This window comes from Haliotis rufescens, unplaced genomic scaffold (genome assembly GCF_023055435.1).
Source record: "Haliotis rufescens isolate VD_foot unplaced genomic scaffold, xgHalRufe1.0.p SCAF_6, whole genome shotgun sequence".
Taxonomy (NCBI): Eukaryota; Metazoa; Mollusca; class Gastropoda; order Lepetellida; family Haliotidae; genus Haliotis; species Haliotis rufescens.
This window is the reverse complement of record NW_025964334.1, coordinates 27,998,288-28,070,376: the sequence shown is the minus strand read 5'-3', so window position 1 is coordinate 28,070,376 and position 72,089 is coordinate 27,998,288. Positions and strand designations below refer to the sequence as shown.

At 40.3% G+C, this 72,089-nt stretch overlaps 2 protein-coding genes across 8 annotated transcripts; both read right to left on the bottom strand.

Annotated features, from left to right (window-relative positions):
- Positions 1–22,642: 22,642 nt before the first annotated feature.
- On the bottom strand, positions 22,643–35,251 carry LOC124141081 (cryptochrome-1-like). Of its 4 annotated transcripts, none has more exons than XM_048386682.1 (10): positions 35,157–35,251; positions 34,393–34,630; positions 33,304–33,498; positions 31,875–31,993; positions 29,880–30,031; positions 28,073–28,219; positions 25,826–25,990; positions 23,934–24,074; positions 23,644–23,795; positions 22,643–23,118 (listed from the first exon to the last, which is right to left on the bottom strand). In XM_048386682.1, exons 2-10 carry the CDS (start codon positions 34,605–34,607, stop codon positions 22,803–22,805), a joined length of 1,602 nt encoding a protein of 533 aa, XP_048242639.1. In that variant the 5' UTR covers positions 34,608–34,630; positions 35,157–35,251; the 3' UTR covers positions 22,643–22,802. The 4 variants fall into 4 exon arrangements, with proteins under 4 accessions (XP_048242639.1, XP_048242641.1, XP_048242640.1 ...); XM_048386684.1 differs by having other exon boundaries at positions 35,162–35,233; XM_048386683.1 differs by having other exon boundaries at positions 34,393–34,634; positions 35,168–35,221.
- An 8,528-nt stretch (positions 35,252–43,779) lies between these two features.
- LOC124141083 (nucleobindin-2-like) lies at positions 43,780–66,202 on the bottom strand. Of its 4 annotated transcripts, none has more exons than XM_046508977.2 (12): positions 66,094–66,202; positions 65,355–65,505; positions 59,649–59,756; positions 59,359–59,521; positions 55,020–55,108; positions 53,738–53,923; positions 52,877–52,967; positions 52,556–52,614; positions 51,570–51,764; positions 50,795–50,878; positions 48,903–49,547; positions 43,780–48,775 (listed from the first exon to the last, which is right to left on the bottom strand). In XM_046508977.2, exons 2-12 carry the CDS (start codon positions 65,490–65,492, stop codon positions 48,749–48,751), a joined length of 1,785 nt encoding a protein of 594 aa, XP_046364933.1. In that variant the 5' UTR covers positions 65,493–65,505; positions 66,094–66,202; the 3' UTR covers positions 43,780–48,748. The 4 variants fall into 4 exon arrangements, with proteins under 4 accessions (XP_046364933.1, XP_046364934.1, XP_046364935.1 ...); XM_046508978.2 differs by having other exon boundaries at positions 43,780–48,778; positions 48,912–49,547; XM_046508979.2 differs by having other exon boundaries at positions 43,780–48,778; positions 48,918–49,547.
- Between the last annotated feature and the right edge of the window lie 5,887 nt (positions 66,203–72,089).

Sequence of the window (72,089 nt, the reverse complement as noted above, 5' to 3'; positions counted from 1 at the left end):
TGAAAACGTTTCACTGGTCTCTTTTAGTTTCAGGTTCAGGTGATTGAGGCCCATGGACCATTGGATATTCGAAGGGTGGGGGAGGGAGGATATTTCGGTGATGATTGTCGACTAACGTGTATGGGATCCTTGTCGACTAATGTGTATGGGATCCTTGTCGACTAATGTGTATATGATCCACGTCGACTAATGTGTATGGGATCCTTGTCGACTTATGTGTATGGGATCCTTGTCGACTTATGTGTATGTGTTCCTTGTCGACTAATGTGTATGGGATCTTTGTCGACTAATATGTATCAGATCTTTGTCGACTAATGTGTATGGGATCTTTGTCGACTAATATGTATCAGATCTTTGTCGACTAATGTGTATGGGATCCTTGTCGACTAATGTGTATGTGTTCCTTGTCGACTAATATGTATCAGATCCTTGTCGACTAATGTGTATGGGATCCTTGTCGACTTATGTGTATGGGATCCTTGTCGACTAATGTGTATGTGTTCCTTGTCGACTAATATGTATCAGATCCTTGTCGCCTTATGAGTATGGGATCCTTGTCGACCTATGTGTATGGGATCCTTGTCGCCTTATGAGTATGGGATCTTTGTCGACTAATGTGTATGGGATCCTTGTCGACCTATGTGTATGAGATCCTTGTCGACTTATGTGTATGGGATCCTTGTCGACTAATGTTTATGGGATCCTTGTCGACTAATGTGCATGGGATCTAATTTGCATAGGATCCACGTCGACTAGTCTGTATGGGAGCACATTACCATCACTTACCGTGGTAATTGGGATGATATCTGACCCGGAACAGATCCGGGTTAGAATGCGTCTTCAGCAACCCATGCTTGTCGTAAGATGCGACGAACAGGATCGGGTGGTGAGGCTCGCTGACTTAGTTGATGCATGTCATCGTATCCCAGTTGGGTAGATCGATCAGCCATATGTCAATTACTGGATTGTCTGGTCCAGACTAGGTTGTTTATAGACCTCTCATATATAGGGGGCGAGATTTTTTTAAGGTTACGGGAAGATGCGAGAGCTGTAGAATATCCCCCGAAGCAATCGACTCACTTTCACGGAATAGGTCTCTGGTGGACGGTTGTTTCCCGTATGAATGACAGCCCTGTGGCCAAACGGTTACAGCTGGTGTCTTCAGTGTGACACTTTTCCACAGACAGAGATTTAAAGCTGATTTCGAGTCGCACCATGACATTAATATCACCTTTGATCATTTGCTGTGTTTGGTATCACAGTGAAAAAGTCCCCCGCATCTTTGAAGTAATAATAATGTTAATTCCCATGGATACAAAACCATCCCTGAACAGTTCTAGACTTGGAATCGGCGCAGGTTAAAGGGTACATGATAAAGAAGACGTGAAAAAGAGTGAATGATTTCAAAGTCGGTCTGAACACTGTGGCGATCATAGGTCATGTTATAATATGGGAGGGGGCACGGGTGGCCCAGTCGTCTAAGGCGCTGCGTCCCTTGGGCACACCAGAAACCTATGATTGTGGGTTCGAATAACGGTTCGACCCGATTATGTTTCTAGGTTTGTTAGCACCATACCCGTGCTCGTGGGTTTCACCGAAGTGGTAACGTCTGAGACCTGCATCACTTCGGGCTTTCCTCCCACATTAAGCTGACATGCCGTGATATAACTCGAATACTGTTAAAAGAGGCGTTAAACCCAACTCACTCACTATAATATGGGAGTGGGGAAAGCAGTAGTGCTCAGATCGCATTGCCATACCCGTGTTCGAAGTATTCACGGAAGTAGTAAACTCATTCACTCTTATCGATTTGTGAACGGCGCCCTAGGACGTAATTAGGTCAAATTAACTCGCAAGCAACCATTTATGATTTGACATAACATTTTTATTGTGAACATCACGTTTGAATTTCTAGGGACATAAACCGGATATATTGATTTGTTAAGCAGACTAACCTACACTGTAAATAACAGGAAGCACGAGAACCGTACATCGGGAACTGTTAACTTGACTATGTTGTTCTTTTGGCGGTAGACACGCTCCGGGAGAATGTCTCAGATTACAAACAATCGGATGACGTCCCAGGTTTATATGGTGGCCAAGAGGGGACATCGCTTTATCGACTTCAGTTACGACCGCAAGATGGCGATTAAGCGAGAATACGAGACGAAAAAGCGATTTTTCTTGCACAACAATATCGCTTTCTCGTCTCGTGTTATCGTTTTATCAAATCTCGCGGCCGTAATTGAAGGCGATAAAGCAATGTCCCCTCACGGCCATCATAGGTTTGTGTTATGTTAACAACACATGGGTATCCGTGGACGAATGTCTACAGGTGCTACAATTTGATGTGCAAAGTTGTCCCTCTTAGTTATGCCAGGATCCGCTGATTATGTTCGTTGCTTTGTAAGCACCATGCGAATGCTTGTATATAAAAGCGAAAAAGCCTTTCCATATCCATAAGAAATATCTTCCAAAAACTGAGCCGATTGCACGATTCCGACAATATCATGAGGATGTGTTTATGAATCACTATCAAATAGTGATGGTCAAGGTGTTCGTGGAAAGGGAAGCGTATCCTGCTCCACCTGTGGCACCCGTCACAAACACCTGCAAAAGTCACACCAAGGAAACACACGCCAATCCGGGCGGTACCGTTTCAGGTGAAGTTACTCAGATTTACAAATTTCAAGGTTAATGAATAAATGGTATAATTGTGTTGCTTATTGTCCCTCTGTATTTTGGGACCGTCCTGACAGTAATCGTCCGGAATGTCGGGTTTCCGGACTGACCAGGGTCGCACTTTACACTTTCAGCAAACAGAAGTGTTCAACCTGCGCAGACGTAACGCGTGGTACGGCGAGTCCACTGAGGAATGTAGGGGTGGTTGGAATACGCACGCTAAATGTTACCACGTATCCATATGCCAGTGGGGCGGTTGGGTAGTCTAGTGGTTAAAGCGTTCGCTCGTCACGCCGAAGGCCCGGGTTCGATTCCATATGGGTACAATGTGTGAAGCCCATTTCTGGTGTCCCCCGCCGTGATTTCTGGAATATTGCTGAAAGCGGCCTAAAACAATTCTCACTCACTCACCCTTGTGCCAGTAATGAACACTCTCACAAAGTGTTGCTACCGTGTACATCAAAACAAAAGTAATCTACTTCCAGTATACACAACACAATAGCATAATATGTGCACTGCAAATCAGATTATAACCATGTGAGTGATTGAGTTGGATTTCGTACTTCTTTGAATAGCGGGGGCACATGTGGCACAGTCGTCAGACACGCCAGAAACCTATGATTGTGGGTTCGAATCCTGGTTCACCCCGATGATGTTTCTAAGTTTGTCAGCACCATACCCGTGCTCGTGGGTTTCACCGAAGTGGTAAACGTCTGACACTTGCATCGCTTCGGGCTTTCCTCCCACATTAAGCTGACACGCCGTGATATAACTGGAATACTGTTAAAAGCGGCGTTAAACCCAACTCACCCACTCACTTTGAATAGTATTCCAGCTCTATCACGGAGTGTCAGGTTGATGTGGGGGAAAAGACCGAAGCGATGCTTTAACCCACGGGTGCTGACAAACCTAGAACATAATCGGTGCGAACCGGGATTCGAACCCACGATAATATGTTTCTGACGTGACCAAGGGACACAGCTCTGGACAGCGAACACGACCAGGCTAACCGTGTCCCCGATTGTGACATATGGACCAGAAGGTCATGAACTTTCCACATTTGCATACCGAATAAGCAACTTGATGAAATTATACTAATTTAACCTGATCTTCAGACCATTAAAATCTGGTAAGCGATTCGTACAATTGGTAACAATGTTGAACATTGAACTTTCACTCACTCACTCTCACTCACTCACTCACTCACTCACTCACTCACTCACTCTTCTGGTATCCGTCATACATTTCCACAAGATATCCGTAAAATATCTGCCATTTTTGTAAGAATGTCCTACTTAAAATTGTAACGGTAAATGTTAAACATTCATCTTCTTCCGTGACAAATGTGATGCGTGACGCGGAAGAAAACAAACTCCACTAACACCATGGCAACACTTCTGAAAACAGAGAAAATGACAAGAAAGCAAATATTTCAGACTTCATGCCGTCTAAATTACCTATTGGAGGAATCTATGGTTGCGTGAAACTTAAAACGATTGACACCGCATGTTCTATTGTTACAGGTTTATTTTGGGTAGGAATGATATTCATGCTGATATCACTAAAGAAGGCATATGATCAAATCTCATGACTTCGTCATGTAACGTTATAGTCAAAGGAGCTTTAAGTAAGCTGAAAGTGTGTGAATGAAACACAGCAACTGAGTCTACGCCTGATAAAGCAATGATTGACTACAAAAGCACCATTATACGTCATCGGGGAACGAGGACACACAATCACACAGGTCAAATCGGCAGTTTACGAACCGGATGTCGATTTCTTTGCGCGATTTGGATTGGATTATGCATGGACTCCAAAATACCCGCCTAGTTCGGCACGGGTGGAAAATGATTTTTTTTCATAGTCTGTTAACTCGCTTGCCTCGGGAAGATGGTATTTCTTGGAACAATTCTTTCTAAGTTGATGTTCTCAAAATCAAGTAAAGATGTGGATGTATGTGTAGGTTTGACACACACGCGTTTCCACAATCAGGACACGGACACCTCCCTAGGTTACCAACGTATTAGTCTGAAATTACGTTAATATTTCAATATCTACATACGGGAAGAATATGGCCTTTGTGGCCATCAAGCCATTTCATAGTTATAAACGTTATGGGAGATGTCTGACCAGTTCTTCTTTCTAAAAGTTTTGACTTACTGAAATGATGAAATTCAGAAGTTTTCTATTGTCAAAACATATACGAAAACTAAATGAGAGGCGCAGCTAAACTGTGACTTGGGATATTTATCATAAGAAAGTGGATATATGATACTCTTGATAATCGAAAATGATCATGTTCGAACTTTGGAAGAATTCTCTCCCCGACAAAAATCTCTAAAGCACTTTTAATCAGTGTAGCCGTAACTTCAATTTAATGTTAAAATGAGTTTTGAAAATAACGAAGTCTTAATTCTCACTCATAAAAATATGACTGATTGGCTTAAGTCTTAAATCAATGAGACATGGTGGGTGAAAAAAGTCTTTGTGCCATCTAGGCCTTTGCAAGGTTTATGATCAGACACGCGACAAACCTGGGTTTGAATCCCGATTCGCCCCGATTATGTTTCTAGGATTGTCAGCACTATACCCCTGCTCGTGGATTTCACTAATATGGTAAATGTCTGAGACCTGCATCACTTCGGGCTGACACGCCGTGATATTACTAGAATACTGTTAAAAGCGGCGTTAAACCCAGCTCACTCACTCACTTATGATCAGAAAAAAACACCACCAATACACATCTGCAACATGAAAATAATACATAATATTTAACTGTTGTGGTATTAACCAAGAGACCTCTAATGTACTGACCCGATTGACATACAAGATCAGAGATGCCATATTGAAGATGTATCTCTGTATATCAAAAGAGGCATATAAATCGTACGACAGATAAAAACCACAATACAGAGCTGTAAAGAGCTGCCTCGTCCCCGCTAATGCTTCCATCACACCAAAGTAGTTCTATCCCGTCCTACCCCGTTCTAAACAAAATACTAGAACGGGCTGTGATCACGGTAGAACGCGTAGTTTGGCGAAAAATACGATGCTAGTTCGTTTATAATCAGTCCTCAATACCGTTCTTATCTCGTTCTTAGCCAGTCTGCAGTCCGTTTGTATCCAGTTCAGATCGTGGATAAGTGCCCGTTCACCTCAACCCGACAACGTTTCGAAGCAGTTCGAGCACGTCTGTAGCCGTTCTCAACCCGTTCTTAACCAGTTCAACCTCGTTCTACCTCGTTCTAAATACGTCCAAGCCAGTTCTAACTAATTCTTAACCCGACCAACTCGTTCGCAGTACGTCCTCATCTCGTCCCAAGTGCGTGTTGATCGCGTCCTGGCCCGACTCCTATGGATACTGAGCGCGTTGTCTTCATTCAAGTTCAGGGCTCCGAGATGTACACATCATGCCTCCAAAGAGAAGTCGACCCGGTCGGTGTGCACGGTGTAGTTAAAATCAACTTACGTTGTTAAAATCAAACTAGTTTTTCTGTGTCCAATTATAGCTACACAAATAAAACATGTTTGTGGTTACGATTGATATAAACAGATAATGATGATTGTGAAATAGCGTGTGACAAAATCCCTAGACATCGCTATGGAGATTGTTCAATTTGTTCGACAGCCGCAATCACTTTAAGAATTACCACGCTGCCAACATTCTCAGACATGTCTAAGGCAGCACACATCCGAAATGGAAGAATCTGTCTGTAGCTAAATATAGTTTCTCAATGTCTGGTCTAACAAGTTGCTCCTTCTCTAAAGATTCAAGGATGCTTCGGAAACAAGGTAAAACCATGGCAACGTCACTGTATATCCAAGAAGGCCCCAGCAACAAGGTAAAACCATGGCAACTTCACTGAAAATTAAAGAAGGTTCCTGAACATCATGGCAACTTCACTGAAAATTTCATGACGGCTCAAGGAAAAAGGGTAACATCATGGCAACTTCACTGAAGATTCATGAAGGCTTCAGAAACAAGGTAAAACCATGGCAACTTCACTGTAAATAAATGACGGTTCCAGAAAAAAGGTAACATCATGGCAACTTCACTGAAAATTAAAGAAGGTTCAGGCAAAAAAGGTAAAATCATGGCAACTTCACTGAAGATTCATGAAGGCTTCGGAAACAAGGTAAAACCATGGCAACTTCACTGTAAATAAATGACGGTTCCAGAAAAAAGGTAACATCATGGCAACTTCACTGAAAATTAAAGAAGGTTCAGGCAAAAAAGGTAACATCATGGCAACTTCACTGAAGATTCATGAAGGCTTCAGAAACAAGGTAAAACCATGGCAACTTCACTGAAAATTAATGACGGTTCCAGAAAAACGGTTACATCATGGCAACTTCACTGAAGATTCATGAAGGCTTCGGAAACAAGGTAAAACCATGGCAACTTCACTGAAAATTGAAGACGGTTCCAAAAAAAGGTAACATCATGGCAACTTCACTGAAAATAAAATAAGGTTCAGGAAAAAAAGGTAAAATCATGGCAACTTCACTGAAGATTCATGAAGGCTTCGGAAACAAGGTAAAACCATGGCAACTTCACTGAAAATTAATGACGGTTCCAGAAAAACGGTTACATCATGGCAACTTCACTGAAGATTCATGAAGGCTTCGGAAACAAGGTAAAACCATGGCAACTTCACTGAAAATTGAAGACGGTTCCAAAAAAAGGTAACATCATGGCAACTTCACTGAAAATAAAATAAGGTTCAGGAAAAAAAGGTAAAATCATGGCAACTTCACTGAAGATTCATGAAGGCTTCGGAAACAAGGTAAAACCATGGCAACTTCACTGAAAATTAATGACGGTTCCAGAAAAACGGTTACATCATGGCAACTTCACTGAAGATTCATGAAGGCTTCGGAAACAAGGTAAAACCATGGCAACTTCACTGAAAATTGAAGACGGTTCCAAAAAAAGGTAACATCATTGCAACTTCACTGAAAATAAAATAAGGTTCAGGAAAAAAAGGTAAAATCATGGCAACTTCACTGAAGATTCATGAAGGCTTCGGAAACAAGGTAAAACCATGGCAACTTCACTGTAAATTAAAGAAGGTTACGGAAAAAGTGAAAATCTGGGCAACTTCACTGAATATTCAAAGGCTCCAGAAACCATTACAGCAATGCTGGGTCCCTACATATTTAACAAATTGCGGTACAAGAAAACGCAAACTCCAACCCGAACTGCTTGAATGAAGTAGTAGGATTTAACGAGAAACACATGTTTAAGGACAACGGTTCCTTTTGCCACATTTGTCAATGTTTTTGATATATCAGATGTGGCACCAGACCTGAGCTGAGAAAGTTGTGAAGCGGATTAACGAAAATGTACTATGGTAATGGAGCGCATCTGTATACATGGCGGTCAGGTAATCCGACCGACACAAACACCTTTATACAAATAATCATAACAACAATGTGTCATACCAAAAGACATTGAAAGATGGTACCCTTTGTTACCCTGCCTGGCGTTCGCTATTAAGGGGGTTTGTCGGCTAAGAGTCGGTATACTGTGTCTGAGGTGGATATCTATATTAAACTTCGGCATGGTATATCAGTGGGCTAGCACTGAAATACCCGCATTAGTCCGGACTAGTACAAGCAGTCATACACAAGCGCGCGCGCACACGACGTTTAATGAGCGACGTTAGGCGACGTTATACCCCATTTTACCTCACCTCATAACATAATAGTATATCGTAATCTTATGGAATAAATATATTAAATATTACTTAGACGTTAAACACTTTGATAAAGCCTACGACCACGGGTAATAAGGCTGTTAAACCAAGAATCGTAAATCACGGATAATCTGGAATTGGAACCCACGATCATAGGATCCTAGCACACCAAAGGGATGCAACTCTACAAGCTCACTGTTGCGCCTAGGTAACCATGCCAACCTTGGCACCCGAGTTTAGTTCTCGGCCGCTTTTTGTCACTATAATTCTTGTGTATTGGCTTCCAAATAAAAGAGACAAACCCTTTCTATAAACAATACAAATCTCTACTATATCATGAGCATGTGTTTATGAATTACTATCCAATAATAACAAATGGTATCATCACTAAATGAGGGTTTAGTCGCTTTCTCTGCATTCCTAGCATCAACTATGATCGATGCGGTGGAGTAGGTAAACGCTGACATAAACTGGTTCCATTGTTGGTACGGCTACCGCATTTAGCAAACAGGTGGCGACCAAAAAAGTTGTACAAATAAGTACCATATCTGGTAGCCAAGTGGTTAAAACGTTTGCTCGTCAGCGAGGACCCGGGTTCGATTCCCCACATGGGTACAATGTGTGAAGCCCTTTTCTGGTGTCTCCCACCGTGATATGGCTGGAATATTGCTAAACGCGGCGTAAAACCATACTCACTCACTCCATGCGGCCAGCATAGTACCTCTGCCACAGGCCAGCGCCATGTGACGATTCGTCACATTTTACACAGTCCATTGACGGTATTGCATATGTTTCTCATTACCTCTAGATATCTCTAAACATCTGTCACAGGATGGTTAACTTTCATTGAGAGAATATCCTTACACGTGAAAAACTATTTCCATCTGCGTAGTGTGGTTGTACGGCTCCACGTGCTGTCATCGAAGCCCTACGGAGAGCTAGTGATACGGTCACTTTGATGTATAAATATATATTGTCATGCACCTCACTGTCGCAGTTGTGGTAGCATATCTAAATAATTATGCAAAACCATATGTAAAGAGCACCGAAAGGCTTGCACTATGCCAGTCTGTTCAGATTTCAGAAAAAGCGCGTTTTTTTACAAACAAGAGAAAAGGTCGGGTCACGTGATTTAGCCTGTGGCAGTTATGTTAAACTTAGTATTTGTTTTCATTTGATACCAAAGACCAATGAATGCTATGTTTAGTGTCGTCCAATCGCAGCCTACGACAAAGCGGCCGCCGCCAATCTACTAGTTTATGTAGACAGGAGCCAAGTCAAACACAGACAAGGTTAAACATTGCAATAGCTGAAAAGCAGATTTTATAAAAAAAAATTATAGTGCCACGACACCTTAGCCCCCCTGGATATGTAATAGACATTTTCTGAGGAGATGATGTTTACAGCTGAAGGTAATGTTTTTTTCAAAGAATAAAAGAAGGTTCCAGAAAAAAGGGAAAATCATGGCAACTTCACTGAAAATTAAAGAAGGTTCCAGAAACAAAGGCAACATCATGACAACTTGGCCAACTGTAAAGGTCAAAGCATGATCCAAATTTAAAAGATCCACACATAAAACCCGGAACATATCTGTGTTGAGTCCCAGTATTACCTAATCATTCACCAGATGTTTGATATTATATTGAAATGCCTGTGTTACTGTCATAAGGCGCTTCAGCTTTCTGTAAGGTCAAATGAATGTCAAATTTTATAATAACATAAAAACACCGGAACATATTTGCTGAGTCCCACTAATCATTGCACACATACAAATTTCATTATATACTGAACATAAATGGTCGAGCAGTGGCAATACAAAAATTCAACCTGACGGCCATACTGAAAATCGGATTAACCTCTTGAACAAATGGGGTGTTATTTGTGGAACAAGGACGTGTTTCAGATTTATAGGCCATGTGGTTCTTGACTGGCTATGGTAGAAGCTTAACTGACTTTCAGTCAGGTGAGCTAAACATGAAACGCCAAAATGGGACGCATTCTGAAACGGAACATGATTGCAAACTTTATTTTATAGGAAAAGATGGTGTGACGAAAAAATAGACGGTTGCGACAATTGTCGTGTCAGTGATTACAACACAACATGTTCGAGGTCGTTGTCTCCATCTTGTTTTTGTTTTCCCGATTTCATCAGTTGGACCATATCTATTACGTCAGCTGTCATCACTTCCGCTCTCATCAACAAGTCATTCAGATATTGTGCTCGACGGGGCCTGATGGGATAGATTAGATTTGTACAGTGACAACTGGGACAGAAAGAACCAATGAATGATAAGTAACTTACGAAACTTGTTTTGTTATTGGTGCTAGCGGGCATTCAATGAGAGCTTGTCAATTTCTTCTCGCCACTATCCGTCACGAGAACGTGTGTGAAGGAACAGCATGCGCCAGTAAACATGGCGGATACTTCTGGTATTGTCAAGCAGTGTCCACAAGGACAGGATGCATGACTAGGCTTTTGTCGTGTTGACTCAGTCCAAGAGGCTCGACAGTAACCATGTTTTTGTACAACTGCTGACGTGAAGGAAGTTGATATATTTCGTGGTCAGGATTCTTTGTCATTTTCTTTTCTTTCAACCTTCTTCTTTTCGGGACCTGTCCTCCCGTGATGGGAAGTCCTCAGATCTTTGTTTAGCGATAGCGAGAACTAAGATCTGATTTTAATGAGATGAAATATTGCCGATGTGACTAGCAGTTAATTTTTTTAAAGATTAGATGGTTGTTTTTGGATTCCGTTCGGCAAAGAAAAATAAACATGTTTTTGTTTCTGATGATAATGTATTTGATATCGTGGACGTCTATGTATATTAAGATATTAAATTACACAGAAATCGTAACATACCAAGACTATTAAGGCACTTCACTACCAAACTCTGAGCTGGGGCGGTCGGGTAGCCTAGTGGTTAAAGCGTTCGCTCGTCACGCCGAAGTCCCGGGTTCGATTCCCCACAAGGCTACAATGTGTGAAGTCCATTTCTGGTGTCCCCCGCCGTGATATTGCTGGAGTATTGCTAAAAGCGGCGTAAAACCATACTCACTCATGTCGGGGATGAATCGCATAACCTGTTTAAATGCCCGTACTTCAAGAAAGAGAATGTAACCTGCAAAGATTTTATTGTAATCTTCAACGATTCATACTGTAACGTATTATACATCCATATACCACGGTGAGTGGTTTTGTGGAATAAACAGTGATTGATTCATTAGATAAAAATTAAACAAATTGAAACCATAAACTTAAATAAAATAAATTGATAATATATAAAGAATCTATGTACTAATCTGAATAGACTTAAGGGGGGGGGGGGGGGGGGGGGGGGCGGGTGGCCCAGTCGTCTAAGGCGCCGCGATTCACTGTGCAGTGATGATCCCTTAGGCACGCCAGAAATCTAGGATTGTGGGTTCGAATCCCGGTTTGTCCAGATTATGTTTCTAGGTTTGTCAGCACCATACCCGTGCTCGTGGGTTCGTGGGTTTCACCGAAGTGGTAAACGTCTGAGACCTGCATCACTTCGGGCTTTCCTCCCACATCAAGAAGACACGCCATGATATAACTGGAATACTGTTAAAAGCGGCGTTAAACCCAACTCACTCACTCACTTCACCAATGATGACACTGAAGTTGTTAACTTTTTCTCGGTAACTGGCAAACTGTGGAAACAGCTACACAGCACTTTAATATTTGTCAATACCGCGCCATCCCCTTTCCATGGAAACTTGATTTCAGAGATAGTACCCATCTGGGAATCTGATCTTGGTCTTCAGTGTGACGAACACGTGACTTAAACGTCTCTCTTTACTTATAAGCATCAGAGTGAGTGAGTGAGTATGGTTTTACGCCGCTTTTAGCAATATTCCAGCAATATCACGGCGGCAGACACCAGAAATGGGCTTCACACGTTGTACCCATGTCGGGATTCGAACCCGGGTCTTCGGCGTGACGAGCGAACGCTTTAACTTCTAGGCTACCCGACCGCCCTATAAGCATCAGAATCTCTGCACATGTAAACAACAGACGTAAAATAACCATATCATTTTACAGTTTCAACAAAATCAGTAAATACTATTATATCATGGGGGGCACGGGTGGCCCAGTCGCGATTCGCTGTGCAGAGTTGCGTTCCTTGGGCTCGCCAGAAACCTATGATTGTGGGTTCGAATCCCGGTTCGCCCCGATTATGTTTCTAGGTTTGACAGCACCATACCCGTGCTCGTGGGTTTCACCGAAGTGGTAAACGTCTGAGACCTGCATCACTTCGGGCTTTCCTCCCACATTAAGCTGACACGCCGCGATATAACTGGAATACTGTTAAAAGCGGCGTTAAACCCAACTCACTCACTCAATCACTATTATATCATGTCACAGGATGTTCTGGTCAACAACCACTTGATTTGCCGTCACATAGCAGGAGTACTGCTGTGCGGTGTCAAACCAACATTTACTTTTTATGATAATTGTTCTCTGGCCCTGGCGTTTTATAATCACTGTGCAGCAGTCCCTGGAAGCTTGTTAGATATTTGATATAAATGTCATTTCTGTCAAAACTAATCGATAACGACCGTAGGTGCTTTCAGATTTCTTCAGATGATCATGTACATTTAACTAGACCGCTGGAGAAAAAATGTCGTTTGACGGATTAAATTGAAATTGTGGATGTTTTTTACACCCGTGGTCGTCATGTGTCCTCATTACATCAAATTGAAAATGACGTTTTTCGCAAAATACACCAAAAATAATTCAGATAAATGTCTCCTCAAAAACTACAACGTCCAGAAAGCTGCAAATTCGTATGAAAGATAAATAACAGTAGTCAGGATTCTTTAAGGAATCAAACTTGGCAATCGACTCGACAAGAGTACGTTGCATTGACAACTTGAACGTCTCCCCTTCCGTTCGTGAACTGAATAGGACTTTTGTCAGATGTTCGTGTCTTTAAAGGAGCTGTCTTTGGATTTAAAACGTTTTCTGTCGGAACTTTGCATTAAGGTTATGATGCCATTATGTGTGATATATACCTCCTGGCCTATATTCATACAGTTGCATGTTAATGAGCTCACAAGCTTATATGAGAGGTTAAATTTGAAATCAGATTAACATAAAATATACAGTTTATTAAAATTGACTATTTGCATTGCGTGTTTGTTTGTTGTTTAACGCCGAACTCGGCAAGTTTACAGCGATATGACGGCGATGTGTAAATAATCAAATCTTGAGCAGATAATTCCGTGGTTGACAACATGAGCATTGGGATACGATGGCTTGCGATTCCGCTAATCACCTCTTACGACAAGAATGGCCTATACACTGTAATTGCTCTAAGGTGAGATGAAATGGGATTTAACGTCGCGTTCAAAATTATTGCACCTATATGTGTGTGTGTGTGTGTGCGTGCGTCCATGCGTGCGTGCGTGCGTACGTGCGTGTGTGTGCGGCTGCTTGTACTAGTCCGGGCTAATGTCGGTTTTATAGTGCAAGCCCACTGAGATGCCATGTCGAAGTTTAACATGAATACCCCACTCAGACACAGAACACCGACCCCAAGCAGACCAATCCTTGTTTTGCCCCTTAATGGTGAGCGCCAGGCAGGGTAACAACAAGTACCATATTTTGACGTCTTTTGGTATGACGCGGGCGGGGTTCCATCCATCGACCTTCCGCTCTCCGGGCGGAATATCTATCCACTGGACCACGGACGCGGTTCTAATAGCTCTGATGTATTCAAGTGAGTTTTCCACGCCAGCAAGTCACGTTCAGCCACATGTGCCCGATCCATCTCCACTCGTCTTCAGCGTGTGTGAAGGGTTGGCTTCAGTGGCTCGATATCTTGTTAACGAGACCCAGAGAGGCGGAGTCCTTATAGGTCATCCCTAATGTGTCAGCAACTCTTTGTTCCGGCAAAAAATGGTCTTTCTAACATTCACAAGACTGCTGTACATAAAAGCGGATGTGTGAATATGTGTTACATGCCCGCTTCAGCATTGTCCGTTGTCTTTATTCGATTAAAGCCAAATACCTATTAAGGGAAGACATATTTAGATGGATCTTATTGCCAGTGTGTTGGCACGACGTGTAATGAACAATGTCAGGAATTGAAATACAATGCAAAAAAAATACAATGTTGACCTATCAGTCAGTTCGTTGCACCGTGTCACAATGAGAGCGATTTACGATTAATAGTCACACCGGTAGTATTCCTGTTAGCCTTGCTACATGTTCTGAAACAAGGTACTGTTTAATCGAATATCATAATATTAAGAGAGAGAAGTTGTGGATGTCGACTTCTTTACTATGTGGTACACAACGTTTCGGAGTATATGTTTTCTCCTTCATCAGGTGAATGAAGGCTAGGATGCAGGGAGTATATGTACATGGTAAAAACAACAAAAAGCCATAAGATAACAAAGGATGACACGAAACAGTGAGTGAGTGAGTTGGGTTTAACGCCGCTTTTAACAGTATCCCAGTTATATTGCGGCGTGTCAGCTTAATGTAGGAGGAAAGCCCGAAGTGATGCAGGTCTCAGACGTTTACCACTTCGGTGAAACCCACGAGCACGGGTATGGTGCTGACAAACCTAGAAACATAATCGGGGCGAACCGGGATTCGAACCCACAATCATAGGTTTCTGGCGTGCCCAAGGGACGCAACTCTGCACAGCGAATCGCGGTGCCTTAAACGACTGGGCCACCCGTGCCCCCCTGACACTAAACAAGGGAAGCTGAAAGGTAATGGCCAATATTACCTCTGTCTGTTCTGAGGCATATGACCGGCGGGCAAAAAGTAAGCGTTAGGTCGTCACGCCGAAGTACATGGTTCGATTCCCCACATTGTATCCCATATTGCACATTGCTAAACCCATGCCCTGTCGCTGAACCTGGTACAGTGTAAACGCCTTGACCAGATGTGCAGATATCCTACCCCAAAAACGAAACGCTGCCCCCCAAAAAGAAACGCCTAGAGATCCATTCCGTATATGCAAGGCTTTAAAGCCTGACTATGGACATGTGTGTGTTTTAAGACGTCCTTGCATGTGTTAGTTAAGTCACTATTTCAAGCACGGCAGTCGTGAAGCCTAGTGTGTCCATCATGGGCCTGGATGAGTGTACAAGACCCCCTGTCCATGAAAAGAAGCTTGCGGATGACACTTGTGGAATGGCAGCCCATTCTTCATGAAGAACTTGGCGTAATTGCTGCACATTCTGTGGCCTTGGTTGACGTTGACGTAAACGTCTGACTAACTAACCCCACAAATGCTCAAAAGGAATGGATATCCGGTGACCTTGACGACCTCGTCAGTATGTTGATGTTCTGATATCTCAGACACGTTGGACGTGCATTTCAATGCTGAGAAATGGCGCCTGGTCCGTGCAGAGCCTGGACAACGTAACACAAAGCACATCTTTTTTAGTTTTCTTGGACATGAACAACATCTGTTCTTCGCCCATCACAGGTGGTTGCCCACGTCATGACACTTCCTCCATCGAATCTGTCGACGTTTTTGTACGCAACGTCCGGTTGACGCTCGGCCCGTCTCCGATATACACGGATCCGCCCATCTATCCTTTGAAGAAGGAAACGGGATTCGCAACATAACCAAACGCTTCGCCAACATTGGGGAAGCCACTGATGATGCGAGTCATACAACAGCAGTGACACCAAATCCAATAACATGCAAGTGAAAGACCGTGTGTTTCTGGTCTAACATGGATCGTTTGCGTTTTCCTAACTGACCACAGATTAACCAATCCGCCTGAATATATAATTTCGATTTGATTGAATGTAATATGTCCCAGTTCAAAGAAAGCAAAGCGTCACTAATGATCATATACTTGTACAATCAGAAGATTGTGTATTTCAACAAAATATGAACGGCAGGAATACCGCTAAACATGGCGATGCTATTCACCTGAAATTATGTAAGTTTAGCTTCCTTAACTCAAAAGAAGCAAATATAATCAGTACTACAGGCGTTTGTTACGAATTTAAGCATTTTAAGGTTACCGATAAATTTACTTAATAGTGATTATTCTGGTCCGCCATTAGCCCTTCTACGGCGCCTCAGCAAGGCCTCTTTTTATGAGACATATTACGATATTATGACGTTGTAAATGTAGAATGGGTTGGATTATTGATAAAAAACCAACAACTGATGTCTATAATTCAGCCTCACTAGTTTGCTTGTTGTGGAGATCTCGAGTTGGTCCAAGGATATACCATAAACTATTGAACAAACGAGATAGTGCAGTTATAACCAAACACAACAGTAAAAAGCGCTCCGACAATTGGTGTTATATAGCAAGGGGCTACAAAGAGGTTTAAGTGTATATCATGTCTTCTACGCATTCCCATGAAATGGAAAAATTAACAGGCCTTTCTCAAGTTCATCAACCCCGTAAAGCGTCTTCAGCTCCGAGGAAGAGAACTCGCCTCTCGCCTCTCGTTGATGTGATTGCTACACGGCGAATCTGCATATCGACGACTGACTCGCTGTCTGAAATGAACTGTACATTCATCGTGAGTATTGTCGGGGCCTCGGAGGCAATATAACACACATACATCTTCATCCTTGAACACAAATCGCCCTGAAAGTGGCATAAATAATTGTATAACGAGACTTCCCATGACCCGACAGTCCCGTTATTGAGGGCAGGCAGTCGCGTGGATTTGATGAGAGGATAAAATGACAATGAATACTAATCACATCGAGTCTGTTAGGTAACAAGAAATTTTCATCTTCACAGCAGATCGTTACAGAAATCATCGGACAAATAATTATAATGATGTGTTCAATTACACAAATATGGTGTGTTACGTCCATTGTTTCGGCTGGTCGGTTTACTTTGATTTCGCCCGTCTGTACACATGACGAGGTTGGCTGATTAGATGACAGAGTTGCGTCCCTTGGGCACGCCAGAAAGCTATGATTGTGGGTTCGAATCCCGGTTCGCCCTAATTATGTTTTTAGGTTTGTCAGCACCATACCCGTGCTCGTGGGTTTCACCGAAGTGGTAAACGTCTGAGACCTGTATCACTTCGGGCTTTCCTCCCACATTAAGCTGACACGCCGTGATGTAACTGGAATAATGTTAAAAGCGGCGTTAAACCCAACTCACTCACTCACTGATTAGATGAAGATGAGAGGGGATTAATCTTTGGTTCAGGGTTCGAACTGTTGTGTAACGGAGGTATGCTCCCAAAATAACTTAATGCTAAATTCACTACAGTCTAAAACAACAAAGTTCCTGTTCCCTTTATTCGGAAGTCGACTAGTCTTACAACATAGAAAAACACTGAATAATTAAAATCGAATGGGTTTTTTCATGAGTCAGAAGACTTTGATATTAACACATAACAAAGCATACATGTACATGTATTATTATTTAACCCTGTTAGCACTAACGTTTTAAAATGATCTTCAATTTCAAAATGTGTACACTATGAGTGAGTGAGTGAGTAAGTGAGTTTGGTTTTACGCCGCTTTTAGCAATATCACGGCGGGGGACACCAGAAATGGGCTTCACACATTGTACCCATTTTACACTATGAAAAGGGCAAGCGAGTGAGTATGGGTTTACGCCGCAATTATCTAGTAATATTACGGCGGGGGCAAGCTAGCCCACCGTGCGTGCGTGCGTGCGTGCGTGCGTGCGTACTCCCCTCCTCTAAAATGCTGTGTTTACGCTCGTATACTTAACCTTAACGTGCAGATAACGATACCATAGGTGTTCCATCACTTTCATAAGCAGGGATGCAGAGAGCTGACAGCACGAAACTGGTGGCACGCTGGTAATTACGTTGGAGACACGATCAAGTTGAGAAAGGGCGTTGTTTGTACTGTTTGAGATTTTGAACGTAAAAATAACCTGTGAATCCGCTTTTTACAGTCGCTGACACAATAACCAGCAGAATAAAAACGCATTCCGGCGGCTGTACCAAATACAAATACGTTTAGACCCGTGAAGATTCCGGGGTAGAATAGGGCTTCAGCAACCCATGCTTGCCGTAAAAGGTGACTATGCTTGTCGTAAAAGGCGACTAACGGGATCGGGTGGTCAGGCTCGCTGACTTGGTTGATGCATGTCATCGATCCCAATTGCGTGGATCGATGCTCATGATATCAATCACTGGATTGTCTGGTCCATACTCGATTATATACAGACCGCCGTCATATAGCTGGAATATTGCCGAGTGCGGCGTTATACAACAAACCAACCAACCAACCAACAAATACGTTTATGATGGCTTTAAGAGCACCACAGTAGCAGGAACGGTTTGGAGAAACAAGTGATGCCACTTCCTCCGCTATCTGACAAAAGTAGCAATGTTGTACAATCAGTGTTCAGATTCTGAGGTGGGGTAACCCAGCGATTAAAGCTTTCCATCGTCACGCCGAAGACCTGGGTTAGATTGCCCACATGAGTACATTTTGTGAAACCCATTTCCGGTGTCCCCTGCCGTGATATTGCTTGAATATTCCTAAAAGAGGCGTAAATAAATACTCACGCACTGAGATTTCGGGGGGTGCAAGTCACGCTATATTATACTTCTCAAAAGAAGTTAAGAACACCCGATTCTTTCACATTAAAGTTTTGACATGACATATTAACCATAGTAATATAAAAGGGTGTTCTTAACTTCTTTTGAGTAGTATAAAATCTTTATTGTGCACTTGCTATGTAGTGTATCACTTGGGTTAAGTTTAGGGTTAGCCGAGGGTAATGTTAGGGTTGGCCTTAAGTTAGGGTTAGGGTAGCTGATTAAGGTGATTGAAGAACAAATGTTCCTCCCCAACGTGTACAGAAGACAAATGGCTGCCAGAATGTCTTTTTTCCCGGTCATTGCTGACACTCTGTGGTTCGGTTTAGTTTTTCACACAATCATATTGTATATCATGACATACAGTATATCATGTACATCGAACAATATTCTTTTTTAATAAAACATGAGGACAAGCTATTTTCTTCCATGTTTAGTTTTTTAAACCCCTCCCCTGTATGGGGGTATAAAGTGTGAAACCTCAATCCGGTTGTGACTCCGCCGTGATATTGCTTTAATAGTGATGAAAGCAGCGTAAAATTCAACTCAATCAACCGTTTTAGCCTGGGGGAAATATTAAATCGTTAAACGTTTGTCACGTTTTGTTTGAGAAAAATCGATTCGATAAGGCAGACAGAAACTGAGTAAATAATGTTTAATATATTTGTATTTATGGAATATTTACTGTATGAAATATATTGTATCTACAAGTTTCTGATTTACAGACTGCCTCCGTGGTGTAGTGGTAGAGACATTACAAAATGGTACTTGTTGTTACCCTGTCTGGAGCTCGGCATGAAGGGCTCAAACAAGGACTGGTCGGCAGTATACTGTGTCTGAATGGGGTATCCATGTTAAACTGCGGCATGGTATCTCTGTTGGCACTATAAAATCGGCATTAGTCTGGACAAGTACGTACGTGCAATAATCTTGAAAGCAACGTTGAACCCCATTTCACCGCTGATTTACAATGGCCAAGGTGCATGGGGTCTGCTCCAAAATCGACTAAAAGGATTACGAAGGTTGTCTCACATCTCGCTTATCTTCTCTAACTCCCGAAATGTCACTTTTAATATGTTATACATTGATAGTTCGTCAAATAAGGCGAACGTTCCAATAATGCTCTGCTATTTTCTTAAAAATGTTTTTATATTCTTTTCAACACACTTGCAGTGTACGTCTGCGGCAGGATCTATTTCTGAAATATAACAGAATTATATCAATATATTTTAGGGCCGAATGTCTTGAGGGACATTCTGGGAACTGCCGAGAATTCTATTTCCCCTCCAGTTCTAATTATGACCACATTAACGTTGAGGTTTATCGTCAGACTGATGTAATAAAATTGTTGTTCGGAATTACGCCGACAACAGTACATCACACTTGTAAAATGGAAACACAGAAAAATGTTGTGTATTATCAAGATTATTTCACAATTTTTAAAACTGCGGTAAAAACTGTCATAAACTAAGCTGTTTTGAAATGAATGCAGATATATTATTCAATAAAAATAGAAACGTGTTACAGAGAAGTTTAGCAGCCCAGGAATCAATAACGTTCTCGACTCGGAAACGCTAGCTTTTTTTGTTACTGTGGCGTCAGAATGTTTGTTTCCTCAGTTCGGGCGACTTTCACACGCTATTAATGTTCAGAGTAATCAGCAAGATAGCTGTTTTAATCTGAGCTTCGGGTCAACCTGTCGTGGGATTATAAACAAAAAAATGAATGAAGCGGACATAATATATTACTGATTATTTAGATTATTTATTTTTATTAGTTGTTTTTTTTATTCGATTGTCATATTTAAATAGCAAACAAAATTTAATGATACAGAAATTTTATAAATTTTGTTTGGACACAACTTTACATTTGCTTTGTAAAGGGAGGCAATTATTTAAAAAATTCTTTATTTGGAACGGCAAGTTTCTTCAGCTTAACTTGGAATAGCGTCACTGTAAGCGAAACTCTCATCTCACTCTGCTAGGTCTCCACCGGGCTGTTTTTAATATTGCGCATGCTTATACACGAAAGACTGTTGTAGCATAGTTGTGTTTCATTGTGAAACACAAAACATCTCTGACAACATAATTTGCAATCAATTGAACTACAGGAACGAACAAAAATGGCATCCAAAGAATTATTTCAGTGTCGTGAAAAAGACAAACGTTATGGCAATTGACTTAATAAAAAACTCATTTCAGATGTAAATTTTATTGTTTATTCATTACAATTCTAGTACGTATTTCAGTGCAAAAATATACGAGAGAAAAGGGTTTTTTTTCATTGTAAGTTGTCTTGAATCACATTCAACCGGCTTGAAACGGAATACCGATTTGGTTGTGTTGGCGTGATCTCACTCCATTTTGTGCCATAGCTCTTTTATCGACATCTTTAAGATCCCGCCTTGAAAGAGTCCATCTCACATAAACCAGATATTTTATTAAAAGAATTGACTTTATTATTGTTTCCATTTATGGAGGTATAAACTAAAAAAAACGGTGTGAAAACTGTAAATCCGCGAAGCTGTCTTTTCCTTGTTGATAAGGCAGATTTTACGCCCGCCTTTTGTAATCTATCAATTCAGAAAATTCATCTCGGTTGAGTGAGTGAGTAAGGTTTTACGCCGCTTTTAGCAATATTCCAGCAACATCACGGCGGGGGACACCAGAAATGGACTTCACACATTGTACCCATGTCGGGAATCGAACCCTGGTCTTCGGCGTGACGAGCGAACGCTTTAACCACTAGGCTACCCGACCGCCCTCATCTCGGCTGAACCACTCGAATACTTTTGCAGTATACCCGGTGTATGTTAGCTCCAATACAGTATTCAGTCGGGTGTGCGTGTCCCACGAGCTGGCAGCCTGCTGTTCTGGTATAAAGTTGCAAAGGGACCTGTTTCTCGGACGTCAATGTGTATCTTAAAATACTGCACGTCAGTCATTTTTATACCCGGTGTAGGATCCAGATATGCTTGACAACTGACGTTGAATTAAAGGGCCGAGTTCAATGTGTGCCCTCGTGTGTGTTGATACTCTTGGTTGAAAATATCAAAGAGTTCCTAAGAGGCTAATTTCTAATGTAAACTTGTGCCCGAGAAACGTTTTTATGCAGCCTAATCGTTGGAGTAGGAGGTCCTTTGAAAATAAAGGAAAGCCGAGAATTTTGCAAATGGATCTCAAGCCACGGTGTAGATCCACTTAAATTCACAAATCAGGCGTAACCGGGCCAAAATAACATATAAGCCGACTGGTCATACAACCATTACAACGTCACAGTCATGTTCACAAGTATTGTTGCACTATCCGACAAACACGTCCTGCGTGAGTGAGTGAGTGAGTTGGGTTTAACACCGCTTTTAACAGTATTCCAGTTATATAGCTGCGTGTCAGCTTAATGTGGGAGGAAAGCCCTAAGTGATGCAGATCTCAGACGTTTACCACTTCGGTGAAACCCACAAGCACGGGTATGGTGCTGACAAACCTAGAAACATAATTAGGGCGAACCGGGATTAGAACCACAATCATAGTTTTCTGGCGTGCCCAAGGGACGCAACTCTGCACAACGAATTGCGGCGCCTTAGAGGACTGGGCCACCCGTGCCCCACCAGAAACCTATGATTGTCGGTTCGTCCCAATTATGTTTCTAAGTTTGTCAACACCATACGGTGCTTGTGGGTTTCACCAAAGTGGTTTAACATCTGAGACCTGCATCACTTCAGACTTTCCTCCCACATTAAGCTTATATACGTAGTATAACTGGAATATTGTTAAAAGCGTCGTTAAAAACCCAACTACCTCTTTCACTCACTCACTCAGTTCCCATATCGGGTTCTATTCACTTACATAACAAATGAACTTTTTAATTTATTTGTTGAAAAAATCTGTCATTTTCTTGTCTCCAGATCTGGATTTCTTCTTCGTCCCATCATCCATTGCTGAAGATTTCCGTTTCTTTGCAGGACTTGAAGTGCTTTTCTCTTTCGTGGCCATTTCCTTCCTCTTGGCATACGCAGCCGCCATTTTCTTGATGTTGGCTTTGCGGACGTTGTCGTGGTCCACTATAGGCTTGGGGTAGTCTTTGCCTATGACACAGCCTGCTGCCTTCTGCACTGACTGGGGAGACTTCCACGGCTCATAGATGTACTGTGCCGGGAACTTCTTCAGCTGTGGCAGGTACTTCCTGTTCAGGGAATGATGGTAAATTTCTTATCTTGTGATTTCTGTACACAAAACATTTAAAATAAATATCACTGAAATCATTTAAGCTGAACAAAATATATGAAAACTCTTTTTACGGTTTTCGTATGCAAAAGTCTTTCAAAGCATATATTTGCAAAAGATGGTTTCTAAATCAACGGTAATGAACTAATGTCTACAACACCTACTATAAGAAATGATAAGGTCCAAGCTCCACTTATCAATTGTAGTGCCGAGACTGTTTCAACATCTAACATTGCTTGACCCTTTAAAGGTCAGGAGCTTATGAACAACAAAGTGTCACAAACGACATCGAGCATTTCTGATGTTGAATTTATCTCATCTGCCAATTTTAGCAAATATTCCAGCCATAACACAGATAAGGATACTGAGAATGACCTTCACACACTGCATCCAAGTGGGGAATCAAACCCAGATCTTCAAATTTCATGTGTAAAAATTTAACCACAAGGCTACCCCACAACCACACTTCACGAGTCATGTCTACCTGATGTAGTCACCATTCTTGTCTGTCTTCTTGCCAAAGGCAATGGGGCTGTAGACTCGGAAATACTGATGGAAGAATGCACTGGCAGACAGCCACATCCAGTTCCCTGCGTTCAGGCTCCAGTCAGCATCCAGTAGCAGCTCCTCAAACACCTACATAACAATGAGAACAACTGCTGACAAGGAGGGAGTTGGGTTCACACACATCCAGTTCCCTGCGTTCAGGCTCCAGTCAGCATCCAGTAGCAGCTCCTCAAACACCTACACAACAATGAGAACAAGTTGGGTTACCTTCTGTCCCTCCTCCCAGCTGATCCACAAGTCACCGCGAGTCAGGAAACAAGCGACCGCATGCCGTGCAAGATGATGGATCCATCCTTCCTGTCTCAACTGGGTCATGATGGCATCTATGAATGGGTAGCCGGTCCGAGCCTGCGGTGTAGCGAACATATGTTATTGTTATTACATTATATATGTTACGTTTTTTATGTTTGCATACACAAATGGGGAAATGTTTGCACTCAAAGATGAGATATCTTAACAAATCATGTAAATACCGTCTAATTACAGTCTGATTAACCTGTTTCATTCTCTCTAATTTACCACCCCCACCTCTGCAAATGACCTGATACAGAGCCCCGCTATTTCCCTTACTGAACTGTATCCAGACCCACCCCCACCCAGCTGACCTGTTCCCTTCCAATCCACCCCACCCCAACTGGCCTGTTACCTTCCCCTCTATCCCCACCCCGACTGACATGTTCCCTTCCTCTCCACCCCCACCCCAACAGACCTGTTACCTTCCCCTCTACCCCCACCCAAACAGACCTGTTCCCTTCCCCTCCATCCCCACCCAAACAGACCTGTTCCCTTACCCTCCACCCCCACCCCGACTGGCCTGTTCCCTTCCTCTCCACCCCCACCCCAACTGGCCTGTTACCTTCCCCTCTACCCCCACCCCAACTGGCCTGTTCCCTTCCCCTCCACCCCCACCCAAACAGACCTGTTCCCTTACCCTCTACCCCCACCCCGACTGACATGTTCCCTTCCTCTCCACCCCCACCCCAACTGCCCTGTTCCCTTCCTCTCCACCCCCACCCCAACTGGCCTGTTACCTTCCCCTCTACCCCCACCCCGACTGACATGTTCCCTTCCTCTCCACCCCCACCCCAACTGGCCTGTTACCTTCCCCTCTATCCCCACCCCGACTGACATGTTCCCTTCCCCTCCACCCCCACCCCAACTGGCCTGTTACCTTCCCCTCTATCCCCACCCCGACTGACATGTTCCCTTCCTCTCCACCCCCACCCCAACTGGCCTGTTACCTTCCCCTCTATCCCCACCCCGACTGACATGTTCCCTTCCCCTCCACCCCCACCCCAACTGGCCTGTTACCTTCCCCTCTACCCCCACCCCGACTGACATGTTCCCTTCCTCTCCACCCCCACCCCAACTGGCCTGTTACCTTCCCCTCTACCCCCGTCCCGACTGACATGTTCCCTTCCCCTCCACCCCCACCCCAACTGGCCTGTTACCTTCCCCTCTACCCCCACCCCGACTGACATGTTCCCTTCCTCTCCACCCCAACTGGCCTGTTACCTTCCCCTCTACCCCCGTCCCGACTGACATGTTCCCTTCCTCTCCACCCCCACCCCAACTGGCCTGTTACCTTCCCCTCTACCCCCACCCCGACTGACATGTTCCCTTCCCCTCCATCCCCACCCCAACAGACCTGTTACCTTACCCTCCACCCCCACCCCAACTGGCCTGTTACCTTCCCCTCTACCCCCACCCCGACTGACATGTTCCCTTCCCTTCCACCCCCACCCCAACAGACCTGTTACCTTCCCCTCCACCTCTACCCTGACTGACATGTTCCCTTCCTCTCCACCCCCACCCCAACAGACCTGTTACCTTCCCCTCCACCTCTACCCTGACTGACATGTTCCCTTCCCTTCCACCCCCACCCCAACTGGCCTGTTACCTTCCCCTCCACCTCCACCCCGACTGGCCTGTTCCCTTCCACACCTACCCCGACTGACCTGTTCCCCTCCACCCCCACCCCGACGGACCTGTTCCCTTCCCCCCTCTACTACACCCCCCGCCCCCCGCGACTGACCTGTTCCCCTCCACCACCAGCCAGACTGGCCTGTTCCCTTCCCCTCCACCCCACCCAGACTGACCTGTGTCCATGCCTCCAGCAGCTCCTTGTTGTTCTCCCAGGGCACCTGTGTGCAGACTGAGTTGCCCTCCATACGGTCAAAGTTTGATGTCCCTGACCCCACAGTGTAGAAGAACTCCCGCCACAACAACTGCCCATGCAGGGACACTGGGGGTTGGGTGTGCTTCTGTAACACAAATACATCTATTGATGCAGTCCTCATCTGGGGTGACACTCTCACGAACAAACAACCATTAATACACAATGCCATTTAGAAAGTGGTTAAATGTAACAAATGTTATATTTGGGATAACACCTTCTTAGTAAAGTACAGATTCTTGTACTTTTTTGGGTTGAGTCCCGTCCGGGATTCGAACCCAAACCTGCCAGTGTGAGGCACCTAATCGCCAGCACACAAAGTCAGCGATCTAACCAACTCAGCCACCGAGGCTTCTAGATCACATACTTTGAGTACCCCCCTGACAAGTGTAAATTGGCACGGCTCCCATGGCCGAAAGCTATGAATACACAATGCCATTTAGAAAGTGGTCAAATGTAACAAATGTTATATTTGGGATAACACTTTCTTAGTAAAGTACAGTATTCATAGCTTTCGGCCATGGGAGCCGTGCCAATTTACACTTGTCAGAGGGGTACTCAAAGTACGTGATCTAGACTACCAGTTGTCGGCCTTTCATTTTTGTGGAAGCCTCGGTGGCTGAGTGGGTTAGATCGCTGACTTTGTGTGCTGGCGATAAGGTGCCTCACCCTGGCAGGTGTGGGTTCGAATCCCGGACCGGACTCAACCCAAAAAAGTACACGAATCTGTACTTTACTAAGAAAGTGTTATCCCAAACAAACAAACAAGCAAACAAACAAACACACCACTGTCACCTTACAGTAACAACAAGTCATACAATATGTACAACAAGCATGGAATACATCTCACAGAATATCTACAGCAAAATCACAATATGCCTCTCTTTTTAAAGAATAAAGAAGTCAAAATGTCTTCATCTGTTTCCATCTGCATCTGCTATGAAGGGTTATATGGATCTACCTGTACTGTATATTTGCCATCAACAATGCTTCACGACTTCAAGGCCAGTGTGAGGTGTTATCACTATTTATAACCAACCAACCAATCAAGTGACCGCCTGGTCCCAGTGAGTGCTGACCATTGAAAGTTCGGACAATATCGGCAATATATATCCGCCATACCCTTGCATCCATCTTCTCTACACACTGCTTCAATATCAGGCAATGGCAAGGTTTGGTTGGTTGGTTGGTTGTTTTACGCCTCACTCAGCAATATTCCAGCTATATAACAGTGGTCTGTAAATAATCGAGTCTGGACCAGACAATCCAGTGATTGATATCATGAGCATCGATCCACGCAATTGGGATCGAAAGGGATTGTACAAAGTTAATGCATGAATGACTTCCGTGAGTGATACATGGCCTCAACTCGGGGTTAGTACAGAGATGTTCTAAAAAAAATTCAATGCCTTTTCAAGGTTTTTTCAAGGCACACTTACTCCAATTCAAGGCACATAAATAATGCAAACAACATGTTAACATTCAGTGCTATTACTAAATAAAAAGGGAAATAACTCGTCCCTGATTGCAATCCCAGTCATTCAGTAGAGCGTTGTAATTCAAGCAATCAACATTTTGTGTCCAACAAAACTCACAGTGGACATTATTTGTATCCATTTTTAATTTTGATGTGCATCCGATGACACCCTTATGCTGTGTGACACACAACACAGACAACAACCTCTATGGTCTTTCATGTTGTTCTTCGACTACCTCCAAGTCCTGGTGGATCGAGCGTCGGCTGAGAGAGATTTCATCTCCTGCCCTCGGCAGACCAAAAGATGGTACTTGTTGTTTCCCTGCCTGGTGCTCAGCATTATTAAAGGACAAAACAAGCACAGGTTGGCTTGGAGTCACTGTGTCCGAACTTCGGCATGGTACCTCAGTAGGCTAGCAGTATAACACCAACATTTTCTGGACTTGTACAAGTAGCCCCATGCACACATGCATGCTCATCACTATAATCATAATAATCATGACTCCAACTTTAAACCCCATTTCTCCTTACCTTAAGGTTGTTTTTCTGGTTAACCATCCAGCATGTGCACGTGATGAGGTTATAACCTAACACAACCCTAGGACAGTAAATTCAACAGCACCCTCCTAACCTACACATACAGCTCTTATAACATGATATCTCAGCTTATTCCACCTCTACATGCACCCTCACCTTGTTGACTCGGTAGACCTCAAGTAACCGGAAGTAAAATGTGCGAGCAGAGAGGCAGCCGAACTTGAGGTAAGGGGAGAGAACTGTGGTGCTGGGCTGAAGACTGTTAGGCTCCGTCTTAGGTTTCTCAAAGCTACAGATCCAATTCTGAAATAAAACCAAATGGCTGCAAAATCATGATAATATGTAAAGAGCAATGATAACATCCGCAGACATTCAAATAACGCACTTCCTTCCTCCTTGCCTCCATGGTACCTTGCTGTTGGCAAAAAAAATGTTAAAAAAAATAATCTGTATGTGGGTACATTTCCAAAAATTCTTTTGTACTGGGCCCCTGTTACTTAAAGGGTTCATAGCGCTAAATCTACATCTTCCTGAGGCAAGTGAGTTAACTGACTATAAAAGTCCAGTTTCCACCCTTGCCGAACTAGGCTGGTATTATGGAGTTACATTTTGCCTGGGCTAAAGAGTCTATGCATAGTCCAATCAAAATCGTGCACCGAAATCGAAATCTGGTTTGTAAAATGTCGTGCAGATTTCTGTCGATTGCAGGATTTGCAAAGCATGTGCATTGCCAACTCGTTGTCAACAGATATTTTCCAAGTCTTTTCAGGTTTTTTAATCAAGGTGCTCACGTGATTTGATGCACTTCACCCCGTTTTATCACAATAAAGATCTTGATTATCAATCAGATCGTTTTGACTGGGCGCCACCATTTTGTGTGAAACAAATGCAAGTGATACGAGAGGTGGAATCTGATTGGTCCATAAGAGAGGCTTAGAAGGAACATAACTCATAATAACCACTGGTGGCGCTACGGTCGAGCCCAGGAATTCAAGCCTAGTTCGGCAAGGGTGGAAACTGGACTTTTATAGTCAGTTAACTCTCTTGCCTCGGGAAGATGTAAATCTATGACTCTATATTAGAGTGGTGGCGTTACGATGGTTTTAGCACTTAGATGTCTTTGTGGGTGTGGACATGAACTCTAAGATAAGATGTACATGTTGTATCGTATTTGCAGTCAAACAAATTATTTCAGTCTGCCGTTCAACCAGTTTTCAGTATTGTTCCGACTCTTCCTAGTAAAAACACTTTTCTTGCCAATGTAAAAAGATGCAAGTTTGGTCTATTGGTCCTTGTATAAATTAAAGGACTCTATTAAAACATTTTTGAAGCTGAACAAACTAAATTATCTGCATTACGTTTTCAATGCTAAATTTCAGAAATATTCAGAGGAATTGTCCTGCAATTAAGCCTCACTGAAACAGTGAGTGAGTGAATGTTGTTTTAACCCAACAGCAATATTCCAGCTATATCATGACAACAGACGAAAGAGTGGTTGATATTGTAAGCAATGATCTATGCTATCAAGGCACCACGACATGCAGTCAGCCTCGTCACAAGCCTACACCCAAGCCATCTAAATTGTCTCAGATCTAAACGTTCCTAACATGTCTAAACGTTCCTAACATGCCAAACTTCAAATGCCAAACAAACAATATCATGATCCTGTATACCCTGGTTGCCTTTCTAAACATATTTGGGGCGGTGGGGTAGCCTAGTGGTTAAAGCGGTCGTTCGTCACGCTGAAGACCCTGGTTCGATTCCCGACATTGGTACAATGTGCGAAGCCAACTTTTGGTGGAATATTGCTAAAAGCAGCATAAAACATACTCACTCTAAACATATTTCCATGGATTATTGGGAGTATGAATGCAAAAGGCGCAACTCAATGATTCCAACACTTCCACACAATTCAAAATCAACCTCAAAGTTCTGACATGACACTGCTGTGATGCCTACTTACTGTTTTCTTGAGATACCTCTCCATGCGGGTGAGTGCCTCCGTCTCCCCTCCAGGGTACAGGTTGGGACCCAGCTCGTCCACACACTTGTCCAGGTCCTCCAGCGCCGGAACACTGTACTTCTCTGTGTCATCTGCTTGAGGGGTCCGACAGTCTGAAGTGAGTGAGTGAGTTTGGTTTTTCCCCCATTTTAGCAATATTCCAGCACAACCACAAGGCTACCCCACCGCCCCCTGACAGTCTCAACACAGCAAGGCAGCTGGGTGTAATGCTACTTGAATAGTAGTTCAGTTATACCACTCGTCACTACTCATACTGAGGTTAAAATAAGCCAAACCTCCTCCCACGGTAGACATACAGTAGCTGCAAGTAAAATGTGCGAGCACAGAGACAGCCGAACTTGAGGTAAGGGGAGAGAACTATGGTGCTAGGCTGAAGAGTACGTGGCTCTGTCGTAGACTTCTGAAGGCTACAGATCCAGTTCACAACAATATCTGAGGGAAATGTCTCATGCAATAGCTGTTAAACTTGAGTGAGTGAGTGAGTGAGTGAGTGAGTGAGTGAGTGAGTGAGTGAGTGAGTGAGTGAGCATGGTTTTATGCTGCTCTTAGCAATATTCCAGCAATATGACGGCGGGGGACACCAGAAATGGGCTTCACACATTGTCCCCATGTCGGGAATCGAACCCGGGTCTTCGGTGTGATGAGCGAACGCTTTAACCACTAGGCTACCCGAGCGCCTTGTTAAACTTTAGACCATTGCTATACATCAACATCTAAATATATCCTGACATGTTAGAGAGTGGCCACAGTGAGCTGACCTCCAGCCTGATCTCTCCATTATGTAGCCTACGCCTCTAAATACCCTCTACTGAGGTCATTGGGTAAGATGGGGCTGTTCTATATATAACAATTGTTACAATTAAAACGCAAAGGTTAACCCAGAAATCAGTTCGAACAGAACTAAATTGTGAAATCAGTAAATTACCACACAAGATCAATAATCACTAATAATAGACAAAAATACAGTTTTAGATTTCCAATCCATGTCATGTCAGAACGACCTTTCGCGAACTTTGACCAACCACTGAAATGACTAACAAGAAGCTGACATTAGCCAATTACAAAGCAGCTTTCTCGAGCTTTACGGCACTCGTTTCAACCTGGCAACTTCCATTTCAGACTACGCTTTAAAAATATGTTAACATAGTTCTCGATTAAAATTTTGAAAACTGAACAAACAAACATTCCGGAATGTCTAATATATGGTTGAGATTGTATGGCAGTGCTTTCAACGTACAGTGCAACGCCTCCTCTGTTCAAATGTTTATCCCACGGAAGCAAGAGATAGACGATAATTTTGACGGAATCAGTCGTACGGACTGTAACTGTCATTCAGAATACCCCGTGTTAACATTTTCGAGGTTACATGATTAGACAACATATTCCGGCTGTCACTTTCATGAACTGGTTAGCAACGCTTTGAATAGTTGGATGAAAGGTCGCTCTGACATGACCCGTAATAGGATGTCCTCAGATCTTTGTTTAGCGATAGGGGGAACTAAGGTCTGATTTTAATGAGATTGACTGGGTCCCCACAGATATATCTATTATCTAGGCCTGCTCACAGGCCAATATTTGACCCACAATCTGCAGCAAATGTTGGCACAAATTCCCAAATTGCAAAGAAATAATGTCCCAATATTCACATTGTCTTAGCAATATCTAATGGTATAGCTGGAAAGAAGTGTCTTGTATTTCACCAATAACAGAACCAATAAGGAGGTAGAGGTTTTAAAGTTAAATTACAATGTTAAAATACCTCTGAACTGATAAAACAAAGTACTTCTAAAAATTCTCTTTTCAAACAAAATAACCACTTTTTCACATTTTGACTACTAAGGGCAGTAAGTTTGCAATCCTAGATAAGTCTCTGGTCATGAATGAAGTTAAGGACAAATCCCTGATTACATGAATTAATTTACAAATAAATCTTACCTTTCATCTCCTCTTTGGTGAGAGTGTTTGCAGGTGATGGAGGCGCCCCCATCTGTGAGATCAATGTCTGAAGTCTTTGGTACGTGAGTGGGGGTGATCCACCATTTTTCTGTATTGTTCTGCCAAAGAAACAAAATGTAATCATGTGGTAATCACATCTTCCTTGTCAGAATTACCTCCCCTTGCCATAAACTGTTACACCGCCAATTTGTTTAATCAAGAAAAGAAGATTACTCATAGTTAAGTAATCTGTTCTAAATGTTCTGATGAAATAGTTTTATTTTTTAAAAGGGCAAGTAAAGCCACAAATTGATTGTGGTTTTGTTGCAGAAATAAATTTCGCTTTATACATTTAGGCAATATACAAGAGAGAAAAATTCATACTTTTGTAGAAAGTATTTAATGTCCAAATGAAAGTGCTGAAATCACTCGCTCTGTAATCAGCCTTGAAAAAACAACTATTTTGGGGCGTGACCTAAAGCTACTGGATGAGCGTCAGTAGGCTTAGGCAAAGATGCGCAACCAGACTTTGTCGAAACAGAACGTGGAGGAGCGGGAGACGAACGTTGACTGGTAACTGACAAACCAGGAGTGGTCACAGGAGGTTTGGTTGGATTGATTGCACTTAACTAAAATGCGAGATCGCTGATTGTTCCATCCTAGGTGTGGATTCAGAGGTATCGGAAATGGACTGTTTAGGTGTCACAGGAGGGACATCTTCCGTCAGGAAACCGTCAGAAACAATAACCTCTGCTACTGACGGTGCAGATATAGGGGAACCCGGAGGTGGTTCAACAACAATGTAGGAGGTAACAGACGCCTTAGTAGATTTCTTGTCAAACACGCTGTAAAGTGAGTGGGTATTGTTTTACGCCACTTACAGAGGGGTAAAACAATCCTCACTCACTTTATTGCTGGAATATCACGGCTGGAGACACTAGAAATGGGATTCACACATTGTACCATTGTGGGGAATCGAACCCAGGTCTTCAGCGTGATGAGCAAACACTCTAACCACTAGGCTACCCCACCACCCGAATACTATAAAGCCACCTGAAGTCAGCTCTTACAACAGCATGGAGTACTGGGGGCCGATTCAAGCCTGTAATAGCCACATGGTTCTTAGGGACCGACCACCATATATTCTTGCCTGGGATTTTATCAAAAATAGTATATTGTCCCCAAAAAATACTTCAGACTGTAGAAAAAATAAGAAATTGTCTGCCATTAAAAATACATTGCTGCAAGAAGGGTTTTTCTAAATAATATTTAGGCTCATAGACATAATTTATAAAACATCTGATGTTGCAGCTGGAGCTGAAAAAATATGTAGTTTCCTTACTGAATTTCTCCCCCCATCAACACCCCCTCCCCCGAATATAAAATGGTCAACCCCGTACGTAGTATCACAGATGAGTCTACATCTTACTTCTTGACATCAAATAGAGTGTGGGACACCTCTGTGACGACCTCCACTCCATGCTGGTGTGCGAGTTGTTGTACTTCTTCATCACGTGCCACGGCATAGGGTTCAGTGTCTACCTCAAACGTCAGTCGAGTTATCTCCCATTGTTTAAAGAGCCCTGGGAACACCTCTGTCGGACTGCCCTGGATGACAAACAGCCTGTCACAAAGAACATGAGGGGAAAGTCTTAGTTCTAAAAGTCCGCAATACTCACTCATGCCAACACCCTCTTAATTTTTCTGTTTATGGTTTGGTGAACAAGACAAGAGCCATCAACTAAAAATACAATAATTGAACTTCATTCAAAATATATCAATTCATGACTATCACAATCACTATGATTACAATCAATACAAATGTATGGTGCAGCCATTGCAAAGACCAAATAAAGAAATACTGGTTGATGTAAAGACAACATTCATTTCTCCCCAACTGACATCACAATATCATGTAAAAAAAATTACAATAAAACATATTCAAATGTACATTACTTTTAGTTCAACTCATCCAAACTAACTGTATGTAAAAAATATCAAGACAAAAATAAGATTGACCATCGGTGTTGATATGTTTTGAATAAAAGTTCCAGGTGCTTGTCAAATCAGAATTTAGGATATTCTTCAACAAATGGCACACCTTAACAGACCCACCAAGTAACAAGTACCACCATTCACTTGAATAGCAAATTCTTAAAAAAAAATGACGAGAGATTACAATACAATGAAAAGAACATTCTAAGAGTTACTTTCTCTATAAACGAAATCCTTTAAGACTTATTTGTTAAATTGTCTATAAATACATAGCAAGGGGCTCACAGAGAATCTCTCCATTTTCAGAAACTGAAGAAATCTAGACTTGCCAAAGTATTTTAGACAATGTATTCTGTCTTAATACCATTGTGTAGAAATGTAGATATCTCATTATAGGGTTTTTTTCATAAATTGTCAAACCAAAACCAATTCCCAGGGTTCATTAGTCTTAAAATGTCATGGTTGAATGGACCGCAGATACAAGACAAATAGTATAGTTGCTTTTGGTTTAAACAATCAATACCTTGAGTTGACTTTCTTCAGATTCTCATCTAGATTTTTTAAAGACTGAAGTAGAAACCGCCATCTGTTGATTCCAACTCGAGCATTTTTGGCAAACCATGGGTCAAGAACAAATATTGGCCATAATTCCTCTCCGTCTTTGACAGCAGCCAGGAGAGCTGGGTTGTCATGGATACGCAGACCTTTGCGGAACCAATGGATTGTTTTGTGGGACATAGCAGATATTACTCGATCAGTACCTGAAATGAGATCGCAAAACATGAAATGTGAGTCAGATACTATATCGGTACAACTAGATCGGTATGGTCTCTGAAGAAACTTTTATATTGTTATGAATTAGAATGTTGTTGTTTTTTATAAGTTCACAAGTTTTGCTGATTTAGTAAACTGAAGGATAAATTACGTTTTATAATGTCTACCTACAACCATACAACATTTTTTCGCCGGATCCATGGTTTTCATAAATTACCAAGCCACTGTATCTGATAGGCCTTGGGTTGTATCATATTTTTTAACCCCCACCCCCATTTTATGTTTTTAACATCCCCCCCCCCCCCCCCCCCCCCTAATGTAGCTTCTATTTGCCTATAACAATTATCCAGTTCCATGGCCGCCTCGCCACATACAAGCCGCTTATCTAAACTGGAGCACATTTGGCTGAATGAAAATGGTGAATGGGTACAGCGGTTTGATAATATAGATACGTTGCTATTTTTATAATTTACAACATATGCATGGAAGAGGACGACAGTAAATACAAATAACCTGACTTGTCACTCGAAGCTGAAAACAGAGCGTGGCTCTCGTTTGGTAAACAGCAGTGTCACAGAGTTACCTCCCCTACACCGCAACAGTGCCCGCAGTCCATTTAATAGTATGGGGGCCTTTGGGAGGGGAAGACGTAACTTTCTCGCTTGGTTATTTTGTTTTTTCATTTGGGGGACTGAGGTGGGGATTTTCATAAAAGATACCTGAATTGTTTTTGTTCTAGTCACATTATACCTCCGGAGGAGATTGGAAATTTTCTCACTATTCACTTCAACATAATAACTGTACAGACGTAGGTGATTTTAAAACAATTCACGGATTTCTATATAAAAATCGTAATTGACTGATTTATGGCTCTATTTAAGAGTTTTATGGGGCCATCTCGCCGTCAGCGTGTGGTGGTTCACGGCTTTCTAAATAAATCAGGTTAAAATCTAAATATATAGTTGTCAAAAGGAGTTAAAGAACACCCTATCCTATCTATTATAGAACTATGGTTAATCAGTCACAGTCTTAAAACTGTGGGTGTTCTTTAACTTGTTTTGAGTTGTATATGATGTTACAGTGTGAATGCCATAATACTGTTGTCCGTAAATATTATTTCTGACATTTGATTTATGATCATCTTCTATTGTGTCTCTTGTCAAATCTATATGTATATGTACTTGCATATCGTAATTTTATAAACAGCGCTGTAAATGAGTTGGTATGGTTTTACGCCGCTTTTGGCAATATTCCAGCAATATCACGGCTTCTCACGTTGTACCCATTTTGGGAATCGAACCTGGGTCTTCGGCGTGACGAGCGAACATTTAACCGCTAGGCTACCCCACCGCTCCCATCGCTGTCATTGGTGTGATCACAGTTGATATGTGTACTTGGGTAAACTACACATATGGAGGGACATCCTAATTAGTGTTGCCACAAAGTTAACGTAATAGCAATATGATGCGCATTACTATGATTATGGATAACATGTGTTAAATCAGCTGTCATTCTAATAGTTTATGTATATTTGTAAGTATGTGTGTGTGTGTGTGTGTGTGTGTGTGTGTGTGTGTGTGTGTGTGTGTGTGTCTCTCTCTCTCTCTCTCTCTCTCTCTGTGTGTGAATATTCCTGCTTGAACAAGGAACCTATACTATACACATGCTCATCTAGCAGCAGATGCCGTATCTCCTCATCTCCTCATCCATACTTCGTTTAATGTCCGTTTTTCTCTTTGTCAGTACCGGGTATACCATGTGACATGTCGAATATTGCTGAGTGCGGCGTTCAACAAAAAACAAACAAATCAATGTCGCTACTCTCGTCATCTGATTTTCGTTTATGTCCGTTTTTCTTCTATGTCGCTACTGGGGGTAACAATATCTCCTCATTCAAACTTCGTTTAATGTTTTTAAATACTTTGATTGTATGGCACGTAATGGTACTTGTCATCACTCTACATTGGCGGTTGGTAAATTGTCAAGGGTTCTTGTCGAAATTGAAATGGAGTTGTTGAATGGATTTAGTTTAGGGGGGTCCGGGTGTTTGAAAGCAATTCAGTTTCTCTGTACATTAATTTCAATCGATATAAATATTAAAAAGGTATGTCGTGACTGTCATCCTGTTCATCTGAAGTTTCACATTTCGGAAAAGTACCAGTGAATATCCTATCAGGGCCTCCTTACTTATTTTTATGTTTCTGATCTCCCGCCGTCTGCACATTTCCCTCCCTCCGAAAAAACATAAATTAATGTTTAATCACGAATTATCCGCCATCAATCTGTATAAAGTTTGTACGCCGGTTCTCGAATAACATATCAAATTTCAGAATGGTTTGAAAACCACGGTCGTATATATATAAACGACACTATGCGTTCTTCAAGTGAACTGGACCGCCTGATCCAAGGCCTACTGGTAGAGCGTCCGCCCAAACAGCGTCATACCAAAAGACGTTAACAGATGTACTTGTTGTTACCCTGTCTGGAGCTCAGCATTAAGGGGCTAAAACAAGGACTGGTCGGCTCGGAGTCATGCAGTGCCTGAGTGGGGTATTCATGTTAAACTGCGGCATGGTATCTCCTATAGACACCATAAATCGGCATCAGTCCTGCCTACACACACGCGCGCGCGCACACATACAAACACGCACACACGTGCATGTACATCGCTATATAAGTGCGATTATCTTAGATGCGACGTTTAACCCCCCTTTCACCTCACTTCGAAAACTGTTGATCCTTGGAAAGGAAGCAAGTTCAAGCAACTTTTTGCTACGTTTATTTCTGTGTTCTGAAATTGTGATAACACCCGTCGGACCGCGAGTGGGCTGCCAGGATAATAAACCACTGGCTATGTGCCGACTATATAGAGTCAGTTCTCCGAATATCGTACACTTTTGGTCGCCGGTTTCAACCACCAAGCTTTGTATGCAGATACTGTGTCATGGGGCATGCCAGACGAAAGATTATCCAATCATCTTGCCACCCCATTAAACCGGTTGTACATTCCGATTTCCGTTTTGCCCACACGTTTAGTCAAAGGAGGCTAATAACGATCACTTAAATTCATACAGTGTGACTGTAATATCGTACGCAACTTCTTCTAATATCGTACATGTATGTATTTTAGAGGGCTCCGAGCATTTTCCGGTTACCCACAATGCGTCGCCGGCGGCCATGATGGTAGGCTTGTAAACACGCTCGGTCTGTCCTATTGTTAATGAACAGTCATCCAAACAAGTGAAAATGCCGACTACTTGCGCTATTGTCAATTGTCATAACCGATCTGGTAGAGACCAAAAGAACTTTTATCGGATCCCAAAGGTAATTTGTCATCAAGGCGAGGACACACAGAGGAAAAGCGAGAGGCGCAGACGTCTTTGGTTGGCGGCTATCAACAGGTCCGATATGAAAACGTATGATCAACTCCGTGTTTGTTCCGACCACTTCTTTTCAGGTATGATTTTTTTATTTCAGTTTAGTTTAGAATGGTGTAAGATTTGGATTTTGTCAGCGAGAAGTAAACACATCACGTGTGTATTACTGTTATCGTAGTCGTAATTACTGGCCGAAGTAATAATGGCTTTAGTTGACCAGTGATACATCTAAGCAGGAGGGGTGTATATCTGTCTCTTTTTCATATAGAGTCCATGCGAGTTGCACCCAACTCGCCTAAAAAATATATATAATATTTTGGTATGCGTTTGGCAAATATAACTTAGTTTAGGCCAAATTATCACAATTACTAGTATATTCATACACAAGTATGGAAATAATATAAAAAACAACGTATCTTCCATAGAATTTGTCTTCTGTCATATTTACAACTGCACTTCATGTTGAGTCAGTGAGTTAGAGCCCATTCCGTTACGCTATTGGGACCGAGACTACAACACTAACATTTAGGTACATTATGTGTTTAAAATGCATTACCGTACTATGTATTTCTGATAGTTTCATACTTATTCTAAAATACAAAAAACGACCGTAGTTCGCTCAAACTTTTTTTAGGCGAGTCGGGGCAAAATCTTTTTAGGCGAGTCGGATTTTAGGCGAGTTGGGTGTATCCCGTCCATGAACATGCATTTCTCACTCATGCAGATGATAGGTTGGTAGATGGCATGTATTATATTGCAATGACCTGATGACACTCCTCCAGTGATTCCACTAATTTATACATATTTCAGGAGAGTTGAATTTTTAACTTTTGCATATATATATATATCCTGCTTTTTTTAATTTCAGGTAAACCACATTTGTATGATGAAACAAATCCAGACTATGTACCGAGCATCAACCTGGGCTACGTTTCTGTGAAATCACCAGTGGTATCAGCTGTCAGGCATGAACGATTGCAGAAGAGGAAAGAATCAATAAAAGCTACTGAAGCTGCAATGAGCCTTTTGGAATTAAATGCATCATTTGCTATCGATACAGGCGCAGATGTCGGTGGACCTCTGCCAGAGACTGACTGTGTCGATACAAATACAGAAATATCTGACACAGAGAAGTTAAAATTGGCAAATATAGAAATTTTGGGATTAAAGGATGAAAATAGGAAACTTCGGGAGCAAAATGAGTGTTTGAAAAACATTGCCACCAACGGACCGTTAAGTTGTGTTATCTTGAAAAGGATTCGCCTCCACTAAAAAAGCAGGGGGGCTGTGTTGATGTTTGAGAAAGTACAAGGCATTAAAACCTGCGCAAGTACGATCACACAGACTGGCCTCTCTGTCATTTGTGAAGTTGGAGATTGGTGCCATCTTGGTCGTTAAAGTAGACATAACTTACTACCATGTTTGAAAACCTCCTGACTTCTACCTTCGCCGAACAACGATGAGAGTTAAGTGACTTTGCCATCAATGTAGCTTATGGTCTAAGGGAGATAATCATGTTATGATATGCTAATATTTAATAAGAGTAAGGCCCAGATTGGTTCCCGGATCCTCCGCTTGGTATCGCTGCTCTTGCTCTTCTTTCCACGGAAAGGACCGGTATCGCCCACCATGAAACAACATCACAAACACAGGAACAAAAGGGAACCCATCTAGAGTAAGGCCCTTGTATGAGCTCCACACAGTGTGTTAAATTAAACTCCACCTATCGTGTTGAATTTTCCGAGTTCTATAAGGAAATTCAAGCTCCTCACAGCGATAGCCAATTCATACACTGGGAAGGAGCTTAGAAATTACTGGTTATCTCCCTTGCTACAAGGTCGAATGACGTCATAACATAGTTCGGACATGCGTATAGTACACATATTATTTTAGACTGGTTTGCCTGGCCTAGATGCGCTTCTCATCACGGTTTCTTCCCTTAAGTTTGATAGAGTACAACGCAATGTCTGAAGTGTGCATGTCGACCCTGAAGGGAGCTTGTACAAGGGACGTAACTTTGTTTGATTTTACCAAGTAACCTTGTTACGCTGTTCGTACGCGCCCCAAGTTTAGCACCACAGCCAGACAGGAGCAGTCGAACTGCCAAGCTGAATTACTTCCCTTTGACCACAAATTGTACCCCATGGAACCAAATTAATTGAATTGTCTCCCTTTGACCATGAAAAAAACGTTGTAACATCGCAGATTGTAGACCAACATCAGGCCTACCCGTCATTCTAATAAATATGAAACATTTTTTCATAACACCCCCCTCCCCTCTTTATTGATCTCAGCAGGTACAGCATTTATGTATACATGTCATGTCAATACAATTGTGGTACATGGTATTCAAGAAATGTACATCTTTTCATACATATAAATTCTTCCCTGATAAAAATGGTCAACGTCCTGTATCAGTGTTTAACAAAGTGTGGAAGGAAGACCAGAAACTAAAAAAGTTTGCATGGTTACAATTTGTGAATGACATTACCTTTGTTGCATTGTAATAACTAATTATCTCATGTTGTATGTATTCAAAATGTGGCAGTAATCCTTTCCTACATTGTCTGTATATTACTTGTTTTGTTATTAAAAGTACAATATTCAATGGGTTGTTGTGTTTGCCTTGAAATCCAAACAAAACATTTTCTGTTTAAATCAATGGTTCCTCCCACAACAGATTTTATCCAAATACATGTATACAGTTTCTCCCAAATCTTTCTTACATGTTCACAATCATACAACATATGGATTATATACACAGTAAAAAAAGTGTTGCACCCCCTATACTTTTTCATGGAGGGGTGTTTTGAAAGGGTGTAAAGATAACCGAATTAATATTATAACCAGGATTTCGTGTATACCAACAAACCAGTGTATTGTCTATACAATGAACTTAAATGGGGTATTCCATGACCTTATGGCATGTAATAATCTCATGCTGAACTTTTACGAAAAATGAACGAACAACGAAGACGCATTAAGTATGGTGACATCTCAATAATTTTTAGTGACCAAATTCATCCAATAGGGTAAGAATGTCATATGGAGATTTGACGAACACAGTAAGTCAATATCGAGAACTTCCACCAAGCACTTGGATCACAGCTTGAAGTCTTCGTCTCATACTCCTCACCAGACGTTGGAATCGCTCCATGGGCAGCTGCTGCCACTCGTGTAATGCTGCTTCCAATTCACGCAAGTTCTGTGGAGGAGGGTCCCGACGATAAATCAGGCGTCCCAAAATGTCCCATACATGTTCCAGAGGATTCAGATCTGGACTCATTGCTGGCCATGGAATCTGCGTCAGAGCATTGTTGTGGATAACCTGGGTCACAGCTCGTGAACGATGTGGTCTGGCATTGTCATCCATGAATATCGGTCTGGTGGCCAGTGGATGATTGTCAAAATGGGGCACCACAACTGGATTCAGCACCTCTTGGATGTAGCGCTCCCCTGTCAAGTTGCCTCGTATGGTCACTAAATCAAGCTTACAATCAAATGAGAAGCATCCCCAGACCATAACAGATCCACCTCCATATGGTACAGTTGGCATGATGTTTCTTGCAGTATAAGCTGTTCCAGGACGCCTCCATACTCTCACTCTGCCATCCACAACATGCAGAAGGAACCTGCTTTCGTCCGACCAGTGGACTCTTCTCCAGGACCTCAAGTTCCAGTTCTGTCTCAGTCTACACCAGGCTAGACGTAGTCGTTTGTGGTTGTCTGTGAGTTTAGGTCGCTTGATAACCCTTCTGGACTTCAACCCTGCAGCTTTAAGACGATTTCTCACGGTCTGGGTACTGAACTGTTGACGAGGAAGCCAAAGACGTTTCAAGGTTGTGCTTGTAGCAAATGGATGACGCCTTACCACCCTCAACAACGCTCTGTCATCTCTAACTGTGGTCTTACGTGGTCTGCCAGAGGGTCTGAGATTCCTTACATCTCGTTGTGCGTGTTTTCTGACCAAACGGCTTATTGTTGAGTAGTGATGTCCGGTTCTTCTGCCAATCTCCTTGAACGAAAGACCTGCTCCATGAAGGCCAATAATCTGCCACTTGACTGCTTCTGACAATCATCTACCCGGCATTGTGGGTTACAATAAACTGGGCTGTCAGAGAACATCTTTTATAGGCGATGTTGAGCTTAAGAAGATACTGCAATCTGCAAATGTCATGCACCATGCAATTCACGTGCTGATTGCTACGTTTTGGTGATCATCTTCCCTCTGAAAACATTTAACATCAGATCCCCAAGGAATACCTACCATTAAAACCAGAGTCGGGCGTTCTAAATGTTGTGATGTATCAAACGTATTAATGTGGGGGTGCAACACTTTTTTTACTGTGTATAGTTTCAGGTTGATTTCTACTGAAAGTACACATAGGAGATACAAAACATGTTTAAGAAACTATCAAGGTCTAAACCTGTGATGAAAGTTTTTCCTTTGTTTTTATAATTACAATATAGTATCCCAGATACATTTTGCCCAGGATTGCATGTCAAAAGATACATATATATGCTTAAAAAGTGAAGCGATTTTAGGACTGATTCAAATCTCTGTTTAATGTCTTGTGACTCAAAATAGGTCAATGGTAAGAATGTTTTTAATTACAATATGACTTTATGGTGATGTTTTCTTTCTATTTTTATCAACATGTGCCTTCCTCTCAGATCCTTATCCACAATGTGTTTAAATTCTGGTTGTCGGGTTCAGCTTGCTGTCAGAAGTCAACCAGACATCTTTAAATTGTCTACTTTTTTGTATACATCGTCGTAGCCTAGAATACGTATTCTTCAATAAGGAACCTTTTTTCATTATATTTTTTTGCTTTTTCCACCCCATCTGTAAACCCTTGGAAATGAAATACACCAGTAATTAAGGACTCCCTACTCCAGGCACTTCAAATCACAAGGTGACTGTAGAATGTAGTAAACAGTTTGAAACTTGGATGAAAATTATTTCAAGGATGGATTCAAATAGAAACTGAATTAACTTTGTTTTTCAACGTCATTTAACTTTTGAGGAAACATTGTCATACACGGCAGTAGTTGCAATCACCTGTGTAAACTTGGGAGCAGACAAGGTACCAAGTACCCCATGCTTGTTGTAAGAGCAGATGCGGTGTATGTATCTGTTGGTCAAATGTATGACCTCAATGGTTTTGTGTGCTGACCATTAATATTTACTGGCCTCCATGATATATCCAGACTTGTACTGAATGGCATAAAACAACTCAATGCACATTATACCCAGGAGCGCAGTTGACATGTTAGGTCAGTGCACGGGGACACGTGCACATGTAAGGGAAAGTGCACTCTTAGCAATTCACCTCTTGTAGATTGTCCCTACATCATCACCTGTCATGGCAGAAGATCATTGTCATAGTCCATATTCCATTTGACCATAGACATATCTACTGCTGTCCCCAAACCACATGTTTGTTTGTTTGTTGTTTAACGCCGCTCTCAGCATAATTCCAGCTATATGACAGTGGTCTGTAAATAATCAAGTCTGGACCAGACAATCCCGTGGTGGACATCATGAGCATCTCTCCATGCAATTGGGATCGATGACATGTATCAAACAAGTCAGCAAGCTTGAACACCCGATCCTGTTAGTCGCCTTTTATAACAAGCATAGTCACCTTTTACAGCAAGCATGGGATGCTGAAGACCTACCAAACCACATGAAGTGAGATCATTACTCAACACTGAATCCTGTTGGACTGTGTGAAGAAAACACTTTGAGTCCAAGAAACATGATAAATCATTTATTTCTCTTTCACATCACCATGGGCTATGGAACATTCACAATAAAACTAGAACTGTTTTAACACAAAATTCTGGAACAGCTTTCTACAAGACATGGGAGTCTTAACAACATTTGTTTTGTTTTTGATCATGATATAACATCAAACTTATACAAACTTCCAGAAACATCCATAACATCAAACTGGCCAAACTGACTCAAAACATGGCCCTCAAATTGGCCAAATGCAGATCTCCGAAGACTCTTAGTATAATGTTTTACAAAAGAAACAGAAATGGTTTTGCCAAACTGGGTTAGATTAAGCTGCTGGGGATTAATCTGATGTCAAACAATGATCATGTTCATAGTCATATTCACCAGGTTGGGTGCAGCCTTTGTAAGTTTGATAGACGTTGTTCAAACAACTATATGTTGGTCTGCTTTTGTTTCACTTTTCCAGTGTATGTAAACCTAACAAGTGGAGGATTACCCTGACAGTGTCTCAGTACCACAGGTCACTAACTGCAATGTGTAGACCTATGTAGAAACTTGGCACCAGACCGAGGAGTCCCTCCTCAAACCCTCCATGGAGTCCCAAGCCCATTCCACAAAGCAATCTTTGCGCTATGACAATCGTAAGCCTATGTTAAAGTAATGGAGTTTCAATCACCTTAATACAAAGATCGCTCTGTGGAAGAGTGCCCAGGTTATGACAAGAGGTATGAACAAACTGCACGGTAACATTCTACAAACAAGACTCCGCTGGAATCACAAATCCAGTGCAGCTCTTACAGCTGATTCACCAGCACCTTGATTTATATTAGTTAGTGATGAGGTGCAAACGACTAGAGTCAATCAGGGACCGGACATTTTATCTTCTGGGGAAGGGGTATGGGAATTTTTTTTCTCAAAAAAATTAAAATAAAATAAAATAAAATAATGAATTGTTCCATACAAAAAAAATGCAAAATAATACTTTGTCCTCAGATTTCACCAACAACAATAAATGTCTATGCTGGAGATGCTGGATGCTCAGAAAAAAAGGTGTTGTGAAAATTCCAAGGCCCCCTAGCAGAATATTAAATGGTGGGTCCCTTAGCTACCACAGAAATACTTGTTGCTGACATTTAATATCACTTGCAGTGAAACCTTGTTAATCTGGACATCGTTCTTTGTGGTATCTGGATTAATAACTTCTAGATACAACCAGACATGGTTCCTTGTGATTTCTGGATTAATATTCCCTGGTAAATCACAGTACGTAGTAATGTCCCTCTATTTCATATAGGTAGGTTTACTGACATTAATCTCCCAGAAGTGGTTTACTGTATCACTGTACATGAATTATATGTCTGTCAAATGCAGTTTCATAATAAGAACATCTAAAGGCATTATTCAGCAATGTTAGTTATTACATTTATTTAATATCTGAACGTAATGTTCAAGGTATGTTTTTTCTCCTAAGTTTCATTCAAAAAACAAATCAATTGTCAATTTTTGGCAAAACATATGGATACACAGAAATATTACGTCAACACTAAAAGTTTTGTCACAACAAGTATTTAAGAAGTGGCAATTATTTGGAGACAAGACTTTGTTCACGATGGATGTGCCTATTTTCATGCTTGAATCAATGAATGACAAACCTCTTCAACCAGAAGATCCAAAGGTTTTGACACTAGCTACGCTGTAAGATCTGCACAAGAGTTGACATTTGTTCAGTCTTAGTTATAAATCTATTATTTCTAACAAACACATATTTAAAATATATTAAAAAACATAGTTTTTCAATAAATGACACAATTTTCCAAATCATAAGTGCATAAAAAAATGTTTTTAAATTTTTCCCCACCTTGTTTCATTTTTCCAAATAAGGTGGTTTATTGACAAACATCATAATGTCAGAGATCATATTGGCATATGGTCTCTGATTAGGAGAACATTAATAGTCTCTTTGGAATGATACAGTAAGTTGAAATAAATATTTGATTAAATTGCTTCACATGTTAATGTTAACCTTATGCATTGCAAAGCCAAATACTGAATGCTGAACAAAGAGCCTATCACCTCGCAACCAGCATACAACAATTCAAACAAAAGCACACGAGTTATTTCAGTTCTTGTCGGTAATGAGTATAATATTCAAACTGAAACTGACACCAAGCTAAACTACATGTTCCCAAGATTAGCACCAGACTATCATCACAAATACATGTGTGCCTCTCTCACAAAAAAATCTTTTAAAACAAAAATAACAAATTAATCTATGAAAACTCTCAATTAGTTTTACAGTGTATACTTATCTCCTGGCCATCAAACCATTTAACAGAATGTCTGCACACACACGTTTCCTGATTTGATATGACTCAATTGATTAAAACTCTCTGAATATATATGCATCATTGTGATAAGGTTTCCCCAAAGTAGCCAAACACAATATGATAGCTTGTTCTTCATGTCAGGATAGGTGATTTGCATTCAAGCCAAACCAGAGTTGATCCCTGAATGCAACACAAGGACTTTCCTGGACCTGGTCCTGGTTCTGGTCATCCCAGTACTAGTCAAATCGATTTTGAATTAACCAATCAAATCATAATGAACTCCTATCTTACTGTTTTCATTGGTTAATGTTCGCACTGAAGCATATGGCATTTCAGTCTTATTACAAAGAATACAATGACTAAGGAACTTAAGATATAAGCAGGCAGTGCTGTAGCAGTGAATATAATTGGCATGCTTATATGATTTGTGTGAGAGAGGGTCTAACACAGATTACAGCAGTATTTTTCAGCCATTTCCCCGAGATAACTCGTCAGCTCTACAGGTTGTACCCATGTGGGACATGAACATGGGTCTTCTATGTGTCAAGCAATTGCACTTCCTACTGAGCTACTTCAATGCCCCGTGTAAGACTCTGTTGTGATGATATATCAGGTAGTAACGGGCCTACATCAGTTCTTGTATTTCAAAGCATGCAGCGATAAACATTCAAAATATTACACTGAAATACTTTGCAAAAATATCACAATATACAGATATATCCTGGAAATAAAAGAAAAATATGTACAAATTAAATATGATAACAAACCGGTAAAACTGACTTACAAAACACAAACTTTTAGCATTTGATAAACAGCGTCGAGCACAGCAACGCGTCAAAATGTTTTTTTTACATACTGACACGTTGGTTTAGATGTTGATTTCACATTCATACAATTTTCAATGTCCCACAACGTGAGGTATACAGCCAGAGGTATCTATAATTAATATACAAAGGCACACATCAATAATCATTATCTGCTACAGCAATTCATCCAGACCAAGTAAGGGAGTTTACATGGTGATTTTATCCTTCTGAAATGTATGAATCGGTACACTGTTTATATTTACTCTGAGAAACAACTTCACACTTTCCTTGAACATGTTCATAACTTCATAGCCTACACAGAACAGATTGAATCAAGAACAAGGTGCTCAATGTTACCCCCAAAATACAAATCTTTAAAAATGGCTGTCATTGAAAATGGAAATATTGATTTATGGCCATATGCATCTGCAAATGCTGCATCCATCAAGAAAATATTGTTACAAATATCATATTACGCATGAAAATATTTGCCAAAATTAGGCCAACTTTCATTGAAGGATTCTGTCCCCAAATGGTAATAACAGATGTTTTTGTAAAGATTATGAAAATCATGGATAACCTTTTGCAATTATTGAAATCTTTCATAATTCACTCACAAAACGTTACTGACTGTGTACTTTGAAACGCCGCCTGTAAAACTCACTCTAGTATCATTTTTCAATGTACTGATATGTGAATATTACTTGGTAACTATCAATATCAATACAGAAATTTCCAATCAATGACGACCCTACTACCGGTAATTGAAAATTTGTAGCTGATGACATACAATGAAAGCCTGGCAGTTCTCACAATAAGCACTCAAGAAATAACAAAAACATCCAGTTAGATATTTATGTACAGTTCTCCCAGATCTTGGATTGGGCAACAAACAGCTAATTACTGCTGTCACTGTTCTGTCTGGAGGAGAAGGTGATTTCTCTTGAATTCATCTTCACAATTGTCAATGAAATAACATAAAGAGTACTTTTCGCAGGAAGATACTGAAGGAAGGCAGTTCTGTCTCTGTGCGGAAGCTTGTTTTTACGCCTCTTAAAGTAATATTCCAGCCATATCACAGCTAGGGGACATCAAGCATCGGCCCACATGTACCCATGGAGGGGTGCGGAGATACAAACCAGCCTGACTAGCCAACACCTTAACCACTAGGTTACCTGACTGTCTCATTAAAAGTCAACCCAAAGAAAGGAAAAATGAAGACGAAGACGTAATGTTCTTGTTTAAACTAACAGTGACTGGGGATGATTTTACACAGCTTTAGCAACAGTGTAATTAAATGGTGGCAGGGCTGAAACCTAACACAGACAAGTACTGGACAGATGCGTCAACAGTGAGTGAATGAATTATTCATATTACACATTCAATCTTAAGATTTTCAATTTTTGAAATCAAATGGAACTTTGTTTTAACTGCAGTTTAATTGTCTGAGATTCAGAAGTTAACCAAAACAATTTCCATAAAAACATTCATTTTCAACATTCCACTTTGATAACATAAAACTGTGAAACTGTATCATTAGAGATAGTGTGGATTTCTAGATGTGAGTTTGAAAAGAATATAAAAAAACAACCTCATATATGACATGTACAACAGTGCCAGACTACAAAAAAAATAAAAATAAACATCATACAAAAGTACTTTGATTTTTTTTATATCAGAAGAAGAAATATCTGAAAACTAAACATATGTAAGTATGGCTCCTCCACCTTGAGTAAAATAAATAACATAAACAAGATCACATCACTTTTATCAGTTTATAGCATTGTTCTTGTCATCTTTGACCTTTGGCGCATTCCAAATTCCACAGGAATTACATTCACCTTTAGGATTAGGCTTGACCTTGAACTGGTTGAGCCTGGAAAAAGAAAGGACTGGTGAAAACAATTGGAAAAATATGAGTAGGCAAATTTTGCTCTTTAAGGGTATGAAAAATTCCAAGGGAATTGTTAAATCAATGTTTGAACCATGTTTTCAGATTATACCTGCTGTTGCTGTTGCTGTTGCTGTTGCTGTTGCTGTCCTTGAATAGGTTGCTGCTGATTCTGTATGGGTTGCTGGGCTTGTTGATCCTGAACAGGTTGCTGACCCTGAACAGGTTGCTGGGCTTGAACTGGTTGCTGGTTCTGAACAGGAACTTGCTGTTGTTGCACAGGAACCTGTCCTTGCTGCTGCTGATTCTGAACTGGAACCTGACCTTGAACTTGCTGTTGTTGATGCTGAACTGGAACCTGACCTTGAACTTGCTGTTGTTGACCCTGATTTGGTACTTGACCTTGCTGTTGTTGAGCCTGTTGCTGGTTCAACTGCTGGCCCATTTGAGGCTGCTGAAGCATTTGCTGTTGTTGCTGAAGATGCAGCTGTTGCTGTTGTTGCTGTTGATGGTGTTGTTGCATCTGGGCATGTTGTTCTGCAAGTTGTTGTTGGACAACCTGCTGCTGGGCAAACTGTTGCTGTTGATGTTGAAGAATTTGTTGTTGCTGTGCAAATTGTTGCTGTTGCTGTTGGAAGTCATGAGCTTGAGGCTGACCTTGATACTGAAGATTCTGACCTTGCTGTGGCATGTGACCAGGAGGAACTTGACCCTGGTTCATCTGCATCACACTTGGGTCAATGTGTTCAGGGGGTTGCTGAAAATTGCATTATAAGATCCATATAAGAAAACATTTTCAGACAGAAATCTATTTTTGTCAATACAAGATACAACCCAACCCTGGGAAAGAAGAGGTTGCAAGTCTTATTAGGCATCTCAAACATGGAAAAAGTCGTTTCGAATAACAAGTCTCTGTAGCTCTCATGAATGTATGGATATTTTCAACAGCACATATAAAATTTGAAATCATGCGAAATCAATATCATAAAGGTCTTTAAAGAATCAAATTTAACAATGAACAACCACACAATTCCTATTTATTCAGTTTTCCTATAATAGTATGTTATTATTTATTGGCGCTGAGAAGACAAGTACAGTCAAGTCCCGTTAATCCGACATGGTTGGTTGCATATGATTATGTCGGATTAACAAGTATGTCGGCATAACAAAATTAAGTAGAATCAACGTTCATGATAGAAAATCAGACAACTACACGATAGATAACGATACAAACACATAATAAAAAAATATAATGTTACTTTGTTAGCGAAATATGTTTCCTAATCATGCAACCTCTAAGGCTCAACACAAAACAACTGTTACGGACTGTATGACTTATTCAAAATACTTTAAAAAGCATAGTCTGGAATGGAAGTCACAAGTTTGAAACTGGTACCGCAAAGCTTAAGAAAGCTGCTTTCTAAGTGGCTAACGTTGACTTCCTGTTAGTCATTCCATTGGTCAGTCATAGTTCGCGAAAGGTTGTTCTGACGTGACCTGTAATGGGATGTCTGTGGCGATAGCAAGAACTTGTATCTGATTTTAATGAGATTGAGGTAATCTAAGCATGTGATTAATCCTGTTTTCTTTATTTAAAGCATTAATTGTTTATTGTTAAGCAAGTTTATCTCTGCAGCCGTTGTAATATGCAACTACCAGCCGACTCGTCTCGCATCAAAACATTGGCTGTGTACTCGCGGGCAGATGACCATGGAGTACGTTGATCACTGTGTCGGATTAACAAAACTGATTAATGAGTGATTTCGGTAATTAGTTGCAAATTAGGTGTGTCAGAGTCAGAGTGCGAGACTGTCGGATTAACGGGTCTAAATAGCACTGATTTAACTGGTTCCCATCATAAGTGTCGGATAAAGCCGATTGTCGGATTAACGAGAGTCGGATTACTGAGACTTGACTGTAGATGTCTCTGAAGCAAAGTTATTAGAGAATGTCACATGAACTCATGGTACTGGTGAATAAAATGTGAACAGACTATGAACCTACATTAACTAATCCAGGCTGAGCATGATGTTCCTCAACAAACTTCTGATATTCGTCATCAGTGAATAGTTGGTCCTCATCAACAGTCTGCAATACCAACAAATAGAAGAGGATCTTTAAACAGAGGACCCACATGGATACTGTCACCAAAGCAGCAGAAATTTATTAATCTCTTATAGATATTCCTCAATATCTCTGCGGGACTGTCTCATTCATTCACATTCTGTGATGCTAACCAATGGTCCATCTATCATGTCTACTAATTATGAGTGAAATGACATACTTCTGGCATCGTCCTAAACTTTTAGTAACTGAATGAGAATGTATTGCCAAATGTGTCTATCTTCCATCCATCAGTCACTTTCATCATCATCGATCATCTATCTTCATCTATGATCATCATCCATCCATTCATCCATCCATCAACAATCTTCTACCATTCATAGCACCTATCCTTCATCAACTCCCTTCCATCATGCATCACAACCCATCCCTCATCCACAATCCATCATCAACTCCCTTCTATCATCCATCACAACCCATCCCTCATCCACAATCCATCATCAACTACCTCATCATCCATCACAATCCATCATCTAACTTCTACCATCAGTCACAACCCATCCTTCAATCTCTATCAACCACCTTCTATCCATCAATCACCTTCCATCAATTACTTTTTTTCATCCATCATCACCTATACTTCCACCAACCACCTTCCATCAACCATATTCCATCAACCATATTCCATCCAGCCAATATCTCCATCCTTCCTCACCTTCCATCCTTCATCCTTCTTGAACTCCTCGTTATCTCCATGAGGTCCGGTGTATTTCAGGAACTCGGCCTGGGAGATCCGAGCATCCTTGTCCTTGTCCATCTCAGTGAAGATATGCTCTCTCATTCTGTTCATCTCCTCAAACCTCTCCATAGGGTCCGTCCCGGGAGTGTTGCCATTGTACACCTTATCCAGCTGAAACAAGGGCACAGCTACAAGTCAGTGCAGGTCAAGAGTGAGTGAGTGAGTTTGGTTTAACCCCGCTTTTAACAATATTCCAGTTATATCGCGGCGTGTCAGCTTAATGTGGGAGGAAAGCCCGAAGTGATGCAGGTCTCAGACATTTACCACTATGGTGAAACCCACGAGCACGGGTATGGTGCTGACAAACCTAGAAACATAATCGGGGCAAACCGGGATTTGAACCCACAATCATAGGTTTCTGGCGTGCCCAAGGGGCGCAACTCCCTTAGACCGCAACATTCACGCTATCATATTCGCAGTATTAACCACCCTCCTCCAAGAAGTGTTCCTTGACAAACTTCTAGACAAATGTGTCGGTAATATTTATAAGCAAACGTATCCCACAAAAGTCTGCAAATTTACATGACAATCCACATTTTCTTGAGGTATATTACACATCATTTTATAGAAAACAACATTGCAGAAAGGGGAAGATAACTGCCTAGGAACTACTAGCTATCAGTGCCATTGACGTTTGAACTGAATTTGTTCACTACCACTCATTCTCTTAAAACAAATTAAACTCGCTGTGTATGGTATTATGCATGCAGCCTAACAGGACATGGTGCCCCTTACTATTGATGCATGATGACAGACTCACATCAGCCAGGTTATACTAATGAGTCAGGCAAGATAGATGGAACACTCAAAGAGAATGACTGGATTATCTCCCTTTGACTACTCATGAGACATCATCCAGACCTTGGCACAAGTCCTATGAAACATTTGCACCCAATTCTCACCTCACTCTGCAGCACTGCCTCAACTTCTTCAATACCCCAGAAACCATCATCTTCAATATCTGCAAGGAAGGGAGCTAACCGTGAACACAACAATACATGAAGGAATATAATTAGAAACAATTGAGTACTTTTTCAGCTAACGTACAGCAGTAGACATGTGTGGATTCATGTCTGGGGTTGCTGCTGATAGTATAAGCATCAATGCCATCAGGGTAGGATTAGTCCTTGAAGGACTTCACAGTCACCAAGATAATTATGCAAAAATTCCATGGCCATCTGGTCATGGCCTGGCCACTGTGGCTAATATTCTCCTGGACATACCGTGTAGCTTGAAGAAAGTCTTAGGATTAAATTCCTGGTCTTCTAGATGGTCCTTCTTCTCCCAGACTTCTTCAAACTGATCCTTGCTTCCCTGTAAACACAAATGATGGCCATACAGCTTATGTTTCATAGCACAGTTAAGGGATGCAACTCTGCACAGCAAATCAACAGCTTTAACCAAATGAGCCACCCTTTCTTTTAACATTGGATATACAGAAACATGTTCTGTTCACAAATACTTGCCCTCAGCACAAAGCAAGATTTCCAGACATTGTTGTCACAAACGTCCATGCATCAAACACGTTATTGTTGAGTCTCATACACAATACTTTTAAATTGTAACTAAGTAGCTTTTTCTTCAAAACATGAGGATATAAATACATTTACTGATTTAGGGTGAAAAAAAAAAGAAGAAAAAAAATGGCTCATGAAACTTATTCATGGGAATAGTGGACATGCACCTGATAATCATTACATTTTAGGATTGGCACCATGTATGGTACCATACTCTTGAGAATGATTGACTAAACCTTGTTTTATGCCTTGAATAGCATTGAAACCTGCAAAACAATGGTTGACAGCGTGAGCAACACTCCACTACAGTGGCATATGACACACAATCAGCCAGGTAATAACTCCAATGTCACATACAGGGGTACTGGAGACCTGTTCTACCAAAGAATACACACCTCCTTTTGCACACACAAATGAATGGCTTAATACCATGCGTATGGTACCGTATGGTAGCGTATGGTAGCGTATGGTAACGTATGGTAGCGTATGGTAACGCATGGTAGCGTATGGTAAAGTATGGTAACATATAACTGACAACACAGTCCTGGACTCTTCCCCAAGACTTACTGGATGGTGCATTTTCGGATGCTCAGCATGCTGTTTCTTGATGTCCTCCAAACGTGTTTCCTCCTTCTTCCTCTCTTCCTCTGACAAGTGATTTAATTTGTCCCTCTTCTCATATTCCTTCTCCATTTCATATTCTTTGAATTCTTCCTTCCTCTGTTCATCCAGCTGCTCAAGGTCAGTTGTAGTCTGTAGGGAGGAATATCATTGTTATCACAAAGATGAGGATTGTTACATACAAGAGGGTACACAATACATCAACAGAGAAACTGTCGTTCTGTGACATGAGTGATCCAAAGGGAAATAGTGCAATGACCAGCTCCCAGACAGAGGTATGAACATTGAGAGAAAGCTCCATTTATCAATGGTTCAGGTGAGCTAACATTGAGATATCAAACAGATTACACACAGCGTATACAGCAACAAACAATTGATTATTATTGTTTCATCTAAATTGCTCATAAATGTAATGATGGTAGTTAAAGAAATATTATTTTTAATATTTTATTTCATTTCAAGCAAAGAGCTCCAGAAATTTGTGTTCATTAACTGTCGATGAAAGTGATTCACACGAAGCATGAATGTTTGGTAGGACTGTGTATAATTGTGTATGTATTTCATCAAGTAAAGAAAGGAACACACATAGCAATTTTCTTTGTAGGTACATGGGGACAAACTGATGTGATTGAGTGAGTGAGTATGGTTTTATGCCGCTTTTAGCATTATTCCAGCAATATCACGGCGGGGGACACCAGAAATAGGCTTCACCCACTGTACCAAAGTAGGGAATCGAACCCTTTAACGCTTTAACCACTAGGCTACCCCACTTCCCCAAAACTGATGTGAGGCAGGGTGCTTGGTATTGTGGCGGGCAGGGAATCTAAAGATTAATTTATAATGGCTAAAATAAATGTTTGGACCTGTGCTAACAACATTAAGAAACTGTTCAGATTTATCATTTCCAAAATGGTTGCCATCCTGGCTCTACAAGTGATCAACAAACCTGAATTGAGTCACTTTGACAATACCATAAGGCATTTAAAGATCATTCACAAAATGGCTGTTCACTTGTTTCAGCAGTGCTTTAAAAGGTGTCAAAGATGTCCAAACAATGTCAAAGCTTACAAAGATGTGAGCCAATCAATTCTGCATCTGAACATGTGAAATGAAAATGTGTGAAACCTATTAACAGCCTCTGCCATTTCTATAGCAACCACACCCTAGATGTCATCAAAATGTCATGGCAAGGGAAGGGATCTTGTTGTCATGGTGAGGAACTATGTACCTGTTTAATGAGTGTCTCCAGATCCTTCATTTCAAATGAGTGAGGATTCTTTACATCAAGATGGGCTGGTACCTCGATACCTCCAACACCTGCCAAACAAACACACAAAACCAACTGATTAATATAAGCAATCACAACATAATCCCTCATTCATGAAATGCATGTATGTTTACAATTCTAACAAAGCCGACAGGTTATATTCTATTACTGAAGTAGAAACAGGATTCATTAGGACTATAGGAGATTCCTACAGTGGAGTCAGTACCATCAAACAGTTACCTGGAAACACCAAAAAAATCAACATGTTGCAGAAAAAAAGGTTATTATCATGATGTTGTTTCTTTGTTGCAATATTCTAGCTAGATGACTGAGGTTTTTGAAACAATCAAGTCTGGACAAGTCAATGCAGTCATTGACATCATGAGTATCAATCTACGCAATTGAGATGAAATTCACCAAGTCCGCAAGTCTGACCACTCAATCCCATAAATACGACAAGCATGGGTTGCTGAAGTCGTATTACTAGCTGAAATGATCTTTCATATTTACAGTGAGTCGTGCTAACACTGTTTTGAGCAATATTTCAGTTATATCAAAAGCCCAAAGTGAAGCAAAATATAATCATTTTCCACATTCAACAGCCTCTGTCAAAAATGTTTGAGCCTACTAGTCCCAACTTTTCCAACTTCAACAATTTTAATAGCTTTTACTGTTACAGGATGGGCAATGGTGAGTTTAAAAGGGAAGTGTAACTAGATTTAGGTTTTGGACCAATGGCATAAGTTGTAGACTCCATTGCTTGAACCCATCCATCTAACTATCATCATGTATGGTGGCCTGTCCATAACCCTCATAACACTATGGACATTGACCTTTGACTTGAATAGATTTTAGCTGTTAGAAGGAAATAAATTACTTTTGACAACAACAAATTGGGGATGACTTTGTTTGTCCTACAATTAGGTGAAATAAAAATACAAGATTAAATACCCACTCTTAATAGAACTGGAGAATAATATATATAATAATCTTTAATCTAACAACAAAAACAATTACCCGGTAATTACCTTTCAGTGTCTCTCGAAGTTTTTCATTTTCTTCCATCACGTACATTTAATTTAGGCCAATTTTTTCGTAAATCAACTAATATATACCGTATTCGACGTAATAAGCGCCCCGCTCCAATAAGCGCCCAGGGCGATATTTGTTAATATATTGGCAAGTGAACAATACCAATTAGCACCCCTTCCAACTGATCAATGTACACAAGACTTATTTATCTGTGTATGATACACACTTGTGTGTTACATGCACCCTTAATTATGGCCAATTTAATTCTGGAAAAATATATCTGTCGTACATAAACATTATCTTTCAACTCTGTTTTTTTCACCAAAATAATATTCTAATAAAAGCCCCCTATTCCTAATTTTGTGAGCGCCCTGGGCGCTTATTACGTCGAATACGGTAATAAAAGGTCAAAAGGGTTCCCAAGGGCTACTTCAGAAACTAAAAGAAAACAAGAACTAACCACAATACAACAATATCATGTTGTCATTTCATCTCTGGCGTGGTGCCATGTGACAACAGATTGTAAATTATGACACAAAATAGAAAATCTACCACAGACAAACATGATCAGAGTCCAACAAATATACTCCTAGCTGATAGTTAGAATGGCACTTTGTTAATAACAGTGATGCTCCGTGACCAATGATACAAATTTCAGCTCTTTTTGTAAATCATTTTTTGCCCATGTTTTATTGGGAGAGTATATCAACCAGCCTGTATCCATATTATCCAATCCGTATCTTAACTGGCATAAAACAGAGGGGGGGAATATCAAAGCTCTCTAATCATGCTGATGCCATGCAATCTTTTGACCGATTGTCATGATCATGATCTTACACAAAAACAACCAACTCATCAAGGTCATAAGAATTGTTATGGAAGAGGTTAGTTAGGGCATACAGGATTTAGGGATGCATTTCATCTACTCAGGTTAATGATACAGTGTTATATACAAAAATTACAATTCAGCTAGTGCACTACAATCTTCAAGAAAACTATCTTGAAAACTAAAATGTGTCAATATATCATATTAAATCCTGGATATACCAGGAACACACACTATATAGTAGGGGAGATAAGAAATTGACATATAGATTTGTAAATAATATTTTTTCTATCATTCTATCATGGCTAGATTAACTATCATCATACGAAACGAAATGGGTGTTAACTTCTAACTTGTATATCTGTTACAGGTTGTTTAGAATTCTTAGCAGTCCTTTACCTTTTACCTGTCATGAAATTAGTCACCTTTTGTCAACATTTTGTCAAAACTTCCTTAAACATGATTACTGAATTGTCATGATTATTATGATTATCATCATTGTTATTTTCAAGTCACTGCTCAAAACTCACATCATGGCAAAATGTTTAGAAAAAGAATAGACTTTCACATTGGCTTACAAAAAATACAGTACTTGATTACTTGACAGTTATACAATGTTCCCTCCGGAATTTTTTTTTTAACTTTACCATGTTTACAAAAATGTATCTGTCATTGAATATTCAAATGAAAGTGTTCTGAATAGCTACTTTCGAATAATTTGCTCAAGAATACATTTTGCAGATATACACTAAAACATTTACGTGAAAGAATTAATATATGCAAGCCTTTCAATTCCAATACATGTAAAAAACATTATCATTTTCTTTACAAAGATGAAAGTACTGACTGTGTGATGCTTATTGCAATATTGAGATACAATACTTATCACTATGACATTACAAGATCACTTCACAGTTTTTCTGGGACATTAAATCCATTTAATTACCTAATGAACACAGTTTATGATATGCAGTCACAACAGGAGTGAGCTATCCAGCCTCCATACAATGTTCTTAAACACAGGTTTAATATGTGTGCTGTTAAAGGTGAAAAAGTGTTGCTTAAAGTGTGTTCGGTGCAAAAATAAACGGATTAGCTAAATGCAATGTGAACATTGTAACGAACACATACAATATTTTTGAAAAATACTTCTAAACAAATTTTAAAATTTCACAATTCTTAGCGACCAAAAACATGGAATCCGGTCCATATTCATAGTCGCTTCTAACCTCTATTCAACTATAGAACACCATGTACATGCTGTACAATAGGCTCCATAATGATCTTTGGAACAGTGAGAATGGCCATTTCTATATCTGGTTATGTTAGGATGCACTTTAACCATACCATTTTCCTTTCTACACAGCCCCCTGTATCGTCCAGCCATAAACTAAGCAAGTCTAGAATTTCCACATCTGAATCTCCCATCTCACTGGGGCTCCTATTACATTTAAATGGAGATGAACCTGTTTGTTTCTATCCATATTATATATGTTCAGAAACTAAGTGTTAGTCTAAGACTCACTCTACACATACCCTACAAACATCCTAACCTGTGTTCTGCTGCTAATTAGATTTTTTTTTATTAGAAGGCATTTTAAAAGTTTCCTTTTCACAAAACCAAAATTGGTTCATTCATGTATAGCTTAAAATTAATCACATTCAAATAGAAATTATGATTAGTTCAGATGTCTTTTTCAAAGTAAATTGTCGCCTTGGAAGCTAAATTTTGGGCAATAACAAATAAGAAAGGATATTCTCACTTCTCTCATATATATTCAATTCAACTGAATAGTCAGGATACAATAGAAGTATTATCATTATATATTTGAAGCATAGTGTTGATGTTATATAGTTTATGGAAACAAAAGTTTCTCAGAAATGTCAAAACCATGTGACAGAGGATGTTTATACAGCCAACCCTACATGAATAACTTAACCACTGAAACTGAATAGGTAGATCTTAACCATGTTAACCATGGAATGTATGATCAAACAAAAACCTACAAGAACAGGATTCTCAACTACATTCATTTTCAAGGTGTAACATATGTACAGTTCCTACATGAACACCATTATTCCAAAGCATTTGTAAGATATTTCATTAAATTATCATTTTTGTTCAAAATACACATGTTAAAATTCACTGTATAAAATTCTGTCACAAAGTCTAAACAGGGATATGACAACTCACTTTGACACCCATGTCTCCAAATGCAACTACCGGTCTATACCTATAAACAACAAAAACTATCCCCAAACTCAACATACAAACTAAAAAAACTAATGTCTGTGAGTTGTCACATCCCTAACTCAACTGAAAGGTGTTCTAGGGAGCAAGGCAGCATACGTTGTGAGCAGGCGACAACTACAGCAGCAGACGGCATTGAGGGAGCAGACGTCAGTGCGGAAAACTGCTCTTTGTCAACAATAATGGCCTACCTCCATGATAGGCTATGTAATGAAGGACTTTCGTACCCTGCATCGACCTCATCTGTAAACGGCGGAGCTCCTGGAGGCGATAGATTTCACGACGCTTAATCTCATCTAGTTTGGTGCGGACTTGATGTCCAACAAGCTCTATGTGTTTTGCCACACTCCCATCCTAGAAGAGACATAGACACATGTACTGCTTGTTTCAAAACATTTATCAGTTATACATGTAATACTCTTAATATTCAGATTCTATGAACTTGATAGGTCACCGAATAACTAAAAATCGGTTTACTTACCTTTATGTCAGATACATTAGACTCTTCCAATTTCTTCCTGAACTCTGGATCTTCCTCCAGTGCCATGACAACTTCACGGAGATAGCGGTCATAAGGTAAATTCGTGCCCTGGAATAAATTGGTCATAAACATCTTAATACTGATGAAACTTGATTTTCAAAGCATTTGATGAAAGAATGAATAATATTGCACTCAACATGCTCAAGTCATTATTCTGTTTTCAATATGTAGACACTAACAATTTTAGTAAAATTAAAATATTTTTTACATTTGTATACTTATCCTGCTTTACTTCATCTGATAAAGATGCATTAAGTAATGCAGGATAAGCTAAAAAATGTATACACAGCCATAACACCATCAGCATGACTTGGGAAGCCCCTAATTGAGTGGGTGAGTGTGTGAGTTGGGTTTAACGCCGCTTTTAACAGTATTCCAGTTATATCACAGCGTGTCAGCTTAATGTGGGAGGAAACCCCGAAGTGATGCAGGTCTTAGACGTTTACCACTTCGGTGAAACCCACGAGCACGGGTATGGTGCTGACAAACCTAGAAACACAATCGGGGCGAACTGGGATTCGAACCCACAATCATAGGTTTCTGGCGTGCCCAAGGGACGCAACTCTGCACAGCGAATCGCGGCGCCTTAGACGATTGGGCCAACCGTGCCCCCTGTAATTGAGTGGGTCCTTGATAAGGTCGAAACCTGAGGTGTCAACTTTTCAAATGAAATGATATGCGAAAACAACCTGTAACAAAGCTACTGGAATAGTGTTTGACTAAATAAGCTTTTGTTGTCATTATTCAGTCTTTTATCACATGATGGATAGTTTTATCAATGAGATTAACCAATCCAATAACTTGGTTTTGTGATCTGATGACTTCACAACTGAGGTCACCAACCTGATCAAAGGCTTGCATAATACAATTGTATTCCTAACATATTTATGATGCGAAAACACACACAGCAATTGATCTCTATTGCCTGACGGATCTTCTTAGAGAATGGACAGCATATAAAATACCAGTCCTGCACCACGACATATAACTAGTCCTCTTGTAGATTACTCAGGCATCTGGTAAGTGTTAGCAGCTGTGTATCAGAGATCTGTTAACCAGTGTTAATTCTAGACTTGCTAAATTGAGGGCTAAATTGACACCAACAACACAGGCCATTGCAAGTGAGTGAGTGAGAAGAGTTGAACAGCACTTTTAGCAATATTCCAGCAATATGCCAGAAATAAGCCAACAATATTCCAACAATATTCAAAGAATATTCAAAGAATATTAAAAAAATGTCAGCAACATGCCAGCAATATTACAACACTGTTCATCAATAACACAGTATGTGGACCCCAGGGAATGTCTTCACACAAAGTACCCCTGTGATCTTCAACATGATAAGTGAGTGCTCTACCGAAAAGGCTACCCTCGTCCCTGGGCTTTTCCAACATTAACCCACACCAATAAATAGTTGTTTTATCTTATTCATTAGGCTTACATGTGACACATTTCTCTGTGTTAATGTCAGACTAAGCCACTCCGGTCCATCAATATACTTAATGAACTCAAAAACTGAATGAGAAAGAAGCAATGGGCAGCTTGACATTATGGATATCTTGGCTCTGCATTTTGTATAATGAGGTCAATCGCAAGAAATAGCCCACTCCCTTAAACTGATAACTGAATCTGATAGGCCCCATTGGCCTATACCTGCGACACTTTGGTAACATGATTCACTTTGTTAAGAATTTGGTGCTGTTTTGGCCAAACTTAGCAGGCTACACATTCCATTTTGTCTGCTACTCCACTTCCATTTGGAAAGGCTAGCAATAAACATGATAATTCAGTCACAACTCACAACTAATCAATTCACAAACAACAGGTAAACATACAGTTACATGATATAGTTATCACACAAAAGAGTGCTAAAAAGTAGGAGTCGTTTTCCCAGCGAAAAAATGGAAGTGAGGTGAGCACTGTGAAGTGACATGAAATGGGGTTTAACTTTAACATCGCGTTCAAGATTTCACTTCTATAGCTTCTATAGAAATGTGCATGTATGTGTATGTGTGTGTTTGGTTGTATGTACTAGTCTGGGCTAATGCCAGGTTTATAGTGTAGCATATTGAAAAAACATGCCACAGTTTAACATGGACCAGTCCTTATTTAAGCCCCTCAATGGCGAGTGCCAGGCAGGATAACAACAAGTACCATCATTTAATGTCTTTTGGTATGACGCGGCCGGGGATCGAGCCACCTCCATGATAGATGCTCTATCTAGCCGTTCATATAATTGACTATTAATGGACGAAGTGTTAGAAACATAAGTACCATATACAATTAGTGGTAAGAGAGATGACACACAAAAATAGAATACACTAACATCTTTAAATTAAAAATAGTAACATGTTCATTAGTAAAAAGATATTAACTCACAATGTACATCAAAATCCTAAAAGTTCTATCAAATGAAAGAAACACCAGCAACCATGGGAACAAACTGAAGGAAATAAATCACATAAAATAATGTAAAATGATGTAGAGGCTTTCAATCTCCTTGCTCCAAAACTATCTAACTCTATAACAGGTTACAATAGTACTTCCCACCAACCAGCACACTGTAGCAAATGTCTCTGACATCCTACCTATCTCCACAACAGCTGCAGGCGACATGGAGCTTTCATACTCTGTGTAAGCATTTGTAAGAAGAAACTTTATTAGTGCTATAAATGTAGTCAGCTTGGGCAGAATTGACTAAAATGCCAACCCTATGTATCAAAACATATTGGGCTATTTGACTCACGATGTGCTATACATGTGTACATTAGTTTACCATGTGGCCCTGTCAAAAGAGGTGGCTGGCATCAACCATGCTGCATTTAACCAGAAAGATTGGTTAATTTAGATTCATTCTTAGTTTTAGTATAATGTAATAAGATTTGGCATTTTATTTTGCAATAAGGTGGTGCTAACATGAGAAGTTATCAGGTTTCAGTGAGTCTCCAATGGATGGTGATTCTTTCTCCCAGACTCACAAAATCTCGGACTCATTGCATAAATATACAGTTGTAATTGGAAGAGCAGCATCACACGTGTGGCTATATCTATAACAAGTAAAATGTATGCAATATTTGCTCATGGAGGAACAGGTTATTTTAAGTTGAGATCCTGGGAAGCTGTTCCCTCATAGAACTGTAGGGGATACCATCTGAGAATCAAATCTGAGTCTTCAGTGTGACTCTGACAAAAGATCACTTTAACCACTGGACTACCTCGGTCCTAGGACTAAATTAGCATTTTTAAGAACTCAACACCAGGTTCAAGGACTGTTTTAAGATACAAAGTTGAAAGTTAATGAATATGTGACTTTTATTAGTAGCCCACAACAATATCATGCTTCACATCAACTGCTTCTTCTATACAGAACAAGATTTTGTGGATCAGATAATCTAAAAATAAAATCAACACTTTTATGTCACTGACCACTTTGTTTTTTGGTTTGTCTGGTGTGTATCGCTGCACTCAGCAATGTTCCAGCTATATGTAAGTAATCATGTCTGGAGCAAACAATCCAGTGATTGACATCATAATTATCGATCTATGCAATTAAGATACGATGACATGCATCAACCAAGTCAGTGAGCCTGACCACCCAATCCCATTAGTCACCTCTTAGAACAAGCATGGGTTGGTGAAGGCCAATTCTAACCCATATCTTATGGGTCCCTTGACCACTGAATAAATCAAATACAATATATGTATTGCCCTGAGTACTATTCAGTATTACTTTTCCAAATGTCAGTGAATGATATTCTCTTAGATCTTAAGGGGAGTCATCGTGTCTTTGAGGCTTCCTACTACAGTTCATTCTTAATCCACTGACCCATGAAAGTATTATGTTTCTATTATTAAACTCATGACTTTGATTTTCCATCTCTTCTGAACACTGAGCACTGCTGAAAAGAAGCAGTCACTTTGCACACATTCAGTTTAGAAGAAGCAGCACTTGCAGTTGAAGGGTTTCATTGACAATGTTAATGTACACAAGAATCCAGTCTTGATAAATCAGCACATCTTCCATTCTCAGAGTGCTAATGTCCACACTAATAACTTCAGTCACACCACTGGAGCCTATGGGCATATATATGTTAATCAATCTGCATCACGCCCAAGGCATCTGCTACATATCAGGAACTTATCACAGAGTATCATCTTCATCTGAAACTGGTTTTCACACGTACTAACCAATTTTGATATGATAAGCATTGTTTCACAGGACACAACATACTGTGTCCTATATGCATAACGCTTCTGAATGGATGCAAATAGTATCCACTGCAAGCTACATTGGATTTAATTCAAACAAGAAAATCCCTTTCGCAAAGAAGTAAATGACATCTTACATAGTTTTATACCTGAGACCCCAAAAAATCATTACCAGTCCCCATTACCCACAAATATATAGACCTAGGTAAATCCCTGGATTATGACATACATAAATGGCTATCTGATTTATGGTAGAATGAAACTGACAAACTAGTTTGCACTTACATACAGAACAGCTGACATCCATCAATAAAAATCAATATAATAACGAGCACGCTTACAAAACAGCTGGTGCACAGCAGAAGGACATTAAAGTAAAGGATACTTGTGTAAAAAAGAAGCAAGGATCATGAAGATGAGGTAATTTGTTAAAAACAGATAATCGACTTATTTTTCTGAATCAGATGACCATGTGTTACAAGCTGTGTAAAGAAACTAGGACAACAGTGCGGAGTTTGAATTATGAATGAAAGACAAGGAATCCTAATCATCAACTTAATGTTAAATTTAAGATATATGGGGTCCTGAGATTTAAATACTATACCAGAAAACCTCAAATAACAAAGAACCACCCCTTAATTCTTAACATGGCTGATGATGACACCTAAACAGATATTCTTAAAAAAAGATGTTTACTATCAAAAGATATTTTGATATTCAAGCTTAGATGTGCACCATAATATTATCAACTGGATAAAGAAACAAAATTCTTGAAATAAGATTTGATAGATCCATAATCAATATAATCTCCATACATAGAATCAATTTCTTAAACTATCAAACATGTTGCCAGTGCTACTGTATATTTTTATGTCCACCTACACTTTCAATTGTAAATTTATAACCTTCTTATCCTGATAATGCAACTAAATGTAACGTTTTTATCGTTTAGGTGTTTTAAAAATCTGAAGCTTTCTCCTGGATACATCATTTTCATTACGTTCACTTGTCAATGAATATTTACATTTTTAACAACATTAATTCTTACATAATGTCTTTCAAAAGAAAAAGAAATAATAAATGAGAAAGAAGAACTAGAATTAACAGAGCTTACTCTGGTAAATGCTGATTTCAACTACAAAACATGCCCTGCGTACTGATGTCAACAATCTGGAAGTGCAATAACTATTCCCAGCTACTGTTGTTGTTTTTTAAATTGAAATAAACACAAATACCATGAAAATATACAACTATTCATGTCTTTCTTAAAGTGAGTTTGCACTTGATTTCATAACAAAATGAGTTTAAAATGTTTAAAAACAGGTCTGAAATGTTCTAATTGAATTCCAACACTTAGTAATGGAAAATGATCCCTCAAAAAGCCAAATAAACAAGAGGTAAGTCACCCTGACAGAGTACTACTGAAACAAAACTTACCTCCTTTTCATCATCTGATCCACCTTCTACAGCCTTGTCATGGGGAGGGGGAGGCCCCTTCTTTTGAGCCACAGGTTTACTATCTGTCATGCCAGCCATGAAGATCACAGCAGCAACTATTGCCACAGACCAATGCATGATTTGTTAATTCCTGCGAAAGAGGGGAAAAGGTATCAAGCTTCCATCAGTTTCAGTAAATAATAAAAATGAAAGGCTGTAAGCTTATCATGCTTATCATTATCATGCTTATCTTTATCATCCTTCTATACATCTTTATCATCCATAAAGTTTACAGTAAATTTAGATCAAACTAAAGTCAGATTGTTGATAATTAATGTCATTGTTCAAACTTAATCATAGTAATGAACATGGTGAATGAAGCTAACAGATATAATCACTTTTGACTGTAATACAGTTATTCAAACTGTATTAAAGTAAAAATGTGTTTATATTCAGATTAATAATCAAAATCATGGGCATTATTAATCATTTTGAATAAAAAGGTAATTATATAACGTTCAGTTAAAGATCAAGGGGAGTATTTTCAACCGTACGTATAAAATACAACATTTGACCAGATGTTTGGAAATCACTGGACTTGTCAAACCGGACCTAACTTACTTTTCATAAAACTTATTGCTATACATACCTATTTTTCTTAACTGGTAAAGCGAAATGGATAAAACATAACAGATATCGATTAAGGAAGAGAAACTATTAGAAGACCTGAAGTGCTTACCTGTGTCTACCAGATGGTATCTTTTCTAAATAATCGCAAGACGCTCTGTCGGCACAGAAGCACCGGAAGTAGTACGTGGTCTGTACACAGGGCTCGGAGTAAAAGTTACCTCTAATGTGATTGGTTGGATTGATAAGTACACGTAATCGTAATCGTAATCACACTGAACGTTACAATCGCCTCGAGTTACATCTATGACGAAATATAATATTGAGGATATAAGCTGTGGTGTTGACACCAAATCAGCACAACTTTGTAATAACATATGCATCGCGTCTACACAATTGGATATGAGTATTACAAAGGAATAACACGAATACCCGATCTAGATCTACACTGAGTGTTTGCAAAACGTAAGAGAAACATTGTTAGTTTTTATGCCCTTTTTATAGGCATATATAACAAGGAGCGAAATAATCAAATAAACAGATTTAATTGTATAACTTATGGTATATATGAAATATGCTGTATTTGTGTATTGTATTTATATTTGGTTTATATATTTATATTTGTATTATATCAGAGACCATAAAATAGATTTATTTATTTTATGGTCTCTGATTATATGTATACAAAGTTTATAAAATTCAACTCAGGCCGCATGTAGAAAAAAATTGAGAATCATAAACTTTTGTCTATTTATTTCAGGGAAAGCTAGATCAAAAATTATATTGAGTATAATTATTTGCAATTTCGTATCTGTCACAACTTTGCATTTTTATAAGCTAATCATCATCATCATCCACTGAGATATGGTCTATGAAATCTTTTATAACACAATTACTGTCCCTTTTATTAAAAAATGTTTTCTAATGCTGATTCAATTTATGGGAATGTAGCTAGCCTGACTTGCCTACTTATATCGTCTTCGTATCCCGACAGTGTGGGTTGTCTCCCATGCTCATTGATATAGTTATATATCTATACGACCTTAGATACAAACAAACACAAGCAAGCACCCAGTTGTAGAGGGAAAGGATCGGTTAATTAACTGCTCAGTGGTGAACACACACACACACACACACACACACACACACTACACTCATCCTCGATAGGTACCAAATTTAGGATCCGAGGGGCCTTCCTAACATGTTTAGGTATTCGACCCTCTCTCTCTCTCTCTCTCTCTCTCTCTCTCTCTCTCTCTCTCTCTCTCTCTGTGTCTCTCTCTCTCTCTCATCGGTATGTAATCATGAGAGAAGTAAGGATAATTTCAAAAGACGATGAGAAACAAGGCAAATCGGCCCAATTAAAGCTCGATGATTTTAAAAGTTGTTTAGAAAAAATAGGCGTGAGATTACACTGACATTGCGTGAGAGAGAGAGTTTTGCTGAAAATGCGTTAAGTTGTGTTGAGTTGACAGATATGGTGTATCCTTCAACACTCCTGGGATAACTATATTATAATGTATGATGGGGATGCTGCGTGTGATCCCACCACAAGCACACACGCTCCATCTCGATGCAGTGCTTTATATTTTACATGCGCTTCAAAGGGTATTCCGATAATCAATACTTGTGATCACAAAGGTCATGAGTCTGCCATGGGAATTTATAAGTTATAAATAACCTTATATATATTTTCATAATCATATGAAATATTATTAACAGTGTGAGAATTTCTAAACAAAAGACATCGCAGGCCAGCATTCAAGTGAATAATTAAATATAACAACTAACTCACTTGCCCTACATTTTTTATATACACCATGACCTTTTAAAATATGTTATAGCATATGTATGTGTCGTCTTTTTCAGGAAAGGACATATATGATTCATTGCTAGTCCGTCTCGCAGTCCCTGTACCCTATAATTTCCCCTTCAGCCCAGCCCTTTCTGTAATTCAAAGTCTAGATTTTCCCCAGGCTCTGAATCTCAAATCTCACAAGGGCTCCTTTTCAATTTAAATGGAGTTCCATGTTTTTATCAAAATTACATATTTTTAGAGACTGAGCGTTAGTCTGTATCATTGCAGGCACATCCAGGTAAACACCAGTACCTATGTGAAGGCTACCACTGTGGTCCGAAGAACTGGGTTCCTGTCTACCAAACAAATCAATGATTATCGCACACCACTCTGCGCCTACCATCCGAAAAACTACGTCAATAAACTGACATATTTATCGACCGATTTAGGACTGCGAATGTGTTGGAATTTGAAGTGCGTTCCTTCATTTACAAATAAGTGATACAGATTTTGCCGATTGAAATTTACTTAGCATGTATAGAATATATGTAACACAGATCTAGCATGGTAAATCATTGAGCCTAACTGTCATCACCCATAATCTATATCCCACACTACAACCGTGTAAATGTTTGGAGGTCACGAATGTTAATGTAATTAATTGAAATATACTTTTCTAGGCGTATTATCAATGGGTCAGAGAGTCTTTTTCATACTCCTGGATACATTTCGAAAACAAATAAATATGATATTTATATGTAAAATGTTTAGTGTACGAGGTGAACCATAGTAGGTCGAAGGGAAATATGTAAAGAGATAAATGATATATGAAATTCTGAATATGCAAATCAGTCACCAAATGGATACCATTTTTTTATGGAAACCACCACATCAGTGGAAATGGGACAAAGGCCGCTTATCAAACTGCGACGTCGATTTCGCGGTGACATTGAAAACTCCGGAAGATGTCGGTTAACTCCGTTAAAGTCCGGTATGGTATTCACGTTAACAGCGATTGCGTCCCTTTGAAAGATGGCTACATACATGGTTATTTGAGTTCGTTTGATTGGCCAGTTGGGTCTTTGTTGGTTTTGTCCAGTCCGAATTGCCAGGGCTTTGTGACAATAGGGTTGAGAAAGCGGACAGAGAGCGCCCTCTTGACAAACACCATTGGACGAACTTTGCAGGTGGCTGGCCCAGGTGCCAGGGTTTCAGACTTGCTTTGTTCGCCATATGGTCGTTGAATCCCACAACCCAACTCTCCTCCGATACCCCACATCGAAACCATTTTCACAAGCCTTTTGACCCAGTAACGGATCGTTACTCGTCATGGAAACAAAGAGCATGACAAGCGTTCGGAACAAAACGATATTCAAATACTTCAATTTTCAAAAAATTCATACTTAACATCAGTATGCCAACTTTGTAAGCTAACCGTATTGATTTCACGAGAAATTTGTGTTTTCTGTGTGTGATAAAAGAGTGATTTATGTCATTGTACGACAAAACGCCAGTTAATGTGGACGTGTAAGTTAGTTTACGAACTGCGGACGAGTGAAAATGAACGCGTGACATTTCAAAACCCCGAACCTCCTACTGACCTAGTCCAGAGGAGGTGACATGACGACAGTCTATATTTAACCTCTTATCTAAAAATGACTAATTACTAATTCACAAGATAAAAGTTAACGCGTTGATAATCAGCTGGTGATATGTCCATTACTCAAAACAATCTTCTAATTTTAATTAAGCTAGTATACTGCGTTGGAGATTTCAAGGAATGTAGTAGCCAAGCTATTTCAAAGCCCCTTGACAAAGACGTAGATATCCGGCCCCAGATATCAAGCATCGGAAGCATTTTGAAAATGGGTATGTCATAATGAATACGAGATTATAAACGACGACTGTGTGGATGTAGTGTAATGACAGAAAGAAACACCAGCGGGGTGAAACTGATATCGACACATGCAAGATCACACTACGCATTTACATTATTTGTTTGACATTTCCACGATGTCACATTTCAGATGCGGCTTGTGCACACGACGCCATGTTCACAACTTTGCGATTGTTTTGCATGGAAACTGTTGCTTTTAAATTCAAGCTCATTATTGTGGCGAGCCTGCAACAATAAGAGCTCAGTGAGATGTAATCTTGAGACTCGGGCCTGTGGATCGCCATGCGGGGAGACCATGCCTGCGCCCTGTCACGATTTCTATACACGGCACGCCTTACGGGCTAGACTTGCCAAGGCGATGCTCCGGACCATTTGAATTCGGATACAAAGCTGCTTTGTACTGACATGAAACGAAGCCATATAGACTTGCTTATCGTACCAGCTTACATTGCTTATATGTGCAGGGTCGGCACATTACGTAATATTTATATAACTGGTTGGCACTTGCCTCTATACGTTATATATACTATACGACTGTTATAGAAATTAATAAGCTATATATAAATTATAGTCTATCTCCTCTTCATGTTTTATACCAGGACGTATATGAAAGCCTTATACAGTCTACCTGCTTATACATGTATGTAATAAAACGGCCGTGACGATTGTCAGGTACCATTCTTTTACTGGTGTTTTATAATCAAACATTTACTAAGAAGAAAACACGTTTCAAGTGTTTTAAAAGTGTAACAATAGAAGCGCCGCTTCAGCAATTCTCTGACACAAAATGTGAACACGTATGTATGTAGTTAGTACGTATATTATGTAATTTGAAGGAAAATTCATAAACGCGTTTTGAAAGTACAACAGAAAGGGTCTTCTTCGGTGTATTTATTGTATTAGTTGGGGCACGGACCTATATAACAAGTCTGTGGTTGGGGCAATCTCATTCAAATCAGATCTTAGTTCTCGTTATCGCTATATGTTTTAATGAGATGTAGTTTGGGCGACTAGTGAGGATCAGATGGCCACAATGTGTGACCTGGCCGATAGTGTATCATTACCCTTTCGCCCTCGTGATCTAACTATTACAATTTAGGGCCTAACCATCATCAAGACAAAAGCGGATTCCCAGACTTATTATGTTACTTAGTTAATATAGATATTTGGCTAAGTCTGCATAAGTCATGCCCATCTCGTCCAGTTAGAATGTCAACGTTATCAGGTCAGCCGAGGGCATGAACATGTTATTTGATGCATCTATTAATGATGAATTTTCTGGATTCCACAGCGTCGGAGAGGAGGACTGAAAGTAGTTCCGGATTAAATCTGATTTTCTTCACACGTTTACTGAAATAACACTCGAGTTTCGAATCCGTTTAATATTTTAAGGAAAATACAGTATTTCATCAATAATTAATACATGCACCCGTCAGTTCTAATCATTGACCCAAACAGTCCGGTAAGGGGATAGGGCTCGATCAGTATGGAATAGGGCGCAGAAACAAGAGTGAGTGTGTTAGAATTAACGACGATTTGAGCAGTTTTCCAGTAATCTCACAGAATGTCAGCTTAATGTGGGAGGAAAGCCCGAAGTGCTGCAGGTGTCAGACGTTTACCCCTTTGGTGAAACCCACGAGCACGGCTATGGTGCTGCCTAGAATCACAATCGGGACGAACGAGATTCGAATCCATTATCATTGGTTTCTGGCTTGCGGAAGGGACGCAACTCTGCACAATGAATTGCGACGCCTGGGCCACTGGACAAGTGTGTTATACGCTATATCTGTGTCCAGTAAGAATCATTTACATTCGTGTTATAAAATTAATAGACTATACGCCCTTGGCCGTTTAGAGTTATTTACACGTTTGGTATAATATATAATAGTGCGTTATGGGAAATGTCCTTGACATCTGGGGTTATTAATAAGTGGGTTTTGTAACATGAGGATTGTTTTCAATTGTATTAAATATGAAATATGTACATTGACACCTGGGTTATTTACAATTTTGTTGTAGAGTATGCCCGTAAATGTTGCAAGTTATTTACAGGTTTGTTGTAGGATATGCCCTTGAATGTTGAGAGTTATTTACAGATTTGTTGTAGGATATGCCCTTGAATATTGAGAGTTATTTACAGATTTGTTGTAGGATATGCCCTTGAATGCTGAGAGTTATTTATAGGTTTATTGTAAGATATGTCCTTGAATGTTGCGAGTTATTTATAGGTTAGTTGTAGGATATACCCTTAAATGTTGAGAGTTATTTACAGGTTTCTTGTAGGATATGCCCTTGAATGTTGAGAGTTATTTATAGGTTTGTTGTAGGATATGCCCTGGAATGTTGAGAGTTATTTATAGGTTTCTTGTAGGATATGCCCTTGAATGTTGAGAGTTATTTATAGGTTTCTTGT

Bases quoted from the DNA above. Each gene is read 5' to 3' on its own strand.
- LOC124141081 (XM_046508976.2), bottom strand. The intron at 23,796-23,933 runs GTAACCCAACTT...ATTGTTATGTAG, and splicing joins GCTGGGAGGAGGGACAGAAG to GTGTTTGAGGAGCTGCTACT. The intron at 23,119-23,643 runs GTAGACATGACT...TTCCCTGAACAG, and splicing joins AAGAATGGTGACTACATCAG to GAAGTACCTGCCACAGCTGA.
- LOC124141083 (XM_046508977.2), bottom strand. From the start codon at position 65,492: ATGCATTGGTCTGTGGCAATAGTTGCTGCTGTGATCTTCATGGCTGGC. The intron at 51,765-52,555 runs GTGAGAATTGGG...CCCTTGTTTCAG, and splicing joins AGGCAGTGCTGCAGAGTGAG to CTGGATAAGGTGTACAATGG. The intron at 48,776-48,902 runs GTATAATCTGAA...TTCTTTTTCCAG, and splicing joins AACAGCAACAGCAACAGCAG to GCTCAACCAGTTCAAGGTCA.